This window comes from Schistocerca serialis, chromosome 2 (genome assembly GCF_023864345.2).
Source record: "Schistocerca serialis cubense isolate TAMUIC-IGC-003099 chromosome 2, iqSchSeri2.2, whole genome shotgun sequence".
Taxonomy (NCBI): domain Eukaryota; kingdom Metazoa; phylum Arthropoda; class Insecta; order Orthoptera; family Acrididae; genus Schistocerca; species Schistocerca serialis.
In genome coordinates, this window is record NC_064639.1 from 275,917,818 (window position 1) to 275,989,906 (window position 72,089).

General features: G+C 41.3%; 1 protein-coding gene across 1 annotated transcript; it reads right to left on the reverse strand.

The window, feature by feature from the left end:
• Positions 1-11,953: 11,953 nt before the first annotated feature.
• Positions 11,954-38,352, reverse strand: LOC126457035 (glutathione S-transferase 1-1-like). Its single transcript, XM_050093021.1, has 5 exons — positions 38,197-38,352; positions 23,964-24,167; positions 23,587-23,728; positions 15,542-15,706; positions 11,954-12,267 (listed from the first exon to the last, which is right to left on the reverse strand). Exons 2-5 carry the CDS (start codon positions 24,164-24,166, stop codon positions 12,121-12,123), a joined length of 657 nt encoding a protein of 218 aa, XP_049948978.1. The 5' UTR covers position 24,167; positions 38,197-38,352; the 3' UTR covers positions 11,954-12,120.
• Positions 38,353-72,089: the final 33,737 nt, after the last annotated feature.

Consider the following 72,089-nt stretch of genomic DNA (forward strand, 5'->3'; position numbering starts at 1 on the left):
AGATACACATGACAATATTTCCACTCAGCCAACACAAGAACCTGTGGTAAAAATTACTAGTTTCCTAAAACCTTTTGATGTTAATTACAGCTATTAGCAAACTCTAGAACAGAGTTAATTTTTGATAAATGTGGATAATATATACTCCTCTTTAAGCAAAAACTATATGTAACACAATATCTTAGAAAATGTGCTACAGTAACTGAATGACAAACACTGATCTACTAAAAACTTCTTACACAGACGTGACATGAACAGTAAAATATGCTAATCTAGAACTTTAATTCTATAGTGATGAACTATTATCCACAGGTATATTGAGGACCATGAAAATATTTAAATATGAGGATAATTTTAACAAAAAAGAACCAGCCATGAAGCTTAGTTACGTATGGAGAGTTGCTCTACAGAATCAATAATAAGTTTTACCTTTTACAGATAGTAGTTGATAGTTAAATTTTACCCCTGATAAGGATTGTCTCTGCCAGTTACACGTAAACTTCAACTACACCGCTCTTCCACAGCATTTATCAGTCAGCAAAACCCAATAGAAGAAGGAGCATCTTGGGAGACATCCAGCACAGCTCTGGATGAAACATTAGGGATGGAAAAGTTTCGTGGACCCAGATCATACAACTCGTAAGATTCAACAACAGCTAGAACATCCAGTCATGAAAGCCTTAGTTGTATGATTTTTCCAAAGTAGCTACATCATGTTCTAGTTGCACCTTTAATAAAGAAAGACAATACAAAGAAAGGTAATGCAACTTAAAACTAGATGCCAGTTTCAGTGCTGTCTGTTTTCTCAAAAATAATTGAATCAATCATGAAAAATAGACTAATGAGTTACATGGATAAACACAACCTTCTTGATGAAGCACCATTTGGTGAAAACCAAGAGAACTGCAATATGAAGCTTGTAAACTGCTTCCTGCAGCTTACTTAACTTACTGTTGTATTGTTCCTTTGATGATGGGTGTACATCTGCTTTTACATAATAACTAGCAATTTTCAATAATTTTGCCTGTGGCTCACTTGTTCCAGTGTATCAGAAAATGTTTGGCATATCCAGTTATTGAATTAAGAAGCTGACAGTTCTTGTACAAACTTTTGAATGTATTAATGAAATTGACCAATTAAACTGATGCAAAGAATGTGTTGCAAAATCTGGTACCAGATTGCAGAGGTATGGTCTCTACCATACCACTTAAATATAATCACAATAATGATTTTCATATCAAGCCACTATAACAAACATGTTTTTACTGAAATTACAATTAAAATTTATGAATTTGCAGAGACTGACTTTAATGTAAACAGTGCCACGTTATGAAATGCATCTCTCTCTCTCTCTCTCTCTCTCTCTCTCTCTCTCTCTCTCTCTCACACACACACACACACACACACACACACACACACACACACACACACACACACACACACACACACCTGCTGGAATACTTAACTTTAATCCACAATTGGTGAACACTGGTCTTGTTACTGTACATGCTTCATTAGATACATAGCAAAGGATAAATGGCGCCTTGCTAGGTCGTAGCAATTGACTTCGCTGAAGGCTATGCTAACTATCGTCTCAGCAATTGAGAGCGTAATTCTCAATGAACCTTTCCTAGCAACGTCGGCTGTACAACTGGGGCGAGTGCTAGTAAGTCTCTCTAGACCTGCCGTGTGGCGGCGCTCGGTCTGCAATTACTGACAGTGGCGACACGCGGGTCCGTCGTATGCTAGCGGACTGCGGCCGATTTAAAAGGCTACCACCTAGCAAGTGTGGTGTCTGGCAGTGACACCAGAGGATGTCATCAGCAATCTGGGGGGGGGGGGGGTAGAGAAGGGGAAGGGGAAGGGGAAGGGGAAGGGATAGTAGTGTATGGGTGCAGAGAGAGACAAACTCTGTCAGGTGGAGTGTGCAGAGACATGAATGCCAACAAGTGCAGTGTGCAGAGGTGTGTGTGTATTGGGGGGGGGGGGGGGCCAAGATAGGAGAGGGGTGGGGAAAGATGGGCAGATGCATTGGCCGAGGATTGCAAATAAACAGGATAGGAGACGAGAATGAGAAGGATATGATAGGACAAAGAGGGTGAAAACTGTTGGGTGGGACAGTATGTTACCATAGGATGTCAGGAGTAGAGAATGTGTTGTAAGGATGGCTCCCAGTGTGTGGTTCAGAAAAGCTGTGGCAGAGAGAAGGATCCACATGGCTCGGGTAGTGAAGTAGTCATTTAAATCGTGTGTTATGTTCAGCTACATGTTGCACCACAGGGTGGTCTACTTTGCTCTTGGTCACAGTTTGGCGGTGGCCATTCATCATGGTGGACAGCTGGTTGGTAGTTATACCAATATAAAAAGCCATGCAACTACTACAGCAGAGCTGGAAAATGACATAGCTGCTTTCACAGGTGGCCCAGCCCTGATGGGGCAAGATAAAACTGTGACAGGACTGGAATAGGATTTGCTGGGTGGGTGGAATTGGCAGCTTTTGCATCTAGGTCTTCCACAGAGATATGACCCTTGTGGAAAGGGGTTGGGAGTGGGAGTGACATAGGGATGGACTAGGGTGTTACGGAGGTCAATCTCAGACAAATTTTATCCACATGGATTTTTGATGTTACATTCTTGAATGCAATTAACATGATGTCCATGTAAAACATGTAAGCATATTGGTATGAGATCCAATTTACAAACTCTGACATAGGCAGCCCTGTGCCTGCATCTTATTTATGTGAACCAAGTGTAAAATGCTCAAACAGTTAAGTTATATTAAGATCCTGCCCAATACACCCATTGAGTGAAACATCATTTGTATGTAAGACATCAAAATCATACGTCACACAGCCAATACCCTTCATCCTAACAAAGAACTACCCACTTTTTGGAGATGTGTATGTATTGATGAGTATATACTGGAACAATTATGAAATTGTTGTGGGAACATCTCCTCATAGTAACATTGTGCCACACATCAGGAGCATCCTGTAGTCTCATCCTTAATGTGTCTACTAACTGACTCTAGATATATAAATCCATCCATATTTTATCACTTTTTTATCAACAAATACTAATGCAAAAAAGAACCTGAATCAGTACTGAACAGCAAACAGTTGTACATCTGGGGCAGATGGACCAGATGACATTTAACCACGTTGTCAACAGAATATCAACTCTCAACAAAAAGTATTCTTTATATGCACAATAGACATTCATTACATTAGGCATTTGTGCAGGTGTGGTAGTACTCTCCATATAATACACTGACTAAGGAAATTGGGGTAACTGACTGAATAAATTAGTCTGTACAAGCCTGTCACAGAAGCCAAACAATCAGCATTCTACTTTAATATAACTAAAAAAACTTTGTTGATAGTATTTGGCCTCATCCAGCTTTATGCAAACATTTCCAATAACAGTCATAAAGTAATAAATTAATTTCTGCGTGAAAGGGGTAAGTATGCAATTCTGGTTTTGCGAGTAGTTGCACTATTACTTATTAGCAAGATAGGCTGACATTGTTTCCTCTTGGTGATACTTATAGATTTTAACCTTGTAACATGTGAAAACTGTTTTTACACTGTTTATTGACATGTAGGTAATAGACACAAAGTTAACCACCATGTACCAGGTTTTCTAATGTATTGTTCTTTCAGGTTTCTGAGTTTAACACCTAGTTGAACATGTTCTGTCATGAAGACTGGTCTGTCGATACTTTCTGTTTGGGACACTACTGTAGATGTGCCATACTGAGATATTAAATGCAAGGTTATAAATATTATTTTCCCAAACTTTGTTATAATATCACAATATTATTCTTACACAACATACTCATGAGCAACTGAATTAGACATCTCTCTAATTGTATGAGCACTCGCTGTCACTCAGCAGACAATGCTGTGTCAATATGGCCATAGGACAGTGGGGACATTGGGGAGCCATCCTAATTCATCTCTACTATTGCCCATAACTTTGAACTTGAACAAAGCTGCAAGGTATGCCATTCTCTATATTTCAAATGAATACTATAGGATTGAGGTTAGATGACCCTGTGGGCCACACTACACCCTCTTGTCAGTTGTTTTCTCAAACTGATATGATCATTGTAATAGGGTGGATGTATTGTCTGATGTAGAAAACAGATGTCTGTACATGATTTACAATAAGTGTCCATATCACTTATTGATGAGAGATGACGGCTGGCAGATACAGACAACAAGAGAGAGGGGAGAAGGATAGAGTTCACCTTAGGATACTTCTAGCACCTGCGTGCATCACTTCATACAATATTTCCTGTACATTTACCCTCCCATAGGCAGGTGTCAATCTGTACCATAACGGACCAGTTTGTGAGTTCGTGCTTAAACTGCTAAATAGCCTTTTCCCTCAGATCATGGTAATATTTTTAACCTGTGATTTGCAGAAAGTATATGTACATTTTTGGAGTAGTAGCTGATACGCCTCACAACACGTTATAGATGGTAAGACTGTTCATCACTTGTTGCCCAACAATTGTTGGATATTTTGCTGCAATGTAGCCAGTATATTCATTACTGCAGTCTTGACTATCATCAGAGACTCCTAACGACATTTTGTTGCCCATGACATTTGATTATTGCGAAACTGACCATCTTCATCCTCATTTACAACCTCACCTACATCCATACTCTGCAAACCACTGAAGATCATTGCAGAATGTATTACTGTACAAGATGTTATGGTTTCTTCTTATTCCATTTGCATATGGAGCATAGAAAGAATGTCTACTTAAATTCCTCTGTTATGCTGTAAATAGCCTAATTTTGCTCTGAAATCCCTACAGGAGCAATAGACAGGGAACAGCTGTTAAATGTATGAAGTGCACACATTACTCACGAAGGCTGCTAGGGAAATCAGGTGCAAATATAGGCTCCCTGTTATACATATGTATGACTGGTTGCTTTTTGTTGTTCATGCTACAAGGCCTGTAGATGGCCATTGAGGAATTGAAACAGATAGCCTAAATTAAATGCTATAAAAATAATGGCTGTTGGATTATTATTTTTTCAATATGATTCATTGTTGGAAAAAAAATAGTACACTTGGAAAGACAATATCAATTTTGATCCAATGATAGCATATACCATCTGGCGATAACAGATGTACTAATAATGGTTTCAATGTTGTTGACCAACAGGCAGCATAGTGGCATACCTACCAGTGCACCATCTGTGTCTACACTTTAATAAGAAGTGCTCACTGCTAGAAGGCTCAGTGTGGTGAAAAAACTTGAAGTAAGCAGGCAACCATGCCACAGAGACACACTTGCACTCCCTACAGCCACTTGAGTGGGTTTGAAAGAAGTCAAATTGTGGTCTTCCAAGTGGTAGAAGGGTCCTCTCAGAGACTTGCCACACAAGTTGTACAGTATATGCCGCATCAGATGTGCAACAATGCTGGTATCACTGGTTACATGAACATTCTCATGCACATAGATGAGGTTCTGGACATCCATGCAGCAAGACTACTGCCAGGATTGTCGAATTGTAAGGGCAGCAGTGACATATCATACAGCTACAACAGCACAAATAATACAAACTGTTGCGATCCAGTTATTAGCAGTGGGACTATGGGCATGCACGTTTCTAGCCCATCTTCCACTCAACCACAGCATCAACATTGTGCAGCTCAACTGTTGCTGTCATAGGACCACTTGGAAGATGGAATGGCATGCTTTGGTCCTTAGCAGTGAGAGTAGATTCTACCTGCACGCATGTCTTGGTCGTTTGTGCATATTAGATTAGATCAGCTTAGATTAATACTAGTTCCATGGATCATGAATATGATATTTCGTAATGATGTGGAACGAGTCAAATTTTCCAATACATGACATAGTTAAGATAATTTAACAACATAATTAAGTTAATATAACAACTTTTTTATTTTTTTAAATTTTTTTAATATATTTTTTTTCTTAATTTATATCTAAAAATTCCTCTATGGAGTAGAAGGAGTTGTCATTAAGAAATTCTTTTAATTTCTTCTTAAATACTTGTTGGTTATCTTTCAAACTTTTGATACTATTTGGTAAGTGACCAAAGACTTTAGTGGCAGTATAATTCACCCTTTCTGTGCCAAAGCTAGATTTAATCTAGAATAGTGAAGATCATCCTTTCTCCTGGTATTGTAGTTATGCACACTGCTATTACTTTTGAATTGGATTTGATTGTTAATAACAAATTTCACAAGAGAGTACATATACTGAGAAGCTACTGTGAATGTCTCTAGATCCTTAAATAAATGTCTGCAGGATGATCTTGTGTGGACTCCAGCTATTATTCTGATTACACGCTTTTGTGCAATAAATACTTTATTCCTCAGTGATGAATTACCCCAAAATATGATGCCATATGCAAGCAATGAGTGAAAATAGGCATAGTAAGCTAATTTACTAAGATGTTTATCACCAAAATTTGCAATGACCCTTATTGCATAAGTAGCTGAACTTAAATGTTTCAGCAGATCATCAATGTGTTTCTTCCAATTTAGTCTCTCATCAATGGACACACCTAAAAATTTTGAATATTCTACCTTAGCTATATGCTTCTGATTAAGGTCTATATTTTTTAAAGGCGTCATACCATTTACTGTATGGAACTGTATGTACTGTGTCTTATCAAAATTCAGTGAGTCCATTTACAAGGAACCACTTAGTAATTTTCTGAAAGACATTTTTGACAATTTCATCAGTTAATTCTTGTTTGTCAGGTGTGATTACTATACTTGTATCATCAGCAAAGATAACTAACTTTGCCTCTTCATGAATATAGAATGGCAAGTCATTAATATATATTAAGAACAACAAAGGACCCAAGACCGACCCTTGTGGAACACCATTCTTGATAGTTCCCCAGTTTGAGGAATGTACTGATCTTTGCATATTATGAGAACTGCTTATTTCAACTTTCTGCACTCTTCCAGTTAGGTACGAATTAAACCATTTGTGCACTGTCCCACTCATGCCACAATACTTGAGCTTGTCTAGCAGAATTTCATGATTTACACAATCAAAAGCCTTTGAGAGATCACAAAAAATCCCAATGGGTGGTGTTCGGTTATTCAGATCATTCAAAATTTGACTGGTGAAAGCATATATGGCATTTTCTGTTGAAAAACCTTTCTGGAAACCAAACTGACATTTTGTTAGTACTTCATTTTTACAGATATGTGAAGCTACTCTTGAATACATTACTTTCTCAAAAAATTTGGATAAAGCTGTTAGAAGGGAGATTGGACGGTAATTGTTGACATCAGATCTATCCCCTTTTTTATGCAAAGGTATAACAATAGCATATTTCAGTCTATCAGGGAAAATGCCCTGTTCCAGAGAGCTATTACACAGGTGGCTAAGAATCTTACTTATTTGTTGAGAACAAGCTTTTAGTATTTTGCTGGAAATGCCATCAATTCCATGTGAGTTTTTGCTTTTAAGCAAGTTTATTATTTTCCTAATTTCAGAGGGAGAAGTGGGTGAGATTTCAATTGTATCAAATTGCATAGGTATGGCCTCTTCCATTACAGCCATTCATGGCAGTGCCTCCCCCCCCCCCCCCCCCTCCCTTAAATTTCCTGCTGTTACCCCAGCCAATTTACCCTTCCCTTCCCTGTTGAGATGTATAGTCCCACCTACTGAGAGAATCAACAGGAACCACACCAATATGAGCCCCCGCACCCGTTCCAACTCCAAATTAACTCTCCCAACAGAAGAGTTCAAATGAGGCCGGTCATGGCATCTCAGGACAGATAAAAATTCAACATTGGTGTGTCTCGATGCCAATGCAATCTTTACCAGGTCACACTCTATACTGTACCCAGGATCTCTGTCGATACTGTTCCCTGGCCCTCCCACAATAACCATGGTGTCTTCCCTGGTAAATCCTTTACAGAGTGAACCTAAATCCTCTGTCACCTGATCCAGACTAGCACTTGGTTTGAAAAAATTTGTGACCTAGTATTCTGGTCCTAATTCCTCCTGCAGAAGTTGGCCTACATCTCTTGCATGAGAACTGCCTAACAAAACTTTCTTCCTTTTTCATGACTTTCCTACATATTTTTTCAATTTCCTATTGAAAGTTTGTCGTGTCCTGTCTACACCTACCTCTGCTTGAGGCTCATCAGTTTCTAACTGAAGCAACAGGTCAAACTTATTTTTGACACTCACCACAAAACTGTCAGACTTAGTTCTAGGCCTGTTCCTTCTGTTACCTTTTGCCACTTCCCACCTCTCGTTGCCCTTCTCCCTCCTTAACCTGTCCAGATCTTCCCTAGCCTGATCTAGCTCAGCCTGAAGGACAGCAAATTTCCCCTCCTGTTCCACTATCTTCCTATCTGTGGTAGGTACTGCCTCATAGAGTGCATTCATCCAAGACACACTGGCCCCAACCCAGGCCTTATGGTCTGGAATGTAGTAAGATACAACTCCCATCCATCTTCGGTATTTCTGGAGGGGATGCCAACCAGTGCTTGGTATGTGCAGAATGTTGTTAGATCCATTCTTTTTGCCATTCTTGTGACAGGAAGGTGATATATTGTTCCAACAGGATAATTATCACCCACACACTACCGATGAAACTCTATATACTCTGCAAGATGTGCAGCAACTTCCCCACCCAGCACAATCTCTGGACTTGTCTCCAAGTGAGCAAATGTGGAATATGATGGGCTGAAAAGTGACTTGTGCGACTCGTCAATGAAAAACTCTTACAGAACTATGTGAACAGGTTGTGCAGGCATGGAATAATGTTTTCCAGGACTGTGCCTGCCATCTGTCTGATTAGCTGGAAGCCAGAGTCAGCACCTGCATTGCCAGCAACGGAAGCTATACAACATACTAATACGAATGTTTCAGTATGGGTCAGTACTTGGTACATCAAAACTGCTTCTACTATTCATCTGTACATTGAATCATTTGTTGTACTCCATATACACTGTTGCAAGAATAAATCATTAGTGAATTGGAAACCTCTAGAAGTATATACATTTTTTCCAGCAGTGTAGGAAGGGGACTTAAGCATCTTCCTGTCCTAGTAAATGAACATACTGACTGCTATATTTCTGCTGCTGGCCGTAGTAGAACTGCAGCCCTTTCACTACGTGACCATTAGTGATCACAGCAGAGTCACATGGCTACTGTCATGGACTTGGCCTGTCCTGGCCATGAATCATCTATCACTCAGTGTGTCATAGACAATGAGTTAGTACTGGTTCTTTAAACTTTGTGAGAATACTTTTTCAGGGTACTTGACAAATGTAAATTACATTTATGAACTGACTTTTAATCTGTCTAGTTATTCAGATTTACATTATTCATGCTTCCTTTAAATAATTTCTAGTTGATCCTTTCTGAATGGTGACAGGTGATCATCTGCCCACACCATGCCCAGTTCTGTCTTGGGATCCATCTCTAATAACCTGACCATCAACAAGAGAGTCTCTTATTCCTTTCCTTCCATTTTATACAAACATCATGTAATAAAACAAACTAAACTACTTGCAATGTGATCCTTTTAAGTTTGAAGCATTACAAATTTGTAATTTCCTGCTATAAATCATTTTGGTAATTGGTGTACATACTAGTAATGTGACCCAAGTAAAATGAAAATTTAGCAATGTACAGCTAAGAATATTTTACCTAGGCTGGGAGTATCTGGGTTGGAATAAAATGGAAACATCACACATTGCCTGGCAAAAAGTGAAGCAGATGACATTGTTGGATGCCAATGTAACTTCTTAGACATAAACGGCTTTGGAGGATATGTAAATGTTCTGAGATGCAATACACTGTGACGGCTTTCTAGCCGACTGCCAGAGTGAATTAGTTTTTTCCATGTTTATTGTTGTCACAAGGCTTCATAGGGTATACAAGGGGTGTAAATAGCATCATATATTGAGGGATCATTGTGGAGGATAGAGATACCATGTACTTGTGTGAGGCAGTGTTATCAGAGCATGCCAGGGATAAAAAGGGGTCTCATTGTGAGTACCCATTTGGCTTGATTGTGTCCATGTTAGTGGGGCACTCAGATTTGACAGTGGCCCAGTAACACGAGGGCAGAAAAACTTGTCTTCATGATTCCACTTGGCCACAACTGCCTGTCACAATGGAGGCTAACCAAATTGTGCGCTAAGTATATCTTAACTCCTTTACATCCGTGCCTGCCATCTGAAAATAAGTAGTGGACTACATACAATACTGTGTCATCCCACACCAGTGGTTGGAGGAACACCATGAATGTCTTATGTCCTCATGAATTATCTCTCATGCAATTGTACCATGGAATCATGTTTTGACAATGCTCATCCTCACATGAGAAATGTGTGTATGAACTGTGTCCATGATGTTTTGTTACTTCCATGGCAAGCATGATCCTCAGAGATCTGTCACTGACAGAATGCCTGAGGCCAGCTTGGTCCTAATCTTCATCCCTGTGTCAGTATCAAGGACCATTTATCACAACTGGCAGCCAGCTTGCCTCAAGAAAGGAGACAATAGCTTCACAATACCGTTCCCGTCTGAGTCAGTGCACGCATCCAGGAGAGATGGGGTGCAACGTCATATTGCTAAGGGAGCTCATACTGTCAAGTTCTTTATAAATTTGACTGTTTTGTGATCATTGCAATAAAGTTAAATATCTTCTCAGCCCATGAAGTTTCATTCCATTTCATCTCCTCCTCCCCTTCTGGGTACTTCATTTTTTTGTCAGACTATATATATATATATATATATATATATATATATATATATATATTATAAAAAAATCAAAACACAAAGATGATGTGACTTACCAAACGAAAGTGCTGGCAGGTCGAAAGACACACAAACATATACACAAAATTCAAGCTTTCGCAACAAACTGTTGCCTCATCAGGATAGAGGGAAGGAGAGGGAAAGACGAAAGGATGTGGGTTTTAAGGGACACACACACACACACACACACACACACACACACACACACACACACACTTATACAGACACAAGCAGACATATTTCTGCTTGTGTCTGTATATGTGTGGATGGATATGTGTGTGTGCGCGCGCAAGTGTATACCCATCCTTTTTTTCCCCCGAAGGTAAGTCTTTCCGCTCCCGGGATTGGAATGACTCCTTACCCTCTCCCTTAAAACCCACATCCTTTCGTCTTTCCCTCTCCTTCCCTCTTTCCTGACGAGGCAACAGTTTGTTGCGAAAGCTTGAATTTTGTGTGTATGTGTGTGTGTGTGTGTGTGTGTGTGTGTGTGTGTGTGTGTGTGTCTTTCGACCTGCCAGCGCTTTCGTTTGGGAAGTCACATCATCTTTGTTTTTTGAGATTATATATATAAATTATTAAGTGTCAACACATTTATCACACAACTATCTTTCTCCATGTGTTACTCAAATTACCTTATATTCTTTCCCATTGCCAAAGTTGCCACTAGTGCAAATAAATTTATTTCAGTTTTTGCTGAATGTGCTGAAGATTTGATGTGTCAATCAAAGAAGATAAAAAATAGATGTATGGGACAATTTTACATGAGGGATATGTTGATAGCATACAGTGTAGACCTCACAGAATTTTACTTGGTAATGGTGAGAAGTGGGAGGGGAGGAGGTGGAAAAATTGTCTAGAGAGATAAAGGCTTATAACGCATTAAATAGGTCGAATGAATGGTGGTATGAATAGTTACACAGAGATGAAATATTTTCACTGGTAAGACTAGAATGGAGAATCTTATCTAATTAACACTCTCAGCATATTTCTAGATTTCCTTCGTTACCTCATTATGTTCAGCTGGATTCCGTATACAAGCCACACAATGATGAATGTTTCTTTGTCTGTGTCAAATTTATCGGTTTCACAGTTGTGATTTCAGTGGTTAATTTCAAGGTTAGTGACAGGTAACTAAGAAATGATATTTCATTGTATACCAAGTTTAAAAACATTACATCAAATATATTTCAATTTTTCATTATATTATCAATATGAAGTAAATAGGAATATAAATACAATGGTTATGATCTCAAATGAAAGTGTCAAGTGAGTAAATTAATGTCACTGAGTTGACAGTCTTATCACCAATTTCTTCTGCAGTTTCAGTCTTACTTCTTGGCAGTCATTGACTCAAACAGTTTCTTAAATTCTAAGGCTCCTGCATGGTTAGTTTCTTCATATGACGGAATTGCTTTCTTTGCTCGCTCAAACCAGTCTGCAACTTTAGCATATTTCTTTATATCAAAGCCAATAACCTGAAAAAAAGAGATCATTAGGCATTTTCACATACAAATGTCCAGAAAAAAGTAATCAGTTAAAACAGTACTTTTAAGTCAGTAGCAGAGTACAACTAATGTCTGCTTCATACTTAAGATTATTCATACCTAACTAACATCAAGAAATTACTATTTATTGAAAAAGCTTCTATTGTTCAATGCTTCTTTCATGATCTTACAATTAGTGAAATTTTATTCCTTAGTAATCGTATCTACATAAGAGGCTGTCTCCACAACTTTTAGCATTTAACATTTTGTACTCATTTGATTGAATGCTGTAAGTATCCTTATGGCACAGCTTCAAAAACAGATCAAACATATGAATGCTTCAATATCTACTCTTGTTTGTGATGTAAAGATATGAAAACAGAGATTAGATTAAATTCAGTTTTTGTTCCTTAGACCCAAAAAATGAGATGATTCTTGTGGGTGTGGAACATGTGAGAAAGTATAACATAAAAACATAAAACATTTGAATATAATACTTACTACCCTGATCGTTTGTCAGGAGATTTCTGAAATAGGTGAATACTATGGGGTAAACTAGAACATTTAATGTTTACAGAATTGACATCTCCGAATGAAACACTGTTATGCACTATTAATAAATTTGTCATATACAAAATACCTAATCTTGCCTGTTGTGACCAAGTGTTGTCAAAACTGAAATCTGACATATTTTTACTAAGCTGGCTTAACAGTCTCTGTTAAGATATTCATCTATGGAGTAGGAGTTTCCTATCAGAAAGTCTTTCAAACTCTGTTTATACTGTGCTTTATCCGAAACCAAGTTTTTAATGGTTGCTGGCAATTTATTGAAAATGTGTGTTCCTGAATATTGGACTCCTTTTTGGACCAAGGTAAGTCATTTTAGGTCTTTATGTAGATTGTTCTTATTCCTAGTATTGATACTATGTATTGAGCTATTGGTTGGAAATAGAGATGTATTACTTGCAACAAATTTCATTAAGGAATAAATATACTGAGAAGCAGTGGTTAGAATACAAAGTACCTTGAACAGGTTTCTACATGATGTTCTTGAATTTACACCACAAATGATTCTTACCACACACTTTTGCACCCTAAAAACTTTTGCTCGGTTTGATGAGTTGCCCCAGAATATGATCCCATATGACATCATAGAATGAAAGTAAGCAAAGTATGCAAGTTTTTTAATATTTATATCTCCTACATCTGACATCATTCTCATAGCAAATACAGACTTGTTTAGGCGCTTAAGCAATTCTGTGGTATGTGCTTCCCAACTGAATTTATTATCAAGTTGTAATCCCAGAAATTTAACACTGTCAACCTCTTTGATCTGCATGTCTTCATATGTTTTACACATGCTGGAAGGAAATCTCTTACAGGTTCTGAACTGCAGATAGTGAGTCTTACCAAAGTTTAATGACAGTGAATTAAACCACTTATGTCTGAAAATTTGATTATCAGCTATTTCTGAATCTGTACTTGATTTGCTACTTATTGCAATGTGTGCATCATCTGCAAACAAAACAAACTTCGCATCTGGCAATGTAACAGATGATAGGTCATTAATTTACATAAGAAAAAGTGATGGACTCAAGATGGAACTTTGAGGGACACTGCATGTAATTAAATCCCAGTCAGATGAAGGCTGACTGCTTACTGCACAGGTATTTCATTACACCCTTTGTTTCCTGTTAGATATGACTCAAATCATTTCTCAGTATTACTGGTGACACCATAATATTCTAATATACTTAAGAGAATGCTGTGGGTCACACAGTCAAAGGCTTTTGACAGGTCACAGAAAATGCCAGAAGCTTGTGATTTATTATCTAATGAATTAAGTACATTCTCACTGTAAGTGTAAATAACTTTCTCTGTATCAGAACCCTGAAGAAATCCAAACTGTGACTTGGACAATATATTGTTTCCAATCAGATGCTTAAGGAGACACTTGAACATAACCTTTTCAAATATTTTTGAGAAAGCCACCAAAAGTGAAATTGGTCAATAGTTTGATGGTATCTCTTTATCCCCCTTCTTTAAAGAGGCTTTTAGCCAGTTTGGAAATGTTCCGCTGATACGAGACTGATACACAAACAACTTAAGATAAAACTCAACTCGCATGAGAACTCTTTGATGAACTTCGTTGATGTGTTTTCATACCCACTTGAATACTCAGATTTTAAGGATTTTATGATGGATGCTACTTCTTTGGAAGACACGAGTGTCATTTCCATTTTACTGAAGTTGTTTTTAAAGACTGGTCTCAGATACTCCATTGCACTGTTCACTGAACCTGATAACCCCAAGCTGCCAGAAACAGAAATGAAGTACTTGTTTAAGAGGTTTCCAACACTACATGTACTTGGTACCAAAGTCTCATTTATTTTTAGAGCTATTTGTTCCTCTTCCTTTTTTGGCCCCACCTGTCTCTGTCTTCCCTATATCCCATACAGTTTTTATTTTGTTGCCTGGTGTAATTATCTTTTTCTCATAATAAAGCTGCTTTGATTTCTGGATTACTTGCTTCAATATTTTGCTGTATTCTTTGTAATACATTACAATTCTAACATCAGAGCTGTTCCTAGATAGTATATACAGCCTCCTTTTTGTCCCACATGCTATCTTTATTCCTTGCATAATCCACAGTTTATTTTTTTACTTCTGTGTGATTTGAGTTATCTTTAGGGGAAAACCGTTTTCGTAAGTGGATGTAACTTTATTAATGAATACTTTGTATTTTCTGTTTGAGTCAGAAATATTGTAAACATCTATCCAGTTCATGTCTTTGAGCAATTTCTTGAATTTCTCAATTTTTGACTTTTTTATTACCCTCCTGTACTCTGATTTAATAGATTATTATCCTGACATGTTTCAATATTTAACACAACATGCTGCATGTCATGATCAGATTGCCCATTTACTATTGGTTTTGTGATATGACTTTTTTCCCTAGATTTGTCTACAAAGATATTATTAATAGCAGTCTCAGATCATTTACATATCCTAGTCGTAAAGTTCACAGTAGGAACTAAATTGAACGATAGTGTTACTGTCTGCAATAATTGTTCACTGACAGAGCTTTTTAATAAATCCACATTAAAATTACCAACAACCACTATGGCCTTGTTTTTTGCCATGAGATGGGACAGCAGAGCATCCAGATTCTTTATGAAGAGGTTACAATTTCCTGAAGATGATCTGTATATACCTACTATTATAAACAGAAGAAATGTTTCACTTGTTGACAACAAGGCCTTACCTCTGCTGTACTGACTGATGCCATTAGAGAGTAATCAGCAATTGTGATGGAGTTACCAGCAACCCATTCACTGTCTTCTAAGAATTTGTTCAGGAACTCATAAGCTTCTTCAAGTTTCTTTAATTTCTCTGGATCATAGCTTGCTCCGGCAAAAGCCACAGGATACTAGAACAGGAAGATTAGTCAGTAACCCCAGAAAAATCATTAATGGAGAGTGCATTCATAAATCTCACACAATTTTATAAGTCTTCTAAATTAGAGGTCTTGATTTTTATTTTTATGCCTATCTGAAAGCGTTTAGGCCATTTCTAACAGATGATATGTAAGCAGTTATTATAATTTAAGAAATGTAGAATGATGTCTTGGGAATAAGGAATTTGATGCCTATCATCAATTAGATACAAAAGACCAGTAATTTCATGCATGTACTTACTAGATTTCGCAGTTTCCTGTAGTTCTGCTACAAATGCATTATGTTTGTTGAGGGTGAGCAAGAGATTTTGGAAGCTTGAATGGAAGAAATTGCTCAGTAACTCTTACTGATTTGGAAAGATACTTATACTTTCCGTCATCATTACTTTAAAATTTGTAATCTATCAAAGAACAAAATTATTTTAGCATTTACTACTATTGAAGATACACCAATTACTTTGCGCTAGTAATGCTTTAAACAATGGCATTAATAGTCAGTTTTCTAGGTCTGATATTCTTCTCAATGGCTGGTTGCCTATGTCTTAAAGGCAAAGAATTTAGAAAGACCATGCTCAGCATGCAGAGCCAGAAGGAGGTGGCATTCTGTCACAATGTGAGCTGCCGTCTGTAAGATTCTGCAACCACAGTGTGGGGGTGGCTCATTTAATAAAATAAAAATGTGAGTTAATGTGGTTTGACTGATGTGGAGACAACATAGGACAATGTATTCCTTCTGGGAGAAATGGTAGGAATGGTAGGAAGAGTACCATGCAGCTGTAGTCTCTGTCATAGTGTGGAGAGTTTATTAGAGGGGGCAGCTACTCCCTCCCCCCCCCCCCTCCCCCCCGTGCCGCCAGATGTCCTACATCCAAGTGAAAGAAGGTCTTATTTGCACTCATAAATCTACACATGGGATTGTCAGAGCAAATTTTGAGAGATTAATTGTTTCTCTATCAAACGGTCAGTCTTTTCACTCCTTGGGATACGCACATGGCTTGAGACCCAATAAAAGACAATGAGTAGGCAGTACAATAAAGATCAGAGATAAAATCATGAATAGCAGATATTAAAGGGTGATATGAGTAACACTGACCAATAGCCTGGTGACTAATCATTGAGACATTGCCAAATAAAACAAACTGATTGAGGTCTGTTTAATAAAATTTTGGGCTCTATCAATGCCTATCAGTTCTGCCATAAAAGCAGTACACATTCCTGGCAACAAGCATTGTTCCTGACTAGTGAGAGATGAAAGTGTATCTGGCCCTATCCGTGGTTTTAGAGATGTCTGTCTAATTGATGGTAGCACTCTGATCTCCCAATGCACTAAGAAAAAGAGTGACTGAAAGGTAATGGAGGTATTGTTGTTGTTGTGGTCTTCAGTCCTGAGACTGGTTTGATGCAGCTCTCCATGCTACTCTATCCTGTGCAAGCTTCTTCATCTCCCAGTACCTACTGCAACCTACATCCTTCTGAATCTGTTTAGTGTATTCATCTCTTTGGGTCCCTCTACGATTTTTACCCTCCACACTGCCCTCCAATACTAAATTGGTGATCCCTTGATGGCTCAGAACATGTCCTACCAACCGATCCCTTCTTCTAGTCAAGTTGTGCCACAAATGTCACTTCTCCCCAATCCTATTCAGTACCTCCTCATTAGTTATATGATCTATCCATCTAATCTTCAGTATTCTTCTGTAGCACCACATTTCAAAAGCTTCTATTCTCTTCTTGTCCAAACTAGTTTTCGTCCATGTTTCACTTCCATACATGGCTACACTCCATACAAATACTTTCAGAAAAGACTTCCCGACACTTAAATCTATACTCAATGTTAACAAATTTCTCTTCTTCAGGAACGCTTTCCTTGCCATTGCCAGTCTACATTTTATATCCTCTCTACTTCACCCATCATCAGTTATTTTGCTCCCCAGATAGCAAAACTCCTTTACTACTTTAAGTGTCTCATTTCCTAATCTAATTCCCTCAGCATCACCCGACTTAATTCGACTACATTCCATTATCCTCATTTTGCTTTTGTTGATGTTCATCTTATACTCTCCTTTCATGACACTGTCCATTCCGTTCAACTGCTCTTCCAAGTCCTTTGCTGCCTCTGACAGAATTACAATGTCATCGGCAAACCTCAAAGTTTTCATTTCTTCTCCATGGATTTTAATACCTGCTCCAAATTTTTCTTTTGTTTCCTTCACTGCTTGCTCAATATAGAGATTGAATAATCTGCTTCCCTTTCATGCCCCTCGACTCTTATAACTGCCATCTGGTGTCTGTACAAATTGTAAATAGCCTTTCACTCCCTGTATTTTACCCCTGCCAACTTCAGAATTCGAAAGAGAATATTCCAGTCAACATTGTCAAAAGCTTTCTCTAAGTCCACAAATGCTAGAAACATAGGTTTGCCTTTCCTTAATCTAGCTTCTAAGGCAAGTCGTAGGGTCAGTATTGCCTCACGTGTTCCAATACTTCTACGGAATCCAAACTGATCTTCCCTGAGATTGGCATCTACCAGTTTTTGCATTCGTCTGTAAAGAATTCGCGTTAGTATTTTGCATCCGTGACTTATTAAACTGATTGTTCGGTAATTTTCACATCTGTCAGCACCTGCTTTCTTTGAGATTGGAATTATTATATTCTTCTTGAAGTCTGAGGGTATTTCGCCTGTCTCATACATCTTGCTCACCAGATGGTAGAGTTTTCTCAGGACTGGATATCCCAAGGCAGTCAGTAGTTCCAATGGAATGTTGTCTACTCCTGGGGCCTTGTTTCGACTCAGGTCTTTCATTGCTCTGTCAAACTCTTCATGCAGTATCGTATCTCCTATTTCATCTTCATCTACATCCTCTTTCATTTCCATAATATTGTCCTCAAGTACACTGCCCTTGTATAGACCCTCTATATACTCCTTCCACCTTTCTGCTTTCCCTTCTTTGCTTAGAACTGGGTTTCCATCTGAGCTCTTGATATTCATACAAGTGGTTCTCTTTTCTCCTAAGGTCTCTTTAACTTTCCTGTCGGCAGTATCTATCTTAACCCTAGTGAGATAAGCCTCTACATCCTTACATTTGTCCTCTAGCCATCCCTGCTTAGCCATTTTGCACTTCCTGTCGATCTCATTTTTGAGACGTTTGTATTCCTTTTTGCCTGCTTCATTTACTGCATTTTTGTATTTTTTTCCTTTCATCAATTAAATTCAATATTTCTTCTGTTGCCCAAGGGTTTCTACTAGCCCCCGTCTTTTTACCTACTAGATCCTCTGCTGCCTTCACTACTTCGTCTCTCAAAGCTACCCATTTTTCTTCTACTGTATTTCTTTCCCCCAATCCTGTCAGTTGTTCCCTTATGCTCTCCCTGGAACTCTGTACAACCTCTGGTTTAGTCAGTTTATCCAGGTCCCCCACATTTTTGCAGTTTCTTCAGTTTTAATCTACAGTTCATAACCAATAGATTGTGGTCAGAGTCCACATCTGCCCCTGTAAATGTCTTACAATTTAAGACCTGGTTCCTAAATCTCCGTCTTACCATTATATAATCTATCTGAAACCTGTCAGTATCTCCAGGAGGTAATGGGGTGACAATCTTTAGGTCCTTGAAATAGAGCAGTGTAATTCAGGTCTGATGGCTTAGTGACACAGGGAACAGATTTCAAGGAGGTTAGGCAGAGGTCCCAGCAGTGGGCCTTGAGGTGCATTTCAAGAGGGAATCCCACCTGAATGCAGATATCAAGGGCTCAATGCCATTTGTATGCAAAAAATAATTTGGTAACTTGGGTGATTAAAAATTGTCTGATGGTGACTGCATAAGTGAACAAGAATTGGTACTGATGGAGCTGAAGAGGAAAGTTCACCACTTTGGTAAGCAGACTGTCTATGGTACCATTTCAGATGGTGTCAGTGACCAGTCTTTCTCCACTACAGTGCTGAGCCATAAACCTGGTTACCAAAGTTCAATTGGGGCAAGATGATGGCCCAGTAAATATGGATGAGAGTAGTGTCCCAAAAAGTATGGGGAAGGAAGCAGAGCATGTTAAACTTTTGCATGCAGCTAATCTTTAGTTGAAGTGTATGGGGCAGCCGTCTCAGAGTTATTTCAAAAAACTGCCCCAAAAATTGGGAGTGTTTAACAACTTCCAAGTAGAGTTCTGTGTCAGGATGAACTGTGGTACGATGGCAGAAGTGCATGACTTTATGGGAGAGCACTGGAAACCACAGGAGAGGATCCAAGTAGAAGCCCCTTGGATGGTGCCTTGAAGCAGATAAGCCAGGCTACAACATGGGAACTATACCAAGTGCAAAAGTTGTTGAAATACAGCATTGGGGTGACCAGTGGTCTAATGAATATCACCATCCCATTGGTTAGGGCAAGAACGAAAGTAATACTTAGCACAATGGATGTCATTCTCTCAGACACTTAGGAGCTGAGAAATGTACCAACTGTGACCAAAAACAACTGGTATGATAAAAACTAACAAAAATTTATATGGAGCCTCAGAAGGCCCAGTTGTAGAGATTAAATAAAATATGATGGTCTGAAATAGAGTTGTATGCCTTCTGTAGGTCAAATACGACTGCAATTGAGAAGATGGTGTTTAGAGAAAGTCTGTTACATGGACATTGTGTTTTTGTCTGGTTTAAGGATTGGGATGAGCCCTGTAAAGGGAAAACATCTTCTAGCCAAATTATGTAGAAGACACTAAGTAGATGGAATCTTTGAGTAAGATTTAGATTTTGGATCACCTGATTATGAACTGAGTCAGGGCCTGGAGTCGTACCATGTGATGAGTCAAGAGCCTGAAGCAGTCCTCAGTAAGTGAAAAGTTCATTATATAATTCTATATAATGGCAGGTGAAGAGTAGGAAGATGTTTTTAGCTTATCATTTATTCAAATGTAGATGGGTAAGGAGACAACACATATGCTGTCCCAAAATGGATTGCAAGGTGTTTAATGAGGACTGAAGAAACAGTACAAATACCACCATGAAAGAAGAGATCCGGGACAGTTGTTGATATTCAGTGGCCCAGAAGACTATAGAGCTTGACCCACACCTGTGTTTAAGAGATATAGGTTTCCAAGGAGAAGGCTTAGCACTAACAGCAGTAGTTCTTACTGTGTTTTGTTAGACAGTGGGCTTTAACACAAAGTTGCTTAAAATTGAGGAATGTAGGCTGTGAAAGATGATGCTTGAGACACTGCAGACTGTTTCAGCAATCCTGAATAGCTTTGTCCATCATGGTATTTGTCATTGAGGGCTTATCGCATCAGACATGTCTTCCACCACTCTGTTGATGCAGTCTGACAGACTGGGGCAAAGGTGACAGAAGATGTATATAACTGCCAGTCGTGTGGTAGCTTGTGGTAACTTGTGCATTTGGAAGTGCCAAGGGAAGTGACATGATCACTAGAAAGTGCACACTGTCATGAGGATCATCTTGTAGTGACCTTTGTAACGAGAATGAGAGAAAAGATGATAGATTGATAGCTGAAAAGGTGCCATGGGCAACACTGAAGTAGATAGTAGTACCATCACTGAGGAAAGACAGAATAAGATTGAAAAGAAGCTGGTCTGTCAGAGGGCTCATATCATATGACATGGAACTTACCCACAGGGGGTGGTGCAGCACAAAATTCCCAAAAACCAAAAAGGAGAAAGGTTGCTGGTTTCATCTGCACTTGCATTGCTATTGTTACCAATACAGCACAGAAGGGAAACCACTCACTGATGGCATCTGTGGGACCCAAAGTACAAACTCCTCCAAATGCCCTCTTGGGAGCAGTACAGTCCCAATTGAATTCTCAGTAACTGCAAGGAGTTGAGGAATGGTCATCATTGAAGTGTGTTTCATGGACAGCAACACAGATCGTAGAAGTAGAGGAAATTAGTTGTAGTTTCAGTATGTAACAATAATATCATTGCAGTTCCACTGGATCATGATGTTGATGTCCTATTTAGGCATGAAATGTCCAGTAGGCTATGCCTTGCCCTAGGATCACTGCTACCAATGGAGGTAGATCAACATGAGTGAACACTGCTTCAGAGACCACCAGTGTGGGAGGATCTGAAGTTTCCAGCATCATCAGATTAGGCCTCACCTGAGATTTCCCCTTATCACTTTCACAATGTTTGGTGGGCTAGATTATCGTGAGAGCTTGTCTGCTGTGGGACTAGAAATGGAAGAAGAGTGGACTATCCAGGCTCATAGTCTGTGGTGCCTGAACTCATTGGATGGTTTCAGGTCTCTTGATTTCAGAATTTCCAGGTAGAAGATTTCCAAAAGAGAGTCTAGTCATCAAAAAACATTGGAGGAGAATGCTGATTCTGTTTCCAGTTTCAGGAAGTGGTTCCCAAAGATGGTGCTGCACAAATCACAAGAAAGGAAGGCCTATTGCTCCGTCTTCAAGTTTATTTGCACAACTACCAGAGGTTGACATTTAGGGAGTAAATACATGATGTACTGCTGACAACCTGGACACAGTAGTGGCAAAGGTTGATATCAGTGAGACTGAACACAAGCTATATAGTACAATTCAGGAATCAGGGAGAGCAGTTGCTCCCAAAATTGACACAGAGAAATTGTAGCACACATGGTGAATTTTTGTGAAGTGGCTGGCCATAGTCCCCACCAATTTGGTTCATAAGTACACCAGGAAGTCATGTGTCCAAAGTGCTGGCATACAAAACATCACAGCAGGGGTGGGAAATACAGCTTCACATTGCAGCAGTAATACATGATTTTGCCCTTTCTGGAAGCAAATCTCCCTCAAATGTGGGAATCAATGTTCTGACATCTACACTGTTGATTCACGGGCCTTGATGTACAAGGGATATGAAGTGTATGTGTCACCTCTCCAACTGCTTGTACAGTTCTTTGTCCTTCTGAAATCTTAGGTCTTGGTGAAAAATTAATCCTTGTACCACACTGAGGTGTGATGGTGGTATGTTTGTCAAAAAGTTTATAAGAGACTAATAGTCAAGACTGAGTAGGATTTGGCATCTTGATTGAGATGGAACCACGCCATACTTTATTAAGTGAAGAAAATTCAACACAAATTTTCCACAAAAAACATTCATTTAATATAGAGAAAGGAACCTCCATCTGTTCATCTGTAAACCAGGGACAGACAGGAGCAACTTTCTAAGTCGTTTGGAGGGAAAGTTCATAGGGCCATAATGGTCAGCACTGAGCAAGTGTGACAAGAGATGTCTCATGGTTTCATGACGCTTAATATCAGTCATGATGTCACTTATTCCAAACGAGGGCTTTCTCCATGGGCTCCAACTAGCCACTTGGCCACTTGGCGTGATGGGCAGAGCCCCCAAGTGGACAGACACCTAATGCTTGCCATGTGTGGGTAGGTGACTGCACAGAGGCCAAGAGTATGATCCCCATGTGGTTTGGAGCTACCACATGAACTGGCAACCATGCTGTGTACTGTGTGACCATCCCCACATGGCCCACACAATCTGTAAAAATATTTGAAATGGTGGAGGACACACATAGACGTAGAGACCAAATGCTTGGCACAGAAGTAGTCACCAAAAAGTTGCAAGGCCCTGGGAGGCAGGGCTGGGGGGTGGGGGTGAGGGATGGGGACAGGGGAAGAGGGCAGGGGACTAGGAAGAAGGGGGGCCCTTTTGGGAAAGTCTGTGGCAAATACAAATAAAAAAAAATTATTAGGGATTAAATTTCATGCATTGTCTTGAATGATTTTTGCTACCACATGGTACTTATAAATTATTGTATGGCTTGCAGACTTTGGTACCTTACTAACAGTATTTTCATTATGCCGTATAAACAGACACCTGTTAGCCATTATTATACATTAGATTACTTACATAATAATCAGCAAATCTGGCGTAAAGTGTTCCGATGTCAAAGAACAGTCTTTGATTCACCAACCCTCTCTTCTTCGCTTCCTTAGGATAGAGTGAGTCATCTTTGGCATACTGATCCACCAGGTAGCCAATGATGGCACGGCTGTAGAAAATGTTAGTGTGAGAAGGATACCAGGAAATGTGAAGTTAAACACAAGGAGATAAGTGCTGAATTCTGGTAATTGTAATTGATCTCTCAGAGGTGCACATCACTCCTTAACTATGACAAGATAATTTTTTAAATATCTATAGCCTATATGTTTCTTACTGTGATATTAAGAATTTAATTACTGAAATGTTTATGTCAACTTTAAGAAAACAGAATATTTGATAATTACCTCTCCCAAAGGTGAAAGCCATTGTCATCAATTGTAGGAACTGTGTGCATTGGATTCATCTTCAGAAACTCTGGTTTAAGCTGATCACCTGCCATGAGGTTCACAACTTTCAAGTTGAGGTCAACACCCACTGCTTTGGCCACCATCCGGACTGCTCTGCAAGGAGCACTGCCCGGAACATGATACAAGTCCACTGATGGCATGCTGGAATGGGGAATAAGGCATTGTTAAAATGTTATGTCTCAATCAGTTTAAAAACATGTAATTTTTTTGTCAATGATCTAACTGTGAAAACTTTTGGCTTCTTCTTATAACAGATCAACTAGCCACTTGAAGATTACTGTTTTAGTTCCCCAAATAAATTAAATAGTGTGGGAAAAAACTGTGTCTATTGTCCCTATCAATAGTTGTAGCAAAATAAGCTAAAAGGGAAATAGGTCTATGTTTTAAATGCACTGTTAAGAACAAATACAGTAATGTAATAAATAAATAAATAAATGAAATAATGATAGATAAATGTTGACTAATGAGGTAAAAATTGCAGATGAACTGGTAAAACAATTGTCATCTTCTACCGAAGAAATAATCATATGTCACAAACACCACAGACCAGTGAATATTCACATTCTCTCTTTCCTCTCTGAACATGAACTGCTTAGGTATCTGCTTTGTTCTGTCAGGTACTGTCTACTTCTATAGGTAGCAAGCTGCAATTGCCACCTGCTTTGCAATTTATATCTCAATATTATTCTCTCAATTGTAATTTTTCTTGTGTTTACATCTGCAATTTACACTTCTGAAATTGGGTAAGGAACTGTGTTATGTTTTTATGCCATTACTTTTATTTATATGAGTGAGTTTTTCACTACCTTTTCATTGTTAACAATCTCCTCATACATTGTTCTTACTATTTTTTCTGTTTGACAATCACGCTCTGTCTTCAGAAATTGTTTCTGCTCTCCATTTCTAACTTTTGAAACATACGAAACTGTTAAGTTATTTTCTTCTCAAACTTTTAAAAACAATTAAAACATTCTGTCTTCCCATTAAGCAACTTAAAATTCCCCCACATCTGGATAGTAATTTAGTCCCCCCTTGACCCATTTTCTGCCTTTTCACCTTCAATAATATTTCTTCACACTGTTTTTGGTTTACATCCCAAATTCTGTGAGCTCAGTCATGATAAGTACTGTCTCAGGAGTTGGTAAATTACTAACATGTGTAACAAAGTTTTAAGTAACATGTTAAACACTATGCTTCTAGAGTCAGAGTACTATGTCCAAGCCTTAGAGAGGATGGAAGAAAATGTTGACTATATCCTTGTTGAAGAAACCAGTCTTGATAATCACAGGGAATAATGCGCTGAAGGGACAATACAGAAGCAAGCTGGCCTGAATTACTGCCAGTAATTCCCATACAAGGAAATGGGATTATGTAATTTGGCTTATACTAATATTCAAAAAAATTAGGGATAGCTGAAATTTTGTATTTAGAATGTACTAAAAGGCAACTTGCTGGATAGCAAAGAGTGTTATTCAGGTGCAAAATGTCTGTCAGTTAAGTTATCACTGAGGTATGTTCTTAATGAATCCGAATTGTTAACCACAATTTCCATGAGGTTTTATGTGTACTGAGGTGGGGCAGTTGGGAGTAACAAGAAGATTGAAAAGCAAGCTTATACACATATTGTGAAGTCATTGGAATAAATACTAACTTACTGAATATGCCACAGAACATAAAAAAGATCAAAATAGAAAACCAAACATGATTTACCATCTTTGTCAATGGTTAATCTTTACTGGCTTGACAGCAAAGTAAGGAAAGAAGGATTATGACAATGCCTTTAGACACCAAGTGCAAGATCTGATGGGGCAAGGTTTGGGAAGGAACCTGCAGTGCCTGTACCAAAGGAAGCATCCCAATATTGGGACTGTCTTAAAAACTTTTCCACTGAGAATTTATTACAGTCAGTAGGACGATCATTAAACTTAATTCCTACAATAAACATTCCAAGTAAGGTAGCAAATTGCTCACAAACAGCTATTGATAATATCGTTATAGAAAGATCCAATTAACAATATTATATTGCACTGTCCAGTTGCACTAATGTGACCACCTGTCAAACGTGCAAATAACTACCTTTTGCTGTATAGACCCCTGTGAGATGTGCAAAAACAGAGTGAGGTTCTGAAAAGCACTGAAAGGGATGTGGAGCCACACCACTCTACTGCCATGGCTAGCTGTCTAGGTTTCTCTGCTGAGGACCCATGGCATTGTAGCAGATGACTGTGTTTGATCAAAAGTATGCCAGAGTGGAAACGAGTAGCAACAGAGACAGCTGCAGGCAGGCAAGAGTGTTATGCGTTGCGAAGAGTGTGAGCAGAGCCAGCTGGGAGCAGTACAGCAACTTCTGACACTGCAGTATGCTAGTTGAAAGACATAAGCCTTTCCTCACTTGCCACCGTGGAAGTGTTTAGAGTACATGCCTTAAGCCCTAAATGAACATAGTCTGGAGCATGTAAGTACTCAGCCATTCGTATTCTAAATTATTCTCATCTCAGGATCACAGCTTACACCATGAGCTTGTGACACCCAGAACAACATTCTGAAGTGCAGTAGAGGGTCCACTGTTTGCCACAGGATGGAGCAGTTTACCCTGAGTCATGAGACCAGCTGCCACTGGAGCAGAGAGACACCTACTCACTGGAGGGAGCTCATGGCTGCCTCCGAGGTATTGCCAGCAGTGCTGCCAAGCTGTCATCGTGGTCGCAGCTTGAGATGTTACTGTTGGGGGAATTCAAACTACAGCATGCTTGCCTCCACCCTTTAAGCTGTCAGCAATGATGTACATCTATAGTTTTGCATGAGAGCCTCTGGACTCCTCCACCAAGCTATTCCTACTGTACCATGGCCGAGGGCCAGAATAAAGAATTTAATTAAACAGATCTACTGCTGTCCCGATGTCTTATCTCACTCTCCACAGGTGACTATCAAAGGGTCATATAACAGTACGAGCAGCCCGATTGAGGTGGTCCCATACATTCTCAACTGAGCTTCAATCTGGAGAGTTTGGTGGCCATGGGAGTATAGTAAACTCATCCTGGTGCTCTTTGAACCATGCACGTACCCTGTGAGCTGTTGTATTATCCTTCCGGTAGATGCAGTCATGCCAAGGAAAAGCAAAGGTCATCTGGGTATAATACAATTGGATACATAAAAAACAACACACCAAGAGGCAGCAGAAGGAAATACATATAAAGGTTAAAGAAATGTGTAAGCTTTCAGAGCGAGTGGTTCCCTCTTCTGCCAGAAGAGCTGAAGGATATGGAAGAGGAAAGAAGGAAAAGGACTGGCAAGATTTAGGAGATGAGAGAGTTCAGAAAAGTTTCTGAAAACCATAGGCCAGGGGAGACTTACTGGAGCTGAAAAGGGTAATCAGAAAGTGAAAAATTGATTATTTTACAACAAGACATGAACTGGAGTGGTGTATGCTGTGCTCATGGCATGAATGACAAACATAAAACTCTTTTTTAATGAATTCCTTGCCTTATTTGAATATTGTTTTCCCTAAAAGCTAACCCAGATAAGACCAAACTGTACAAAGAGCCTGTGGATTACTCAATGATTAAAGATATCTTGTAAAAGAAACTTTCAGACAGAAACATGGTGATGCTACAGATCATCACAAAATGTACTGCAAAACATTAAAAATAATGAGGATGCCATGAAAGCAAAAGCATGAGAAAAAGAAAATCACATCAGACATCAAAGTAAAGACAATGTAGGATGTGCTGTAGGAGGAGACTGGTAGAACCAGATGTGGAGAGAGGAATTACATACATAAGTAACAAGTGTGTGTACTGTTGCAAAATTTTAACAAGTGTTTCGTAATTGTTACTGAAAAGATGGGATGGTCAGCTTCAGTAGATGCTGTAATGGAATATTTCAGACCATTCATTACAGATAACTTCAGTAATACAAATATGACCCTCACTACACTAGTAAAAGTAATGGCCACAATATAATCTTCAAAACCAAAACATTGTAATGGGGATGATAAAATGTCAACAAGGTTGATTAAAGAGTACACTTCTGAGCTATGTATGTAACCAATCATTTATCTGTGGAACATTTCCTGGATGGTTGAAACACACTGAAATTAAGCCTTTGTTTAAGAAAGGGGGTAATAAAATTCTGTCAAGTTTCCATACAATTTCACTTGTGACCAGCATTCTTGAAAATTTTAAAAAAGGTAATATACAGGGTGAATGTAAAGTCCGGGGTACTTTCAATTATTTATTGCATAAGAACTAAACATTGTACAGGTGCCATATTGCATTTTGAAGAGAAACTCCAAAAGTTTTTTTTTTTACAAACTTTCCATATGCGAACCATGAGTGACCCAGCAGATGTCAATACACTAACTGAATTCTTGACATACTTGTCCCAGCATGACATCAACGACGGTGGCAGTTGCTTCCCGTATTCTCTCCCGGAGCTCTGCTACATCACGTGGTAGAGGTGATACATACAGCAGATCTTTAATGTGTCCCCACAGAAAAAAGTCACACCAAGTGAGATCTCATGATTGGGGAGCATTTCAAACTCCAACACACAGAAAGCTCATTCCGCATGTGAACTTGCCATGTTTGAGTCTAGCACTGACTATCAGCAAATTACCAAACCATGCTGTGGCAGAATACATGAAGAAACACTTTCAGGGTTTCTCTTCAATATGACATATGTATGGTATCTGCACAATGTTTGGTTCTTGTGCAATAAATAGCTGAAAGTGCTCCCAGACTTTATGTACACCCTGTACAATCTGGTTCTTAAGCAGTTGATAACAAATAATATGTTCTCAAAGTCACAGTTATTCTGATGTTCCACAGATCATTTGTATGATAAGTCTTAATATAGAATGGGTCATTTTACATTCACACCACAGTTCATATTTCTAGTGTTCTGGTACCAGAAAGGCTATCTACACATACAGTGAGAATGTACTTAATTGAATGGACAAAAACTTAGAGTGGTTCATGGAGTACATACAGATAATTTACTTAGAGAAACTTAACTCATCTTGATCAGGTGGAGGTCCCTCTACCGTAAAATATGAATCCAGTGTCACAAGTATTGTCCCACCTGATTCCATGTGAATATATCAGCACTCAGTTATTGCACATTCTAAATGTGTTATTTGTCTATATTCACTTCTTTTCTGTGCCTTAGTATCTCATTTTTTTAGTCTCTTACCATAAGTACATAGAGAGGCCAATGGGCTGCATTCTAATGTTTTAGAAATAGCAGTTCTGCAAAGTTTATCATAAGTATTTATCAATAAGCTGTTTGCCATATTCCCAATTCCCTCTATGTTAAGAGGCCAGAATTTCCATTACACAAATATTGAATCAGCCTGTTCTCTCCTCATTGGGACACTTCTACTACTATTACTAAACGTCTGTGCTTATCCAGCCTCAATACTGCTATGTCAACTATGATGAGCTCACAGGTGCTGCAGTAAAACCACTGGTACAACATTCACAGTCTCATGCTGTAATAAATTTATGACCTTTACATTATGGTGTGAGGACTGTCATTTGAGTAGTAATCCCTGTCAAATTCTATATAGAATTTACAAGTGAGGTACATATCATTGACATCCATCTGTTGCAGAGTCCTCGGATGTATTCAGGCATCCGACAATGAGATACTTCAAACAAAATGGCCTCCTTCATGGGTTCTGAAAATATCTGCCAAGCAAAACCCATCTTGCAACTCTCACATTCCAACCTGAAAGTCATGGGCCAAGGCAATGAGCTGGATGTGATAATTTCCAAGAAAAAACATTTGTATTGGTATCACACAAATGATTATTAACAGAAAATTTGTGACTGAGTTGAGAATCTCTTGGTAGGCAGAAAGCAACATCACTAAGTCGTTGACAGAAGTAGAAGTAACTGCAAGAAAATTTATTGGTACCCTTGATGTTCATTTTCTTTTATGTTAACGACATGGTACACAAAATTGTAGCCAACCTAATAATTTTTGCAGAGTATGCAGTTATCTATAATGACATACTATCTGAAATAGCCTTCACAAATATCCAGGCAGTCTTTCCGAGTGGTGTAAAGAGTGGCAGTTTGCTATGGATATTCAGAAATGTAAAATTAGGCACTTCACAAAACGTAGAAAATTAGTATTCTGTGACTACAGTATCAGTAATTCACGATGAAAGTCACAACACACAAATACCTGGGTGCAGCAATCTGTATGGATGTAAAATGGAATGATCACACAGGTTCAGTTTTAGGAAAAGCATGTGACAAACTACGGTTCATCAACAGGATAAGTGGAAAATGGTCAGACTGGCAGACTGGAAGGGAAACTGCTTTCGGAACATTTGTGGGTCTCATATCATATTATTGCTGAAGTTTGTGGAACCCATACCAAATATGACTAACAGGGGGTATTGTACGTATTTAAAGTAGAGTGTCATGAATGTTCAGACGCAAGCCGGGTTCGACGACAATTATCCACACAAGCGACTTATTATTTGGCGCCTCTCCCCCCCCCCCCGCCTCTCCTTTTCCCTTGTGCACTTTCACCCGTGTCAGTCTAGTTCTGATACGCGCAATATAATAAATCTTGCACTTAGTCGGCCTACGTGCCCCTCTCAGCTTGGCGCCCCAAGTTGCGTCTTGCGTCGTTTGGGCCTTAAACTGGTTCTGGTCAGAGGCTTGTTTCACGAGAACAGAGTCAAACTATCCTGCGAAAACCTGTTTACAAAGTTTCCAGAACCACTATTGAGAGGTGGTGCAGTGGCTAGCATACTGGAATCACATTTGGAAGAATGACGGTTGAAATCCTCAAACGTCCACCCAGTTTGACGTTTTCCACGATTTCTCTAAATCACTAAAGACAAATGCCAATAAGCCGACTTCCTTCCCAATACTCCCGTAACCCGGGCTTGTACTACGTTGCTAATGACCGCTTTGTCGTCGGTACAAACTGTAATCTTCCTGTTTAGGAAATATGCGCCAGTCCTCTACGCGTCACTCCCATAGAGACCGCAAAAGCCTAATCACCACACGTGGTTGCAACAGTAAGAAACCCAGACATGTTGCACCCAAACATGTACCATGTCTTATTAGATTAGAGGGTCTCTGGAAACTACAGAAAGAACGTCAATCTAAAAGGATGCATGCCAAACACAGGCAGGTAGACTTAGCAACAATTGTTCGATGAGATTTCGGAATTGCAGCCAGATCACGTTGACTTCTTGCCACGATATTTCGACTGGCAGTCGCCCAGCCATCTTCAGGTGAGTGTCCGTCACTGGAGACTACAAGTTCCAGGAGTCAACTTTACAGCAAAAAATTGGCGCGGAAACGCATGCGCATTGGCCTCCGTCACAGGAGCGTCCTCTATCGAAATCCGCGCCCTCTGGAGCAACTGTTCTACCTGTGGAATGCATGCGCCTGCGTAATGGTGAAAACTACATGTCTGCCCTCTGTCGGAATGCGCGCCCGCGTCGCTAAAAACAGACGTCAGATGTCGCCAGATTTGTCATTATGAACGAACTGTCTCCTCTCACCATGATGGATACAGAGATAAGTGACCACAAAGTTGTAGCGAGACTTAATGTCGCAACATCCAAACCCAACCAAAATAAACGCAAAATGCTTCTATTAAAAAATGCAGATAAAAATTCGCTAGATGACTTCCTAAGAGAGTCTCCACTGCTTCGAATCAGTCTGTAAATGCAGACCAGACGCAGTTTAAATTCAAAGAAATAGTATCGAAGTAATTGAGAGATAATACCAAATAAATTAATGATATATGGTACTTATCCTCCATGGAGCGCAAAACAGCTCGGAACACTGTTGCAGAAGGAACGAAAAAAGCGTGCAAAATTTAAAGATTATGGCGAAATGCTACAGACGCTCGGAATTTAGCACGAACTCCAATGCGAGATACTTTTAATACTTTCCGCAAAGAAACTCACTCTCGAAATCTGGCAGAAAACCCAAAGTGATTCTTGTGTGTGAAGTACACGAGCGGGAAGATGCAATCAATACCTTCACAGCGCGATGACAACGGTTATGTTACTCATTACAGTGCCACTTATGAAGAGTTACTAAACATAGTTTTCTGAAATTCCTGTGTAATGAAGTAGCTTGAAACACTTAATGAAGGGAAGGCCTCCAGTTCAGATTGTATACCAGTCAGGTTCCTTTCAGAGTAGCTGATACAATAGTTCCATCTTAGCAATTATATACAATCGCTCGCTTGTCTGAAGATTCGTAAATAAAGTGTGGAAAGCTGCACAAGTCACACCAGTACCCAAGAAAGGAAATATAATTGATCCGCTGAATTGCGGACCCATGTCACTAACGTAGATTTGCAGTAGGGTTTTGGCACATACACTGTGTTCGAACAATTTGAATTACCTCGAAGCAAACGATGTAGTGGTAAACTGGCAACACGGATTCAGAAAATATCGTTCTTGTGTAACACAACTGGCTCTTTATTCTCACGAAGTAATGAGTTCTATCGAGAGGGGATGTCAAATTGATTCCACATTTTTAGATTTCCAAAAGGATTTCGACGCTATTCCTCCCAAGCGACTTCCAATCAAATTGCGTGCTGATGGAGTATCGTCTCAGTTGTGCGAATGAATTCGTGATTTACTGTTGGAAACATTAGACTTCGCAGTAATTGATGGAAAGTCATCAAGTAAAACAAAAATAATATCTGGCGTTCACCAAGAAAGTGTAACAGGCCCTCTGCTGTTCCTTATCTACATAAATGATATGGGAGACAACCTGAGCGGCCCCCTTGCAGACGATGCTATCATTTATAGCCTTGTAAAGACTCAGATGATCAAAATCAGTCGGAAAATGATGGAGACACGAATCTGTGTAGTGCGAAAAGTGGCAGTTGATTCTAAATAATGAAAAGTGTGAATCATCCACATGACTTCTAAAAGGAACCCGTTAAACTTCGGTTACATAATAAATCACTCAAATCTAAAGCCTGTAAATTCGGCTATATACTTAGCGATTACTGTTATTCATAACTTAAATTGGAATGATCACACAGACAAACCAGAGATTGCGATTTATGGGAGAACACTTAGAAGATACAACAGATCTACTAAAGAGACTGCCTGCACTACGCATGTCTGCCCTCTTTTGGAGTGCCGCTGCGCGATGTGGCATCCTTACCAAATAGGATTAACGGAGTACATGAGAAAGTTCAAAGAAGGGCAGCACGTTTTGTATTATTGAGAAATACAGGGAGAGAGTAAAATGGAAATGTTGCAGGATCTGGGGTGGAAATCATCAAAACAAAGGCGTTTTTTGTTGCGGCGGGATCTTTTCAAGAAATTCCAGTTGCCAACTTTCTTCTGCGAATGCGAAAACATTTTATTGACGCCGACCTACACAGGGCGAAACGATCATTATATTAAAACAAGAGAAATCAGAGCTCCTAGGGAAAGATTTAAGTGCTTGTTTTTCCTGCACGCTTTTCGAGAGTGGAACGGTAAGAGGAACAGCTTGTAGGCAATTCGATGAACCCTCTCCCAGGCACTTATTTGTGAACTGCAGACTAATCATGCAGATGTAGACGTAGTGGAGTGTGATTTTGCGTATGCAAAATTGTACGTATGGGAGAAAGTGAGTACAGTGCACAATTTAGCAGCTAAGCTAATGTCTCATTTTTGACACTGATATGCGGAAAACATTCCTCTGGCCTCCTCGTCAAATTGAATCTATACTGCGTTAACAGATTTGTGGTAGTTTATCTGCCTGTTCAAAATACTGCTCCATACACATTCTTCATTCTCCGATGGATGTTTACCTGCGTTTATCTTTCGGGAGCCGAGAAAAGGTGGACGCATTTGGCAATACCGTCACCGTAGTTCACGTTTCTCTATATATCATACACATGTCAGAAAGACATGACTGCCACGCTAATGCCTTGCCTACATGTCTGTGTTTAAATACCCACATTGGAGTCGTGCTTACGTTGGATATACGTTGTGGTAACGCTCTCAAATGGAATCTTTTTGATCGCCCCCTTATACAATATACAACCTGTAAACTTAATGTCACCAGCTGTCTCCTTGTATATGAAAGTAATGCAAAAATCTTTGTATGGAATTGTGCACTTTACAGTACCAATGGCGTGGTGTTTGACTGTTGTGCACATGCGCAGCTGCATGCAAGGCAGCGACGGAAAGGGAGCCCTGTTAGTTCCAGTGCTGAGTGCTGGTGGAAGGCAGTTTTTGTTTTCTTTCCTACTCCAATGTTGTTGCACTTAATAGTGCACTGTTTTCTTGAATGATGTTAGTTGGTTGGTTGTTGGAGTTAAAGGGACCAAACTACGAGGTCATCAGTGCCCTTATCCTATATCCCTCCATGAACAGCCCTCAGAAGACTATAAAGGCTATAAAACACAATCTTGGGAAGCCCATTTGTAACCAAGATACAAAAAGACAGAGATAAAATCGAGGAGCAGTAGGAGTGGAGTGAGAGAGTGTAAGGTGGGAGAGCTGTTCTGTCCAGAATTGAGCTGGATAGCCCCACAGTACGCTACACAGTGGGAGACACACCCTCCGCATCCCACCAGTACCATCTTACTTCCCATTACCCCAAGGAAACGAGCAACACAGATAAGATGATAAAAGTTTAGGGAAATGGCAAACACAAAAAAGAAGAATAGAAAGGTAGGAAGAGTAGGGGCCGGGCCAGGCCAGATCACCAAGGAAGGGCCTCCATGGGACCCTTGGGCCAGAGCAGGCGAGGGCTGCCCCTCCAACTGCTCAGGCAGTCAATGAGACCAGAATGTCCCACCTCACAGAAACAAGTAGAGGTCACATCCTTTGGTGAAACGTAAAACCAGGTATGCCAGTTTGACGTCGTCCACTAGAACCAGAGGTACAGTATCAGGAAGTTTAAGATATCACCATGAATCAGCCAAATTTGGGCAGTCTAGTAGGATGCAGGCCACCGACAGGTGGGCACCACATTGTCAGTAATGTGGGTTCTCATGGGGAATGTAGCTGTCTGTCAGCAAGTGTGGCGAATGCATCACCGACAAAGGACAGTGAGAAGCACAATAGGATGACTGACACATGGTAATTGTCTCCTTTATTGTCCTCAGTGTGTCCTGGAAGTCTGAGACAAACCATGCCAAGGTCCAGACATCCAACAGTTGATGGCATAGAGATGACAGAAGGTCCAGTTCTGTGACCCCCATTTCCAAAATTGGCATCCCAGTGGCCAACTTTACCAAGGAGTTGGCATGTTCATTCCCTAAGATCCCAACATGTCTAGGAGTCCAAACAAAGATGACTGGCTTTCCAACTTGATAGAGATCACAAAGAAGATCCTGGATAGTCGTGACTAATGGGTGACGAAGACAGGACTGTTCTATAGCCTGAAGGCTGCTCAGGAACTCGCTGCAGGTTAGAAGCATTTTGCCAGCGCAAGAACAAGCATGCCTAAGGGCTCATATGATGGTCAACAACTCAGCAGTGAAGATACTGCAACCATTTAGCAAGGAGAATAGTTCACTACGCTTTGCAGTTGTGAATGTAAATCTGGTTTGTCCAACGACTCAATGCCCTCAGTGTATAGCACTTCCAAACTTGGAAATGTGTTGAGGACAGCCAGGAAACAGTGGTGAAACACCATGGGGTCAGCTGAATCTTCCAGCCCAGTGGATAAATCGAGACTGATCCAAGGTTATGGTACATGCCCTGAGGGTTTACATGATTGCTCCCTGACGAGAGGTGACAATGGGGGATGTTGGAGTTCAGACCAGACACACTGGAGTCAAACTGCAATTGTGACCCCAATTTTGGGTCTCTTTTGGGGGACGTGGACCTTCCTAACAGGAAAAAGAACATGGTAGTTTGGATGTGTAGGTGAGCTGTGAACTTGTACAGTGAGCGTAATATAAAGCTTAAAAAGAATCGTGAAACTTTGCCCAAAATGATACTGCATTTTCTTTTTGTGGAAACTTTGAAAATTCCTTGCGTGGAGATACTGAAAAAGGCGATTCAGTTAGAAAGAAATGCAGTCTTCAAAGGTGTTTGTAAGACCATTCAGATTGAGTTACTTTACTATTTGCTACAACGAAGAAAAGGACGGAAATTAGAAAAGTTTCCTTTGTAGCTCTGATGACACACAGATATTTCGGAATGTACTCAAATGGTTCTTGTTCTGCGGTAATTATAGAATGGACAAGTCCTTGAGGGCTTTTAGAGAGTCTTTGTTCCACAAAATCAAACTGCATACGACATATAAAAAGTATTTTATAATGCGATGTAATTCTTCAAGCACGTGGACCAAACTGATAGCTCACACATTTGATGGTGCAAATGTCATGAAAGGCACACATGCAGCAGTTACACCAAAAATAAAAACAGTTTATAGAAATGCACATTTGATTTGTTGTTATGTACATTTCACTGTTCAAATGTGTATGAATTCCTAGGGGACCAAACTGCTGAGGTCATCGGTCCCTAGACTTACACACTACTTAAACTAACTTATGTTAAGAACAACACAGACACACCCATGCCGAAGGGAGGACTCGGACCTCCGGCGGGAGGGGCCGCGCAACCCATGACATGGCGTCTCGAACCGCGCGGCATTTCACTGTTCATTCACTTAATTTAACAATGCACCTAGTAGCAGACGAAAGGCAAGAATATTTTCCCTTAAGATCCTGGTTATTTCCAAGTTCCTCTCAAGATAACGAAACGCGTGTCCTTTCTCACGAAACATATCTACGTCAACATTCCATTTCCGTCCCCCCATGGTGAATTTTCTACTTTCTGACCATAAACATAGTTCATAAAAGTTTTCAGCCTTTAAATGACTTCTTTACTGAAATTCGGTGAACATCAAAATGAGATGAAATCGTTGGCAGAAGCAGCAAGAATTTTAAAATACGTGAATTTTTTATAAGATTTTGCCTCACTTTAAAATAATTCACAAGTAAATCTCGAGAAATCAGTCTGCTTTTAGTTAATGAATATATAACAGTATTCAAAACTGCTATTTCAGGATTAAGAACCTCATGGTACTGTGAGAATCTTTCAAAGACTCTCATAGTAGAAGCTAAGGAAGTGTGTCACTGTGTATGCGTTGATATAAACGGCAGATATTCTTCCACTAAACACTTACTGTACTAGCTGCCGTATTGTTCACCAGAGATGTTTCATTAGTTTTAAGACTGATCCTTCATAAGAGATAATACGGACCACTGGGGCGTATCCCATGACTGACAAAGAAAAGCTTGAAACTGAACTAAAAGTATTCTATCATAGTCTATATTTCTGATATTTATGAAATGGCTACTGTAAATTAACTGCGCTGCTTGAATTAATCGTGGGAAGAAATCTAGGCGGTATTCTTAATGGAATTACGAAACTAATCAAATTCAAATGGCTCCAAGCACTATGGGACTTGAACATCAGAGGTCATCAGTCCCCAAGACTTATAACTGCTTAAACCTAACTAACCTAAGGACATCACACACATCCATGCCCGAGGCAGGATTCGAACCTACGACTGTAGCAGGTGGGCGGTTCCGGACTGAAGCGCCTACACCGCTCGGCCACAGCGGCCGGCCACGAAACTGATCATCTTGACAGTTCTCTTAAGTACATCAAAGACAAAACTCTGTTTTTCCAACATTGAAAAGAATAAAGACCTTTGTAAAAAGCACAATGAATTCGGAAAGGGTATATGCGCTTGTTGTGTTTCCAACCGACAAAAGTCTCCTCAGACGTCATCCAGAGACGACAGAGAAAGTTATTGATCTTTTTGTGCAAACTAAAACAAGAAGAATGGATTTCCAATTTAAATGAATGTATAAGATTCAACTGTAAAAAATTAAGATTAAGTAAAAAATATTTGACTTTGTTATTTTAACATTTTAAGTAAATTTTCTTTTTATTTGCATTTGTTTCTGGAGCAGCACCTCCACTAATTTTAGCTAAGGTTCGTCACTGCGAACGATGTACACCGGAACAAATATGTCTTGAGCCAGACGGTGCTGTGCGAGCACGTATTATATCGACATACCACATAGCTCAGTAAGCACTTGTTGCGCGCACACTTCCTCGCAACGTTCAATTAAGTTTTCAGTCCGAGTTAGAAGATCACAGAATGAACAGATTTCACTTACAGCAACAGAAGTGAACACTTACGTGATGAATATTCAGCTTCCACAGTGCACTGCGTGGGTATCACCGTCGATCCAACTAGACTGCCCGCGCGCCCGCTGCTGCTCTTAAATAGGGAACTGCACCGCGGAAACGTGACGCAGCGGCGTTTGTCTGTAGCCGGGGGCCGCGCCATGGGAGGGGCGGCGAGCCGACCAATCACGTAACGACACCTCCTCACGGGAAGTATGCTTTGGCGGCCTCCGGGACAGCCGAAATTTCCCGCGTAGGGAATATTTGCGGGCACGGAACCGATGCTGCCGGCTCAGAATGAGTCTGGAAAAGTAGTGGACGTTAACCCAGGCTTTCCTAGAACAGTTATTCTGCGCCACACGGAACGCAATGCGCAAGGTGTAGCGTGCCGTCTCCTTAATAGTGCCAGTATAGCGAATATGTTTCCCTACATAACTCAACGCTTAGTGACTGGGCAACCGGTTCTGGTCTAGCCTCATAAGTTGTATCCTGCACTCTGTTGTTGTTGTTGTTGTTGTGGTCTTCAGTCCTGAGACTGGTTTGATGCAGCTCTCCATGCTACTCTATCCTGTGCAAGCGTTTTCATCTCCCAGTACCTACTGCAACCTACATCCTTCTGAATCTGCTTAGTGTATTCATCTCTTGGTCTCCCTCTACGATTTTTACCCTCCACACTGCCCTCCAATACTAAATTGGTGATCCCTTGATGCCTCAGAACATGTCCTACCAACCGATCCCTTCTTCTGGTCAAGTTGTGCCACAAACTTCTCTTCTCCCCAATCCTATTCAATACTTCCTCATTAGTTATGTGATCTACCCATCTAATCTTCAGCATTCTTCTGTAGCACCACATTTCGAAAGCTTCTATTCTCTTCTTGTCCAAACTATTTATCGTCCATGTTTCACTTCCATACATGGCTACACTCCATACGAATACTTTCAGAAATGACTTCCTGACACTTAAATCAATACTGGATGTTAACAAATTTCTCTTCTTCAGAAACGCTTTCCTTGCCATTGCCAGCCTACATTTTATATCCTCTCTACTTCGACCATCATCAGTTATTTTGCTCCCCAAATAGCAAAACTCCTTTACTACTTTAAGTGCCTCATTTCCTAATCTAATTCCCTCAGCATCACCCGACTTAATTAGACTACATTCCATTATCCTTGTTTTGCTTTTGTTGATGTTCATCTTATATCCTCCTTTCAAGACACTGTCCATTCCATTCAACTGCTCTTCCAAGTCCTTTCCTGTCTCTGACAGAATTACAATGTCATCGGCGAACCTCAAAGTTTTTATTTCTTCTCCCTGAATTTTAATACCTACTCCGAATTTTTCTTTTGTTTCCTTTACTGCTTGCTCAATATACAGATTGAACAACATCGGGGAGAGGCTACAACCCTGTCTTACTCCCTTCCCAACCACTGCTTCCCTTTCATGTCCCTCGACTCTTATAACTGCCATCTGGTTTCTGTACAAATTGTAAATAGCCTTTCGCTCCCTGTATTTTACCCCTGCCACCTTTAGAATTTGAAAGAGAGTATTCCAGTCAACATTGTCAAAAGCTTTCTCTAAGTCTACAAATGCTAGAAATGTAGGTTTGCCTTTCCTTAATCTTTCTTCTAAGATAAGTCGTAAGGTCAGTATTGCCTCACGTGTTCCAGTGTTTCTACGGAATCCAAACTGATCTTCCCCGAGGTTGGCTTCTACTAGTTTTTCCATTCGTCTGTAAAGAATTCGTGTTAGTACTTTGCAGCTGTGACTTATTAAGCTGATAGTTCGGTAATTTTCACATCTGTCAACACCTGCTTTCTTTGGGATTGGAATTATTATATTCTTCTTGAAGTCTGAGGGTATTTCGCCTGTTTCATACATCTTGCTCACCAGATGGTAGAGTTTTGTCAGGACTGGCTCTCCCACGGCCGTCAGTAGTTCCAATGGAATATTGTCTACTCCGGGGGCCTTGTTTCGACTCAGGTCTTTCAGTGCTCTGTCAAACTTTTCACGCAGTATCATATCTCCCATTTCATCTTCATCTACATCCTCTTCCATTTCCATAATATTGTCCTCAAGTACATCGCCCTTGTATAGACCCTCTATATACTCCCTCCACCTTTCTGCTTTCCCTTCTTTGCTTAGAACTGGGTTTCCATCTGAGCTCTTGATATTCATACAAGTGGTTCTCTTATCTCCAAAGGTCTCTTTAATTTTCCTGTAGGCGGTATCTATCTTACCCCTAGTGAGATAGGCCTCTACATCCTTACATTTGTCCTCTAGCCATCCCTGCTTAGCCATTTTGCACTTCCTGTCGATCTCATTTTTGAGACGTTTGTATTCCTTTTTGCCTGTTTCACTTACTGCATTTTTATATTTTCTCCTTTCATCAATTAAATTCAATATTTCTTCTGTTACCCAAGGATTTCTACTAGCCCTCGTCTTTTTACCTACTTGATCCTCTGCTGCCTTCACTACTTCATCCCTCAAAGCTACCCACTCTTCTTCTACTGTATTTATTTCCCCCATTCCTGTCAATTGCTCCCTTATGCTCTCCCTGAATCTCTGTACAATCTCTGGTTCTTTCAGTTTATCCAGGTCCCATCTCCTTAAATTCCCACCTTTTTGCAGTTTCTTCAGTTTTAATCTACAGGTCATAACCAATAGATTGTGGTCAGAGTCCACATCTGCCCCTGGAAATGTCTTACAATTTAAAACCTGGTTCCTAAATCTCTGTCTTACCATTATATAATCTATCTGATACCTTTTAGTATCTCCAGGGTTCTTCCATGTATACAACCTTCTTCCATGATTCTTAAACCAAGTGTTAGTTATGATTATGTTGTGCTCTGTGCAAAATTCTACCAGGCGGCTTCCTCTTTCATTTCTGTCCCCCAATCCATACTCACCTACTATGTTTCCTTCTCTCCCTTTTCCTACACTCGAATTCCAGTCACCCATGACTATTAAATTTTCGTCTCCCTTCACAATCTGAATAATTTCTTTTATTTCATCATACATTTCTTCAATTTCTTCGTCATCTGCAGAGCTAGTTGGCATATAAACTTGTACTACTGTAGTAGGTGTGGGCTTCGTATCTAACTTGGCCACAATAATGCGTTCACTATGCTGTTTGTAGTAGCTTACCCGCATTCCTATTTTCCTATTCATTATTAAACCTACTCCTGCATTACCCCTATTTGATTTTGTGTTTATAACCCTGTAGTCACCTGACCAGAAGTCTTGTTCGTCCTGCCACCGAACTTCACTAATTCCCACTATATCTAACTTCAACCTATCCATTTCCCTTTTTAAATTTTCTAACCTACCTGCCCGATTAAGGGATCTGACATTCCACGCTCCGATCCGTAGAACGCCAGTTTTTTTTTCTCCTGATAACGACATCCTCTTGAGTAGTCCCCGCCCGGAGATCCGAATGGGGGACTATTTTACCTCCGGAATATTTTACCCAAGAGGACGCCATCATCATGTAATCATACAGTAAAGCTGCATGCCCTCGGGAAAAATTACGGCTGTAGTTTCCCCTTGCTTTCAGCCGTTCGCAGTACCAGCACAGCAAGGCCGTTTTGGTTATTGTTACAAGGCCAGATCAGTCAATCATCCAGACTGTTGCCCTTGCAACTACTGAAAAGGCTGCTGCCCCTCTTCAGGAACCACACGTTTGTCTGGCCTCTCAACAGATACCCCTCCGTTGTGGTTGCACCTACGGTACGGCTATCTGTATCGCTGAGGCACGCAAGCCTCCCCACCAACGGCAAGGTCCATGGTTCATGGGGGGGGTCCTGCACTCTAGTGAATCAAATATTGCAGTTCAGGTAAGTTCGTGTGCAAAATGGCTACAAAGTGTGCTAGAAAACTGTAAGTACGTTTGAGTGCCAAGGAAGATAAACTGTTTATGTTCGAATATAATGGCTTTTCTGGAGACCAGAAATCTACTCTGTAGGAACCGGAATGGGTTTCGAAAAGACGATCGTGTGAAACCCAGCTCGCGCTATTCGTCCACGAGACTCAGAGGGCCATAGACACGGGTTCACAGGTAGATACGTGTTTCTTGACTTCCGCAAGGCATTCGATACAGTTCCCCACAGTCGTTTAATGAACAAAGTAAGAGCATATGGACTATCAGACCAATTGTGTGATTGGATGAAGAGTTCCTAGATAACAGAACGCAGCATGTAATTCTCAATGGAGAGAAGTCTTCCGAAGTAAGAGCGATTTCAGGTGTGCCGCAGGGAAGTGTCTTAGGACCGTTGCTATTCACACAATACATAAATGACCTTGTGGATAATATCGGAAGTTCACTGAGGCTTTTTGCGGATGTGCTGTGGTATATCGAGAGGTTGTAACAATGGAAAATTGTACTGAAATGCAGGAGGATCTGCAACGAATTGACGCATGGTGCAGGGAATGGCAACTGAATCTCAATGTAAACAAGTGTAATGTGCTGCGCATACATAGAAAGAAAGATCCTTTACCATTTAGCTACAGTATAGCAGGTCAGCAACTGGAAGCAGTTAATTCCATAAATTATCTGGGAGTAGGCATTAGGAGTGATTTAAAATGGAATGATCATATAAAGTTGATCGTCGGTAAAGCAGATGCCAGACTGAGATTCATTGGAAGAATCCTAAGGAAATGCAATCCGAAAACAAAGGAAGTAGGTTACAGTACACTTGTTCGCCCACTTCTTGAATATTGCTCACCAGTATGGGATAGGGTTGATAGAATAGTTAGAGAAGATCCAACGGAGAACAGCGCGCTTCGTTAGAGGATCATTTAGTAATCGCGAAAGCGTGACGGAGATGATAGATAAACTCCAGTGGAAGACTTTGCAGGAGAGACGCTCAGTAGCTCGGTACGGGCTTTTGTTGAAGTTTCGAGAACATACCTTCACCGAGGAGTCAAGCAGTATATAGCTCCCTCCTACGTACATCTCCCGAAGAGACCATGAGGATAAAATCAGAGAGATTAGAGCCCACACAGAGGCATACCGACAATCTTTCTTTTCACGAACAATACGAGACTGGAATAGAAGGGAGAACCGATAGAGGTACTCAAAGTACCCTCCGCCACACACCGTTAGGTTGCTTGCGGAGTATGGATGTAGATGTAGATGTAGATGAAGGTCAAAAATACAATGACGGAAAAAATCGTAACAAAAAAAATGTAGACGAATGAAATTTAGGGAACAAAGTATACTCGTTTAGGTAACATACATAAGTGATTAACATTGCAAGAAAATAGGTTAGTATAAGCGCGAGACACGATATTACAAATGTGAAATGCTGGCACATTAATAATCTGTGTAACCGCCATAATTTGAATGTGTGCATATACATGTGCAGACATTGTGTTGTACAGGTGCTGGATGTCAGTTTGTGGCATGGAGTCCCATGCCTATTGCACTTGGTCGGTAATTACAGGAGCGGTTAGTGCTGTTTGTGGGTGACGTCACAGTTGTCGTCCGATGATGTCCCATATGTGCTCGATTGGAGACAGATCTGATGATCGAGCCGGCCAAGGCAACACGGTGACACTCTGTAGAGCATGTTGGGTTACAACAACGGTATGTGGGCGAGCGTTATTCTGTCGGTAAATATCCCTGGAAGATTGTTCATGAGTGGCAGCATTACAGGCGGAATCACCAGATTGTCGTACGAATTTGAAGTTACGGTGCGGGGGGGAAACCACGAGAGAGCTCCTGCTCGCATACTAAATCACACCAGAGTCCATTAACTCTAGGTCTAGGCCCAGTGTGTCTAGCATTCAGACTGGTTTTCAGCATAAGGTGGGAGCAAGTAATCTTATTTTTCAATGTCCAGTATATTTTTATTTGTCAGCAAATCGAGGCCTCCTTTTCTTTTCTCCTACGCTGTCCATCAGTTCACATGGCACCAAGCACTATGGGACTTAACATCTGAGGTCATCTGCCCCCTAGACTTATAACTACTTAAACCTAACTAACTTAAGGACATCACACACATCCGTGCCTGAGGCAGGATTCGAACCTGTGACCGTAGCAGCAGTGCGGTTCCGGACTGAAGCGCCTCGAACCGCTCGGCCACAGCGGCCGGCTGTCCGTCAGTACTTAACGGTATATTAGCTCTATGCTTAAAGTAACAACACTTCGAACGACCTTCCCAGATAGCTCGTGTGGACTGAATAGTTAATGCGCTTGATGTTTCATTTTCTGGGGAAACATAAATGCGCTACGTATTTACGTTTGACGTCCCTGTCGAAGCAAAATTCCTGCTTCTAGGAAAACGTAGCTTACTGTAACACTAAAGCTTTGATTCGGACTTTGGGGTGTACTCGGATAAGTCAATCGTTTGGCATAGCCGGTCGACTCAAAAAGTTTCGAGATTGTATTAATACAACACGGAGAAGAGTTAAGATGGTAGTTTTAATGCTTCTACATAGTCTCACCTCATCCGAGTGCAGCGCCGTGGACGACCATACAACCATGTGAAAATGCCAGAGAACTCCCCCTTTGGAATGTTCAACTCGCGCGTCACATTGGCTTGAATTAGGGTATATCATCAAAGGGTTGACCCATCGCGTAAATTTCTGCATTTTATTATTTTGTGGTGGGTTTGTACTGAAATCATCAAGTCTCGTCAAACATGGTGATTGTTTCCGCGCTTTGCACTTCAATGAGATCGGAGCAGGCGTCCATGGGCCGTTTTGGTGTGGGACAATCTTCGCACACGCTTTTTCCGTATTAAAAACATTCTGGAGAATGCCTTCAATACTTGATTTAGAGATGTCGTTCCTTTGCGATTTGTGACATAACATTGTCACTCTACGGCCGTTCGTCCACTACTACAATATCTGTTGTTCGCAGTTGTTAGTTCAAGCTGCCATCATTGTTATTGCGCTAACGTTGCTTGTACGCTAGGAATAAAATCAGTCTCAGAACTTTCTGGACGGACGGTTAGCCCGAAAAGTCGTACTGTTCTAATCTGTCAGGATATTCCGTATGCAGTGTGGTCCAGGTTGGGTGCTCGGTATTCAGGGATATGACAAGAACGTTCATTCGATGCAAAAAAGTCTAGTAACATGTATACTAAAGAGCTATGAGCACTTCTTTGTTTTTTATACTGTGAAACAAATCTCTTCTACAGCAAGCTATTTGCTTTCCATAATTTAAGAGGTAGTAGTATGGATCGAAACAAGGAAAAAGGTGTGTAGTTACTACGAAACACATCCCTTCTAGTGAACAAGTGCCGATAGCTCTTAAGGTAAGAATTTTAGAGCCTACATTTACTAGACAATTTTTTATTGTTTTGGTCCATACTATCTCCTCCCAAAATATGGAAAGCGAAGAGCTTACAGCAGAAATTTGTTTCACAGTGTAGATGAAGTGCTCATAGCTAGTAAAGTACGCATTTAGAGCCCATGCTTATTAAACTTTTTTGCTTCGAATGATCGTTCCTGTTATATGCCTGAATATTGACCTTTTCTCTTGGGGCACCCTTTTTTTTTACGAGTGACTCCTCGTTTCAGAGATGTGATTTAGATTTGGTGGACTGCACTTATAAATGTGTCTCTTAACGCGGTATCGAGATCGTAAACTGCGGTAGCCTTTCGAGGAAACGAATGTCATTCTATTATATTCGCTTATGGAGCACGGAAGAATGACTGCTCAAATATCCTTGGGCGTGCGGTAATTAGTCTAAATTTATCTTCCCGGTCTCGGCGTGAGTGATACGTAGTGGGCTGAAAAGTATCTCAACATTCTTCCCTTAATACTGATTCTCGGAATTTTGTAAGCAAACTTTCGCCGGATAACTGGCTCCTCACTTCAAGTACCTGCCAAAGTAAGTTACCCGGCATTTCTGCGACCATCAATGCTGCCCCTTTTTTTTTTTGTAAAGGTTCAGTATCCCCCCATTGGTAATATCTGGTATGGGTCCCACACGTCTGAGTAATATTCTAAAATAGAACATATAACTGTTTTACAGACGACCTCTTTAATAATTTTTGGAGCACGCTGCTTTATAATATGAAAGTGCTTCCTTTTCGATTTGAGTTTTCTATTTTTCGAAGGTTCCTGTCTAATCTCACACTCAATTCCGTATTGATCAAGTGTTACTGGAAACGTTATGGAGTGTTATTGTTACTAAACCTGTATCGAAAAAAAAAAGGTTCAAATGGCTCTGAGCGCTATGGGACTCAACTGCTGTGGTCATAAGTCCCCTAGAACTTAGAACTACTTCAACCTAACTAACCTAAGGACATCACTCACATCCATGCCCGAGGCAGGATTCGAACCTGTGACCGTAGCGGTTGTGCGGTTCCAGACTGTAGCGCCTTTAACCGCTCCGCCACTCCGGCCGGCAAAAAAATGGTTCATATGGCTCTAAGCACTATGGGACTTAACATCTGAGGTCATCGGTCTCCTAGACTTAGAACTACTTAAACCTAACTAACCTAAAGACATCACATACATCCAATCCCGAGGCAGGATTCGAACCTGCGACCGTAGCAGCAACGCGATTCCGGACTGAAGCGCCTAGAACCGCTCGGCCACAGCGGCCGCAAACCTGTATCGACAAATTGGGCACAGTGTAGTTCTTTCACAGGGGTTGGCTTTGTAACGCAGTGGAAAATTTGAAACTTCAATATCCGAGCTCTTGAAAACTTGCGGAAGTGTTTTAACGCTTCTCACAGTTACCTAAGAAATACGTTTTTGAATATTATTGATGCATAGGATTACAATTACCTTGCCTTCTTTTTCCGATCTTAGATCTAACTTAGCGACTTTAATGTGGACAGTCGTCTACCTTGAAATTCTTCACTTAATGAAAAAAAGGCGTTTTAGTAGGTTTGAACACTGTGAAGCCATGTCACCTGCTGAAGACAGCTCCTAAGTGAGCCACTTAGTGCTGAGAAATTCTTTCACTGCAAACACTGCTTGTAAGTCGTATCACCTTGTGTCTTCGTGGCATCCTAACACTTCTTCTACCTCCCTCTAGATCGACTTCCTTCCAAATTGTCTTATTTATGAGATGGAATCGAAATGTTCACGAAATATATCAATTAAAATTAACACTACTCTGTTACTCAAATCTTATTCTGGACCATCACCTTTGAGGCAAATACACTGATGCCAACTTTTCTGACGTTTTTGAAATGCGTTCTGAAAGTCTTTCTTTGTTAGGATGTTAAGTATACTCTGCTATTGCGACTGAACCTCCTCTACTGTATAAAATTTCCATCTCTTTCACCTGATTTTCATCTTGGAGGAGATGAAGAAGTCACATGAAGCTGGGTCTGGTACCTGCGGCGGGTGGGACATAACTTTCATCTAATTTTTAGTCAATAATCGTGAATAATGCAGATAGAATGTGTTGTGCATTGACATGATGGAATACCCAGTTGCCCATACACTCTTCTGTTGTTCCCTCCTCCTGCCCCACTTCAAGCCTCTTAGAACACAACGACCAGGAAGGACGACCTCTTTGTGCACAATCTCCTCAGTACATATAAAAATATCGAGAAGAACGTAGTGTTAATACTGACTTGTCACGATTTCTTTGGTCGAAGTTAAAAAAGGCCTCTTGGACTGTGACAACTGCAGCTTAATTTCAGGGTCATATCCATAAACCAAACTTTCGTCACCAGTAACAACATTTGAGAGTAAGTTTGGATCATCTTGAAGCAGTTGTTTAAATTCTTTGCAGATTTACATCTGTTGTTGCTTCTGATCGTCTTGAACTGCTTGTGGCAAAAAAATTTGCCGCTAACTTTGTCATATGGTATTGAGTTCGTTTGAAGGAAGAAGTTCACGTGTTCTGTAACTTATTCTCAAGGAATTTTAGTTGTGTTGGACGATCTGTCTACGATCTAGCACATATCCCTCACTTTCTGAACATTTTCTGATGTGATGTCATTTTTGGACGACCGGAATGGTCACCGTCATCAATCAATGCTCTCCAGCTCTAGAAACGCTTATACCAATCGTAAATCTGTGTCTGACCTAAAGCGTTGTTCCAGAAGGTTACGCCAACATTTGGTGCGTTACTGCAGCGGTTTCCCCAAGTTTGAAACAAGACTCTAAACAAACATGCTGAGCTTTCAGCCATCACAAAACCACAAACTCACGGGAACACGACAGTGGAAATACGCCTACCAACTATTCACCAAAGCACGTAGTTCCCAATCAATTGCCACGCTGAATCAAGAAGGACCTTGGAGTATTTCAGCGTACTCATTGTAAGTGTGCAAAATTCATATTTCGGGTACTTTCAATGCCCGCAATGCTTTCACTACATGCAGGGGTTAGACGAAAATATGGAAAAGTCGCGTGAAATGCATGCTTCAACACCACTGCATATGCTACCCAAGCCTACAGGTTGCACTATTGTATTTGATCAGAAACGGCACCTGTGCAATGTGCTCAATATGTTGCAAGTGTCAGTGGTGGCTAGAATAGTGTTTTGTGTAGATGTGACTGAATTATGTCGGAGATAAGTGAATTTGAACGGGGCATTGTCCGCATCTCGTGGTCGTGCGGTAGCGTTCTCGCTTCCCGCGCCCGGGTTCCCGGGTTCGATTCCCGGCGGGGTCAGGGATTTTCTCTGCCTCGTGATGACTGGGTGTTGTGCGATGTCCTTAGGTTAGTTAGGTTTAAGCAGTTCTACGTTCTAGGGGACTGATGACCATAGATGTTACGTCCCATAGTGCTCAGAGCCATTTTTTTGAACAGGGCAAGTTGTTGCTATCCTTGTGATGGGCACTCCCGTAACTAAGACAGCTGAAGTGTTTAGTCTTTCCAGAGGCAGTACATCAAAGATTTATGTCACGTGCAGGAAGAGCGCGAAAAGATCATCCTCTAAGTCATAACGCGGATGAAGGTTGTGTGTTGAGTGATCGTGACAGATGGTCACTGAAGTGGATTGTGACGAAAGATTAGAGTTCAACTGCTTCTGAAGTCACTGCTATCCCGAATGTCACATTCGCGAACCCTGTTAGCATTAAAACAACAACAAGGGAGCTCCATAAGCGGGAACCGCAGAGTATTTCGGAACTCCAAAACCACTCATCAGTGATGCAAATGCCTGAAACACGGAAACGTAGTGCCGAAGCCATAAAACCAGGACTATGGAGCAATGGAAGAAAGTCATTTGACCGATCGGTCTTGCTTCACACTGTTTCCAATTTCTGGCCTAATTTACGTTCCAAGAATGAAACATGAACTTTGAGCAGCTATGTCGTGGTATTTCATGGGCCTCGCGGTTACTTTGCAAGGTCGTGTTAGTGCCAAGAATTATGTGACCATTTTGCTTGATCAGGTCCATCCCATCATATAATGTTTGTTTGCCAATGGTGATGCTTTGATCCAAGACGACAGGGTCCCTGTTCGCACAGCTCACATTGTCCAGGACTGGTTTTTGTGAGCACGAGGATGAATTATCGAATCTTCCCTGGCCAGCGCAGTCATCAGCTCTCAGTATGGCTCAAGTGGCTCTGAGCACTATGGGACTTAACATCTGAGGTCATCAGTCCCCTAGAACTTAGAACTACTTAAACCTAACTAACATAAGGACAGCACACACAGCCATGCCTGAGGCAGGATTCGAACCTGCGACCGTAGCGGTCGCGCGGTTCCAGACTGAAGCGCCTAGAACCGCTCGGCCACACCGGCCGGCAGCTCTCAGTATTATTGAGCATTTGTGGTCTACTATGGAGACAAGGGTACGTAACCGATATCCCTCCATCGTCGTTACCTGAACTGGCTACCATTTTGCAGGAAGTATGATCTAAGATTTCCTTGACAACAATACAGGACCCGTACTTATCCATTCCGAGACGACTGGAAGCTGTTTTGAATGTCAACGGGTTTCCTACACCGTATTAGTCATGGTAATGTGTTGTGGTTTGGTATTTCCATATTTTTGTCCTCCTCCCCATATAACTTATTATACAGCCACATATGGTTCATTCACCAATTCCAGACGATAGACAACCCGCCTTCCCCTCCCCGACCACTTTCCCCAATGAACATTTTAGCAGAGTTTTAGAGGCGCTCTATCCACGCCTTGACTGCGTTGATGGTCTCTAAGAGAACATCTAGCAGTTCCCACCGGCATCGTTCTGGTTGACGTTACGCCATCCCACGTCCGTCCTTGTGATGAAGGAGCTGTGCGCAGTTACGTGAATTTCCGCCAGTGATACAACACTTCCGGTACTGGCCGTCTGGTGGCGGTCTGCTCTCCTGAATGCCACACCTGCAATCCAAACGTGAGTTTATCAGCTCTGTTTTCCTTCAACATGTTGCATATTAAACGTCTACTAAGAAGGCGGTATACCCTTTTCTCTTAATGAAGGAGAATACATCCTCTTTATATGAATCGTCTGCAGATGATACCAGAATAATACGACCGACCACTAGGTGCCGCACTGATTAAAGTATCCCTACATTCGGCAGCAAAGCGATTCGGATCCTGATTTAGATTTTCTGTGGTTTTCCTAAATCGCTTATGGGAAATGCTTGAATGATTCTTTTGAAAAACTCAGGAGTGACTTCCTTCCCCAACCTTATCTATCAAAAGCTTATGTTTCATTGCCAGTGCTTTTCGTCGTAAAACTATAACCGGCTTTCTTCTACAACTAATTCGACGTTGCAAACCTCATCCTTGCCTTAAAGAAGACAGTCGTTACAGAATGAACAGGTACAGCTCTTCTGTTGTTTACACAGGAGTGCTGTCCGCATCTCGTGGTCTAGTGGTTAGCCTTGCTACCTCTGCATCACGGGGTCCCGGGTTCGATTCCCAGCCAGGTTGGGGGTTTTCTCTGCCCGGGGACTTGGTGTTTGTGTTGTCCTCATCATTTCACCATCATCATCATCATCATCATCATCATCATCATCATCATCATCATCATCATTCGTGACAGTGGCTACATTCAACTGTGTACAGGTTGGGAATTTGTACGGACGCTGATGACAACGCAGTGAGCGCCCCAGAAACCAAACGTCATCACACACAGGAGTGCTAAACCATGTTCCATCATGAATGGAAGGGAGTACGTAATGGAATCGTTAGTACGATGGCGATAAGAGAATTTGTCGTCGGCCGGAGTGACCGTGCGGTTCTAGGCGCTTCAGTCTGGAACCGCGTGACCGCTACGGACGCAGGTTCGAATCCTGCCTCGGGCATGGATGTGTGTGATGTCCTTAGGTTAGTTAGGTTTAAGTAGTTCTAAGATGTTAAGTCCCTTAGTGCTCAGAGCCATTTGAACCATTTTGAAGAATTTGTCGACCTGACAATGAAAGGTTGCGTAATTTTTTTTTTTTTTTTTTGTTGTCAAAAATCCCATGTGTTTTCGAGTCCTCATTTTAGAGCAACGTAGTTTCTGAAATCACAGCGTATTCCATTTTCGATTGTGGTTATTATCTATTACTATTACTGACCAACTTCGGCTACTATGCCATTTTCAGGAAGTAAAAATAAATAAATAAATAAAATAAAATAAAATTAAGAGTTTAACATCCAGTCACTTTCAAGTAGTACGAGCAGTTCAAGTGCGTGAACACGTGTTACACCAAGCTGTCCAAGCGCCAGCACATAGAAGATGCACATGAATCATACGACAGATAGTAATCCATACAACTGGTATAAAAACACCTCTGAAGCAACACTACTGCCCAGTGTACGTCAACCATAATAAAATAAATTGTCACATTACCGGCAGAGTCTAAAGCGGTTCCTATAAGGGCAATAAATATTATTGAAGTTCTCCCTAGACTGCTCAATTAATTTGCGCACTAATATTATAGAATATTACTGAGTATTGAGTCTTGGAGAATTCGGAATTATGAACGATAAAGGCACCACTGGTGTGATAGTTGCTCTACTTTGTTGCACCCCGATAAAGAAAGATGGATGAAAAATTGGTACAAGGAGCGTGAAAAATTCAGTCACGAAAACTAGTTGAGGGAATTTAGATTGAAGGAAAAACTTAGACTATTATAACTTGTTGACGGTCCAAGATTTGACGCATTGCTGGAATTCGTTGGCCCCCATAATCAAAAAACAAAGAACTACAATGGGAGAATTAGTTCCACAGAGTCAGCGCTGATCTATTGAACTACGATACATCGCTACTGGCAGTTCATTCGACCACCTGAATGATCAAGTGCAGTGTCACCTCAAAGTAGTGGAGACATAATGATGGAAACGTGTCATGCAATAATACGTGCACTGAAGGGCTATATTTGGGAAATTAACGTATACACGAACACGTAAATATCTACATACACTTCATTAGCACATTTTTTGTTGTAGCCTTTTCTAATACAGTAGGCCTACTTCATTCGAGGCAGCACCACATTTCCTGGAATTCTTCATTCTTTTCACCCCTCTGGAAATCTATACTTTTTTTTATCACATCTTCATTTGTGAGCGCGTGATACCGTATTCTGTGTTTCGATAGTAAAACCTCATAGTGCTCATTCTTCGTATTTCTGTTTTTGTAACTTTCATCTTTTACGTCCCATAGTGCGGACATCGATACGTAGAACTCTGCGAACTGTAATAAAAATGCTCTCTATTCCTGTTTTGCGGTTACTTTTAATTTCCCTCTCTCATCGTTGATGATAACACCAAATTGCGAACAGGAATGTCCCCAGTCTAACACGCGAGACACTGTCTAGGATATTGGCAAATACTGCCCTCAGAAGGCACATTATTTCCGAGCAGCCCAAAATATTTCAAAAGTTTTTGATGTTCCCTTTGTTATTGCGCAACCTCCCAATATCACCCCTAGGTACTCAATATTATTGCGTTTCAGGAAAAACTGTGCAATATTATTGACCGTCGTGGGCTTTTAACATGTTACATCACCAAGATAAACTCGTAGATGCTTTGTCCCCGTATGTGTTACAAAGGCGGAAAGTGTTCAAAGATCGTAACCTATCTGATTACTATCGTACTATTTCTGGAAGCTACCTAGAGCCGATTGTTCGGAAACCCACTGATGATGAAAATATACATTGCTGACGAAAAAAATGAAGCACCCAGAAGTCATTGTCGGTTGTCAATATATCACACCATAAGCAATTATGTAATTGATTAGAGTTGCAATTCTTCGTGTTTAGTGCTGTTAACAGGTTAGTGTACGAGGTCTGTCCCAAAAATTTCGGAAGATTCGTAATTTTGCCCCAATGGTGTTTTGGACGTAAATGCGGTTGGCATCCCTGCACACACCTATGTTTAATGTGTAAATGCCGGGAGCTTCGTTGTTGTACGTCTGTTAGTTATTGTTCAGTGCTGCATCGAGTAGTACGTTGTGTCGCAGTTTTGCGAATTTCGTGATGGCAGATTTAGAGGAGCAACGCGTCTGCATTAAATTTTGAGTGAAACTCAAGTGAACCTTCACTGAGACACACCAAATGATGCAGGAGGCTTACGGTGATCAGTGCTTAAGCCGTACTCGTGGTTACGAATGGTTCACTCGGTTTAAAAATGGCAGGACAAAAGGTAAAGATGATCCCCGTTCAGGACGTCCTACGACGTATACCGACGACGCTCATATCATGAACGTTAACGAAATTGGTCGAGCCAATCGAAGACTGACTGTCCCAGATGTTGCAGAGGAATGTAAAATTTCAGTTGCGACCGCCTGCGAGAAAATGTGGCGAGACAATTCATGGCTCTTGCATCACGATAACGCACCTGCAGATTTATCCCTGTCAGTGGGCGACTACTGCACAAAAAACGAAATCACTGTGCTGCCTCATCCTCCGTGCTTTCCAGACCTAGACCTGCAGACTCTTTTTTTTTATTTCCAAAGTTAATAGCCCCGTTGTAAGGACGGGGAATTGCGACGATAGATGAGATAAAAGAAAATTGGCAGACGGTGCTTCGCGGGATCCAGCAAGAGGTGTACCAAGACTGCTTCTGGAAGTGGAAACGGCGTTGGGAGGGGTTTATCAATTGTGGAGGAGAGTATTTCGAAGGAGATCATGCACAATAAATAAAAAGTGAACGTAGAAAAATTTTGTTCACAAAGTTCCGGAATTTTCTGAACAGACCTAGTATATAATGGGCGCGAACAGCGTCAGATTTTCAGTAATCACTGTGAAAGACACATAGAGGCTGCGTACTCGTCTGAGGCAGCGTTATCAGCAGCTGACAGAGTTTGTAAGGGGCCTCATTGTGGATCTCCGTTTGGCTGGCTCGTCGAATCGTGCGGTAGCCTGATTTTTGGGGAATTCTGAAGTCACAATGGTCCCTCATCGGACTGCATGGGAACGGCAAGACAGGCATACTTGTCGTCAATGCTCCGGTTGACCACCTCTGGACATCGCAGTGGAGGATCGCTGTACTGTGCACCAAGCACAGCGAAGCCCCTTCATCTGCCATCCGAGAACAACTAATAGAATTCCTGCAACGTTCTGGGTCATCTCGCACCATTGGTCGGAGAATAGCAGCAGCACCAGTGGTACAAGGGAATTGCCGTCCCATGCATAGCCTTCCGTTGGCACCACATCACATACATCTGCGTTTGATGCCGTGACCTTGAAGCATGGACTGAAGATTATTGGCGTCGCATTATGTTGAGCCATGAATCGCGGTTTTGCGCTACTCCAGACGACCTTCGTAAGCGAGTATGTTCCACTCTTCCAATGTTTTGGAGGTACGTAGTGGCGTTAGTTCTGGCACACGGGCTGTGGGAAGCCATCAGGTATGTCTACTGGTTGAGGGAGTGGCACAGCGATACATGGACGTTCTACGCGTCATGTGTTACCTCTCATGTGCCGGTAGCGTGGTGTCGTTTTAAAACAGGACAATGCTCATCCACATAGGGCCCGTGTCTCTATGAACTGTCTGTGTGATGCTGTGATGTTGATGTACTCCCGTGTCCAGCAAGATCCTCAGAGCTGTCCCCAATTGAGCATATACAGGACCAGTTCAGATGCCAACTCTGTCCCAGTACCTGTCCCCAGGATATCAAGGATCAATTACATCATTTGTGGTCCAGCTTGCAGCAAGACAGTATACAATGTCTGTATGACACTCTCACAACCGAATCAGTGTATGCATCCAGGCCAGAGAGGTGTAATGTCATAACTGAAAAGTGGCCTCATGCTGCCAACTTCTTTGTAAATTTGACTCTATAACATCACATACCTTCTCAATCTGTGAAGCTTAGTTTAGCTTCCACTTTCACTTCTGAGTGCGTAACATTTTAGTCAAGTACTGTGTTCGACCCAAAGGGAACAAGCAGACATGACTTCTTTAAGGACATCCATACTGACATCGGTATCAGTGACCGTGAGCTAGTTGTGGCAACAATGATTACTAAAGTGCAAAGGATAGCTAAAATAAATAGGAAAAAGTTAGTCTAGGAGACAATAGTAAGGGCATGAGAAAGAACTACGGCTCAAATTTAAAAGAGTAGCTGATCACAGGCTGTATAGCGTACCAGGTAGAATAGCTCATGATGAGACGAACCCAATTGTAAAGAATCTTTTAAAGAATCAGTGACTTCTGTACAACGGGCCCAAAACAAAGATAAAAAGATACTAACTGAAACGCATTTGGCTCTCAACAGGCCAGGAAGCATTCAGTGAGTAATATAGTGGAATAATATCTCAAGCCTTCTCACTAAACCCAAAGAAATTCCGGTCATACGCAAAAGACTGTTAGTGGCACCAAAGTTAGTGCTCAGATACTCATGATTAAAAAGGAACTGCAATTGAGGGTAGTTTGGCAAAAGGAGAAATATTGAATTCCATTTTCAAATGTTCCTTTACAAAGGAATTTGGAAATGTACTGTCCATATTACATGGCACCAGTGAGAACACGAGTGATATCGACATTACCGTCATGGCGTCGAGAAACTGCTACGATCGCTAAAATTAAAGAAGTCTCCAATGGGTGAAGGCATCCCTTCCTGATTCAATACTGGATATGAACCTGAGTTAGCTCCCATTTTGTCACAATATGCCTTAGATCCGTTGAACAAAAAATTGTGCCTAGTGATTGGAAAAACGCGCAGCTCACGCCTGTCTACGAGAAGGATAACAAAAATGACCCATATAACTACCATCCAGTCTCACTGACGTGCATCTGTTATACAATCCTAGAACTATTCTGTGCTCAGTCCTAATGAGGTATCTCGAACAGAAAGACCTCCTTCATGCTAACCAGTATGGATTCCGAAAACATCGATTATGCAAGATCCAACCTACAGTTTTCTCGCATGACGTCCTGAAAGCCATAGATCGAGGAACTCGGTTAGGTGCAATATTTTTTGACTTCCGAAAAGCATTTGACTTGATACCAAATCGACGTTTGATAACAAAAGTGCTTGAAAATTTCTCGGGTATTCAGCCAGGTAGCGTCGTCCAAAAGGCGCAATATTTAGGCAAGCCGACTTCTTGCCATCTTCAGCCGTTCTTGGTGTCTGATTGATCTCTGATAGATGCCGATTTTATATAATTAAATAATTATTATATAAAGTCGGCATCCATCAAAGATCAATCAGACACCAAGAACGCCTGAAGATGGCAAGAAGTCGGCTTGCCGAAATATCGCGCCTTGTGGATGACGCTAATCTGGCTGCATACACGAGAAATTTTCAAGATTTCTGTACGCCGGGAAAACCTCATCACACAACAAAATTGCTGTTAGATGCGGTAGCAAACAAAATTTATGACTGGATTGAGGATTTATTTGTAGAAGGGTCGCAGCATATTATTTTACAGGAGGTGTAATCGACTGAAGAAGACGTAACTTCTGCCGCTCCTCAAGGAAGTGTGCAGGGACACTTGTAGTTCATGCTGTATTTTAATGTCCTGGCAGACGAATTTATAGCAACCATAGACTTTTAGTGGATACACTGTCTGGAAAAAGATACAAGCATATTCAGTCAGATATTGATAAGATTTCAAAATGTGATCCTACTGGTTTTTACAATGAAATGAGTACCCTTAGCTGCATACAGGCAATGATATAAGTCAACGGGGACAGTCAAAGCAGAGAGGGTGGCGAGTACGACTTTTCCAAGAACAGGGCGCCTATAAGGCCCTGCAACGCTACTGGTAAATGTACGTTGGTGGTAATGAGGGGATGAGGGGCTGATGGCGTCAGCGGAGTGGGTGGAAGTAGCCATAAGTAGCTATGTAAGATCATAAATAAGTATTTTGACATGAGAACGAATTATTGAAACTAAAACAGAAGGACCCAAAGCCAAATGAAAACGATACAGATGGAAAGAAGTATGTGAACTGTTTATTATTTCAAGAGCAATCAACTGTTAATACATATATTCCACTGTGAGACAAGACGGTCAAGGCCTTGACGGAAAATGGTTTGCCGTTGTCTAAGGAACCATGACTGTACCCAGACATATACCTTTTCGTTCGAAGCAAATCTACGGCCACGAGTGTCTTGCTTCATTGCTTCAAAAACTTGTAAGTGGCAAGGGGAGATACCTAGAATGTACGGAGAATGCGTAAGGGCTGCCCAGCGAAACATCTGCAGCGTACTCGAAACAACCTTAGCAACATGTGGAACAACAGAATGATGCCGTCCGTCAACACTCCTGGGCGTTTGGACTTGGTGGCGCGCCTCAGTTTTTGCAAGGAGTTCACATACCACTGTGCTTTAATTGTGGTGCCGTGTTCGACAACGTCCATGAGTACGGGGTCTTGCAGTCGAAGTAAAAGGGCATCTTGACTTTTCTTCATGTGCCTCGTTTTCATTTGACTGCCGCTTATAGGTATAGAGGGTAGCAATCAAAAGTTCCCGAACTCTGAATTTTGAGCATGAGTAGTTACGAGTACACTGAAATACTGGAAGGTCCTTCTTGAATCAGTGTGGAAAGTGCTTGAGAACTGAGCGGTTTGGTTAGCAGTTTGTAGGCATATTTTTATGGCTCCAAAATAGTAGAATTATTTCTCTGCTACATGGTCTCCAGTTTTTACACTACTGGATATTAAAATTACTGCACCAAGAAGAAATGCAGATGATAAACCGGTATTCATCGGACAAATATATTGTACTAGAACTGACATGTGATTGCATTTTCACGCAATTTCGGTGCATGGATCCTGAGAAATCGGTACCCAGAACAACCACCTCAGGCCTTAAAAACGGCCTTGCTACGCCTGGACATCGAGTCAAACAGAGCTTGGATGGCGTGTACAGGTACAGCTGCCCATGCAGCTTCAACACGATACTATAGTTCATCAAGAGTAATGACTGGCGTACAGTGACGAGCCAGTTGCTCGGCCACCATTGACCAGACGTTTTCTATTGGTGAGAGATCTGGAGAATGTCCTGGCCAGGGCACCAGTCGAACATTTTCTGTATCCAGAAAGGCCCGTACAGGATATTCCATGCTTCTGCAAACGCCGTCGAACTGTTAGTGCAGATGATTGTTGTCTTGCAAACGTCCCCATCTGTTGACTCAGGGATCGAGACGTGGCTGCACGATCCATTACAGCCATGCGGATAAGATGCCTGTCATCTCGACTGCTAGTGATATGAAGCCGTTGGGATCCAGCACGGCGTTCCGTATTACCCTCCTGAACCCACCGATTCCATATTCTGCTAACTGTCATTGGATGACCAACGCGAGCAGCAGTGTCGCGATACGATAAACCGCAATCGCGATAGGCTACAATCCAGCCTTTATCAAAGTCGGAAACGTGATGGTACGCATTTGTCCTCCTTACACGAGGCATCACAGCAACATTTCACCAGGGAACGCCGGTCAACTGCTGTTTGTGGATGAGAAATCGATTGGAAACTTTCCCCATGTCAGCACGTTGTAGGTGTCGCCACCGGCGCCAACCTTGTGCGAATGCTCTGAAAAGCTAATCATCGCATATCATAGCATCTTCTTCCTGTCGATTAAATTTCGCGTCTGTAGCACGTCATCTTCGTGGTGTAGCAGTTTTAATGGCCAGTGGTTTATGTTGTTTGTGTGACAATCTCATTTCTGTTACTCCTCAGTACCATCTTGTTTCTTTGATTTACTCTCAATTCGTTTTATGCATTCAGTAGACCATTACTTTCAACGGGCTGTGTAGTTCTTCCTGACTCCCACATTTTAATTTAAACTGGGACACCTCCGCGCATGTGTATTATATCAAAGCTTCGGCAGGTATTGCAAGCGGACTACGTCATCGTTGTCTAATTTTTGTTAGAAACGAAGATCCAACTCTAGACCAGCCGCATGAAGTTTTATGAATAAAACAATCTAGATCTCGTTTATGAACGGTTTCGGTCGAAATAAAGGACTATCGCTACCAGAGATATCAGCTGGTGTGCTCCTTTACGAATCGTAACAGCTAAATAAAACGTATCTAGACTGCTTTGCTCATCAGGTAGTTCAAGAGCACTGACGTTTCTTAGGTCACAGCGCCGTCTTTGAGTTGTGTGAAGACCAAGAAAGCCATGGAACGGTGAATCTTCTGACACCTCTGCAATTTCAATCGAATGTGACTCTTAATTAATAAGTCACTGTTGATTCACATTACCTTTATTTATTGTTGATGAGCGTTAATGTCTAAATTATTTTAGAACGGCTATGTAAACTCAGCTGGCCAGGGAAGCAGTGGATAAATACGCTTTGTCATGATAAACTGCATAACGCAAAGGTCAGGTAATTAATAGATGAATAAATAAAAAGGTGCTGACTACATGCTGTGTGAAACAACAACAAAAAAGCATACAAATGCACTCTCTCGATAGCTAAAAGAAGTTACGGCCCTGTAAGCAAACGTGGAACATTTGTTGTCCATGCCTGCCACCGAGTCACGGAGCCTGCGCTTTTATGTTATTCCTTCAAGATAACCAGAATTCGAGGCAGACGGTCAGAATGAGAAGAAGTAGGCGGTGAGCTCACAGAAGCAATGTCAGAGTAAAGACAGCGCGACGATCATAAGTAGGCGTCACTGCGGGCTTTCCCCCCTGATGTGGCTGCTTCTCAGGAAACGGCACAAGGTTTCTCAACGCAGTTCTCCAAACTTCCTGTTCAAATTTTTGCTGTGTAGCTCTCTTTCTCAACGCCGCAACAGCTACGGAATGGCATTCCCACGACTCTGTTACAGGATTTACATTTTCGCTAGAACTCAGGAAACTTCCATTTCGCTTGTTTCTGATGTGGGTCACTTAAGTCTTCACGTTTTTGTCATAACCAGGGACTTCATACATGTGATTTCATTCCCATTCCTCTTCTCGTTACCAGAAGAGCATCTTCAAATACACTCCTGGAAATTGAAATAAGAACACCGTGAATTCATTGTCCCAGGAAGGGGAAACTTTATTGACACATTCCTGGGGTCAGATACATCACATGATCACACTAACAGAACCACAGGCACACAGACACAGGCAACAGAGCATGCACAATGTCGGCACTAGTACAGTGTATATCCACCTTTCGCAGCAATGCAGGCTGCTATTCTCCCATGGAGACGATCGTAGAGATGCTGGATATAGTCCTGTGGAACGGCTTGCCATGCCATTTCCACCTGGCGCCTCAGTTGGACCAGTGTTCGTGCTGGACGTGCAGACCGCGTGAGACGACCCTTCATCCTGTCCCAAACATGCTCAATGGGGGACAGATCCGGAGATCTTGCTGGCCAGGGTAGTTGACTTACACCTTCTAGAGCAGGTTGGATGGCACGGGATACATGCGGACGTGCATTGTCCTGTTGGAACAGCAAGTTCCCTTGCCGGTCTAGGAATGGTAGAACGATGGGTTCTATGACGGTTTGGATGTACCGTGCACTATTCAGTGTCCCCTCGACGATCACCAGTGGTGTACGGCCAGTGTAGGAGATCGCTCCCTACACCATGATGCCAGGTGTTGGCCCTGTGTGCCTCGGTCGTATGCAGTCCTGATTGTGGCGCTCACCTGCACGGCGCCAAACACGCATACGACCATCATTGGCACCAAGGCAGAAGCGACTCTCATCGCTAAAGACGACACGTCTCCATTCGTCCCTCCATTCACGCCTGTCGCGACACCACTGGAGGCGGGCTGCACGATGTTGGGGCGTGAGCGGAAGACGGCCTAACGGTGTGCGGGACCGTAGCCCAGCTTCATGGAGACGGTTGCGAATGGTCCTCGCCGATACCCCAGGAGCAACAGTGTTCCTAATTTGCTGGGAAGTGGCGGTGCGGTCCCCTACGGCACTGCGTAGGATCCTACGGTCTTGGCGTGCATCCGTGCGTCGCTGCGGTCCGGTCCCAGGTCGACGGGCACGTGCACCTTCCGCCGACCACTGGCGACAACATCGATGTACTGTGGAGACCTCAAGCCCCACGTGTTGAGCAATTCGGCGGAACGTCCACCCGGCCTCCCGCATGCGCACTATACGCCCTCGCTCAAAGTCCGTCAACTGCACATACGGTTCACGTCCACACTGTCGCGGCATGCTACCAGTGTTAAAGACTGCGATGGAGCTCCGTATGCCACGGCAAACTGGCTGACACTGACGGCGGCGGTGCACAAATGCTGCGCAGCTAGCGCCATTCGACGGCCAACACCGCGGTTCCTGGTGTGTCCGCTGTGCCGTGCGTGTGATCATTGCTTGTACAGCCCTCTCGCAGTGTCCGGAGCAAGTATGGTGGGTCTGACACACCGATGTCAATGTGTTCTTTTTTCCATTTCCAGGAATGTACATCCATTTTACATGATTTCATTTGTAAATTGAATTGAAGTAAGCGTGAATCGAAAAAAAAAATATAAACTGGAAAAAAGAAGCTTAGGCTGCCTTGAACGAACAAGGTACTATGATCTGAGAAAATCGTCATTGGATTTTACACTCAATACGCTGGGTAATGAGCCTCCTTTTCTTGTTGGTGTGATCTTCAGACCGAAGACTGTTTTTTTGCAGCTCTCCATGCTACTCTATCCTGTGCAAGTCTCTTCATCTCCGAATAAGTACTGCAACCTACATCCTTCTGAATCTACTTATTGTATTCATCCCTTCGTCTCCGTCTACAATTTTTACCCCTCACACCTCCGTCCTATCTACCGATCCCATTTTTTAGTCAAGTTGGGCAACAAATTTCTTGTCTCCCCAATTCTATTCAGTACCTTCTCAATAATTACGCGATCTACCCATCTAACCTCCAACATTCTTCTGTAGCATCACATTTCAAAAGCCTCTATTCTCTTCTTGTCTAAATGTTTATCGTCCACGTTTCACTTCATTACATGGCTACACTACAGACAAATACCTTCAGAAAAGACTTCCTAACAGTTTAATCTATATTTGATGTTAACAGACCTCTCTTCTTCAGAAACACTTTTCTTGCCATTGTCAGTCTACATTTTATATCCTCTCTACTTTAGCCATCATCAGTTATTTTAATGGCCAAATTGCAGTACTCACCTACTACTCGTTTCCTAATCCAGTTCCCCCAGCATCATCTGATTTAATTCGACTACATTTCATTATCCTTGTTTTACTTTTTTCATGTTCATCTTACATCCTCGTTTAAAGGCATTGTCCGTTACATTCAGCTACTCCTACAAGTCCTTTGCTGTCTCTGACCAAATTACAATGCCATCAGGAAATCTCAGAGGTTTTATTTCTTCTCCCTGAAATGAAATTATTTCTGAAATTTTTCTTCAGTTTCCTTTACTGCTTGCTCAGTTTACAGATTGAATAACGTCTGGGATAGGCTTCAACCCTACCTCACTCCCTTCTCAGCTACTGCTTCTCTTTCATGTCCCTCGATTCTTATTACCGCCGTTGGTTTCTTCACAAGTTGTAGATAGGTTTTAGTTCATTGTATTTTACCTCTGATACCTTCAGAATTTTATTAATAATATTTATTGAGATTCTCTGGTGGCGGGTGGTTCACCGATTGGAAAAAAGCACAGCTCACTTCTGTTTACAAAATGGGTAAAAGAAGGGATGATTAGATTTTGTTGCTGTCAGCAGTCCTTTGACTGGTATGTTGAGATCCATCCCAACTTCCTCTTCTGTACCAACGTCTTCATTTGGAGCAGCACTTATACCCTACTCCTTTTATTATTTTTGGATATTTTCCAATATTTAATGTCTGTCTGCCCCTACAGTTTTTGCTCTCTATGTGTCCCTCTACCATTTTGGGAGGAATTCTGTGATGTCGCAGCACATTTCCTAATATTTTGTCCCGACATCCAGTTAGTGTACTCCATATATTCCTTTTCTCGCCAGTTCTGCAGAGAACATCCCCATTTCTTATCTTATCAGTCCACATAATTTTCAACATCCTTATACAGCATCATGTCTGTTTTTCTCTTATTTTTCGCTTTTCCCAGTGTTCACTCCCATTCTCAGAAATTTCTTCTTCAAATTAAGGCAGAGAATTACAGACAAAATTCAGAGCTTTCGTCTCTTGAAAGCAGCGGTTCTTTTAGATTTGAACATAATAACTGTCACGGAGAAAAAGGAGCTTCCATTAAGGAATCAGTAAGGAATCAGAAAGAGCCACTCATATGGAACAGAGCTTTCTTTATTTATTCCATAGAGAATATCTACTCAGATATGTTATTGGTCTGAACATGTTGTGGCAGACTCCAGTACATCATAGTGGACTGCGAATGTTCAACAGGAAAGAAGCTAACATCCAATGTGTTTCAAGACGGAGTAATAGGACTTCTAACGTTCTCAATAAGTTCACAGATATGTGAGTGGCTCGAAGACTTCTTAAATAATAGAACCCACTATGTTGTCCTCGGCGGTCAGTGTTCGTCAGGAGTGATAGGAGCGCTGTTCTTCTCTATATACATAAATGATTTGGCGAACAGTGTGGGCAGTAATCTGCGGTTGTTTGCTGATGAAGCTGTGGTGTATGGTAAGGTGTTGAAGTTGAGTGGCTGTAGGGAGATACAAGGCGACTTAGGCAAAATTTACATTTAATTTATTGAATGGCAGCTAGCCCTAAATGTGGAAAAATGTAAGTTAATGCGGATGAGCAGGAAGATCAAACCTGTAATGGTCTGATATGGTATTAGTAGGATCCTGGTTGACACAGTCACGTCACTTAAATATTTGGGCATAACGTTGCAAAGCGATATGAAGTGGAACGAGCATGTGGGAACTGTGGCCGAGAAGGCGAATAGTCGACTTCGGTTTATTGGGAGAATTTTAGGAAAGAGTGCTTCTCCTGTAAAGGAGACCGCATACAGGACGCTGATTATTGCGACCTATTCTTGAGTACTGCCTGAGTGTTTGGGATCCATATTAGGTCGAATTGAAGGAAGACATCGAAGTAATTCAGAGACAGGCTGCTAGATTTGTTATAGGTAAGTTCGAACAACATGTAAGCGTTACGGAGATGCTTCAGGTACTCAAATGGGAATTCACGGCAGGAAGGCGAAGTTCTTTTCGAGAAACACTATTGAGAAAATTTAGAGAACCGGATTTTAAGCCGACTGCCGAACGATTCTACTGGCGCCAACATACATTGCACGTAAGGACCACGAAGATAAGATACGAGAAATTAGTGCTCAGACGGAGGCATATAGACAGTAGTATTTCCCTCGCTGTGTTTGCGAGTGGAACAGGAAAGGTAGTGACTAGTAGTTGTACAGGGTACCCTCCGCCACGTACCCTGCGGTGGCTTGCGGAGTATATATGTAGATGTAGCTGTAGATGTAGATAAGGCTTATTAGATACGGCCAGCAATACTACTATACTGTTAAGGAACAATGCTTTTGTCTTCAGCGAAGTGACACGTGTGTCCTTGGTATAATGAACATTAGCATTCTTTAAAAAGTGGACAATTGCTGGATAATACCCATAACTAAGAGAAAAAATTTGATAATGTCCGATTACAGGATTAGTTTGGAACCCGTCACATCGTTTAAATATATAGGGGCCAGGTTAAGTATCGTTATGAAATGGCATGAATATGTAATATCAACACTAGGGAAGGCCGTGGGAAGAGTTAGATTTGTGCCGGGGGTAGTGGTAATGCGTAGTGGATCTATAAAAGTTATTGCATACAAGACATTAATACCATCAGTTCTAGGATACTGGTACGGACTCACTATCAAGTAAGCACGATAGCGAACATTTAACCTATTCAAATACGCATTACCACGATCGTAGCAGGTCGGTACAGACAATAGAAAGCTATAAAAGAAACGCTCGGCGAACATAAATAATTATCTACGGAAGAATGTGTCGTTGTCACGAAACTCTGTTTGGTAAATTCAGAGAATCCGCATTCCGAGGAAGTTTCTAAAAGGAAATAATACGACATTTCCTTATATTGCGCGGGGATCATGAGAATAAGAGACATTAGGGCGTGTACAACGGATGTTTAAATTATTTTAGAACGCCTATGTTAACTCAGTTGGCCAAGGAAGCAGTGGATAAATATACTTTGTCTTAGTAACCGCGCAACGCAAAAGATCAGACAATTAAACAGATGAATAAATAAAAAGATGCTGACTACATGCTGTTACAACAACAGCGACAAATCTCGCTTCCCGAGCACGGGGTCCCGGGTTCGATTCCCGGCGGGGTCAGGGATTTTCACCTGCCTCGAGATGACTGGGTGTTTGTGTTGTTCCCATCATTTCATCATCATTCATGAAAGTGGCGAGACTGGGCTGAACAAAGGTTGGGAATTTGTACGGGCGCTGATAACCGAGCAGTTGAGCGCCCCACAAACCAAACATAATCATCATCATTAAAAAAACAGCAACAAAAAAGCACACAATTACAGTCGCTCGATAACTAAAAGAAGTTACGGCCTTGCATGCAAATGTGGAACTCTCCTTGTGTATGACGTGCCACCGACTCACGGAACTTCCCTGTTACATTATTCATTGGATCTGTTACGGGATATATTTTATCGCTAGAACTCAGGAAACTTCCTCTTCGCTTCTTTCTAATGTGGGCGTGCAAAGGCATATCGACAGTCATTTTTTTCCTCGCTCAACACTCGAATGGAATACGACAGAAAACCTATGACACCGATGCGAAGTAGTCTCCGTTATTTACTGTATAGTGGCTTGCAGACAATGTGTCGAGGCTCGGAAAGCTACGAAATCAAATCTTGTAGTTTCTCAAGTTGTCCACTCCGCGCTGTTTCGTTCTTTAAATATTACATTTAGGTGTGTCGAATATCATAATTTTGTGAAAAACTTTGTGTTATTAATTTATCACTGCCTTTCTCTTGGCCTGTCACACTGTATTCCTTAATGTGTCTAATTATATACTGGATATCACTCAGATTAGAATATTGCTGAATTACAGATACTCACTAAAGTACGAGGAAATTTGATTAAAGAAAAGAAAGAATCGGTGAACCAGTTTACATCCGATATCTAACTAAGACCCTACGAGATAATTGGATAAACTACCTGATTTTACCAAAATAATAGCAGCAATGGTAGCTCAGACTATCACATCATGTACACTGTAAGAAACACATGGAGATGTTGTTGAATGCAGTGCTTGGTAATATTGTTATGAAAACCTCCCCATAACAGCGAGAGAATTTTTTAAAAGATACAGTCTAAAAATCGGCGTCGTGTACGAAAACTAACCCTCCTGAGCTTTGTCTTCCTGTATCCCAAGCTAGTGCCGTACTCTGTGTGGCCAGATTGAGAACATTTTATGTGAAACCAGCATCAAAAATTCTTTTTCTCTTTCCTCGTCACGAGAACTAATGCCGCGTGGCTCTCTTGCTGGAAGGTATGTGTAACGGAAGTTCTCAACTCACATAAAACACTTCAGAATAATTTGAAGGAAGAAAGTCGGTCAGTGCTCTGTAGCTAAAACCGGCACAGCCAGCAGCAGTTGCAGCGCTGTCCAATGTCCGAGGGCAGTCGCTCTGGCGTCTTCTTCTGACGAGACCACATTCCAGCGTGCAGCTATCCGCTCTTTTTTTCTGTTTTACTTCTGTCTGTAAACCGGTTTGGTTGCCGCAGCTATGTCCGTCCCATCCAGCTCATTGTGGTGGCCCTTTCGCAGCTACGGAGCAAGTCTTTCGGACTGACTGGAAGAAATGTTGTCTACCTTCTTTAGAAGAACAGCGTGTCTTTTCTGCAGAAAGTGGTGTTTAACATGTTGTTCAGTACAGGTCTTCAAGGGCGTTTGATTAACACGTGTTCAACCATCCTGTCTCTAATAGGAAAGGCAGGTCCGATGCTAATGAGAACTTAAGGGGCTCCGTATCTGTTAAAATTTAGAAATTTTCAGTTTTTTTTTCATTAATCTTGATCTACAGAACTTCCCCTTTCCGCTGCTCAAAGGATGGGAAGGGAGCGATTTCCGAATAGGATCGCCGAACATTCGAGCTTCTTCCCCTGGAGTTACGCACTAGTGGATGGTTTTATGCTTCCAGGCGTGGAACTGGCGTTGGAAGATGTCGCAGATCTCCTGCAGTGAAAGAAAGAATACTAAACACAGTAGAGGATAATCCTTCGAAAAGCTCGAGAGCTATAGGACGTGCGTTGTGTGTGAGACATCAAAGTGTTTTGAGGACTTAACAGGAAGACGGAATGCATCCGTATCATTTACAGAGAGCGCAAGCAACGACGCCTTGAATTGCTCTAATAATAATTATAAAAGGTGGCAATTTTATTTACGCACTGTCTTTTAAATAGATATGATGATATCTGATACTCAAGTACTAATGCAAAGAAACGTAATGATGCTAAAATGCTTTAAATTCCTGCTATGATTTAATCTTTAAAATTTAATAATTCTCTTCCTGTTAATATTTAATTAATTAACTTGCGTCGTTCAGATTTCGTACGCTGACGGCGTTAAAATTTAAAGTTGTTCAGTCCATGTTATGTTTTCTTTCAATTGTTGCGAGCCAGCGATGGTGCAATGCTGTTCGCTTTCAAGTGTACACATTTATAAAAATCAGGTCCAGGAAACACTTTTGTGATCACGGTTGCGATTTAGACGGTATTCGCGTAATTGTACTGATTAAGAGTTATCGTTTCCGAAAGGTGCAGGTTCGATTCAAGCTGTGTGCACTTTTGCGCGTATAATGAAAATACTCATAACACGTCGCGCAACAAAAAGTAACATTCGAATCACAACCGTGGTCAAACGAAGAAAATATATGATGACATAAATATTCTTCGCTATTATTCAGGACAGGTTTAGATTAAACACCGCAATTTTCAGTCTTTAGAAATCACAAGACGGTACACTTTAGAGATATTTGTTTTGAATAACTTGTATTTACCTTTTCTTATACAATATGGTGATTGTCCGCAAGGATTATCTCTCTCTCTCCTTTTTATAGCCTTTATACACTCACATTACATACATCGATTAAGAAACTTTTCTTTCTCTACCGACCAGTACGAGAACAAAATCCGCCCATACAAAATGTCTTACAAAGAATCAGTTCTCACTTAACAATCATATATAGTTTCGTAGTACAAACAATGCTAGTTTATTCCGTGCACTAGAAAGTCTTTGATTCACTGAGCACAAAAATTAAAATAATAAAATTATAATTACATTTTTAATATCGTCAATTCTTCTTTATATCATGAAAATAAGGTTTGACGACGTCGTAATATTATTTTTCATCGTTGTAGCACTATACCCTGACGATTATCTTCCACGTCTCAGCTTTGCTCCTTGGTACATACAGCAGACTGCAGCCAATGAAAACTTCTCTGCAGATGTTTCATTTACTGATAAGCTACCTTTACGCTTTACATTCTACCTAGCCGTTTAAAGTGGTCACACATACCACATCTTCCTACACTCTACAGGATGTCTTACCTGAACTTCTGGGTTGTGTTCCTCTAGGTGTGCGCAGGCGTATGCGGTTCCAGCATAATGGAGCCCCGGTTCACTACAGTCGAAACGTCAGGAATCACCTGGACGCTGTCTACAGCCAGCAGTAGCGCAGGGGGTCCAGTTCCCTAGCCACCGTGTTCTCCCGATTGAGCGTGCGAGGATTTTTTCGTGCGGCGCCATAGGAAAGGCCTGGTGTACGAGAGTCCCGTCACAGCTGAAGAAGATCTAGTTGCCCTCGTGTCTGTTGCCGCTGGACATGTGACTGACATGCCAGAAGTCTTTTCTAATGTACTTCGATCCATGCGCCGTCGCTGTGAATCGTGTGTCGCTGTTGGCGACTGCTCATTCCAGCATCTCTTTTAAGCTATTGATAAATTTCTGATGTCATTTGTCTTTACATACCTTTTCAGTTTCCTATGATTCATACTGCTGTACGAGCTAGCGCTGTAATGTGTCATTACCACTCACACACATTCCTAGGCGAAATCTGCTTATTTAGATCTTCTCTACCTGCCTTTACATTTTCGACATATAATTTAGGACCACACTGTATATATATCATTGACTTATTTCTGGTTTATTCATTCACTTAAACAAATCACTGTGTGGGCATGACCATTTTTGAAGAACCTGAACCGTTGAAGAAGGCAAGACGCGTTAATTATTTAGGAGACGGGGATTCAAAAGCTTTCAAAGCAGTTGAGAAAGAGCAGTCATAAGGAGAAAATGTAACTGTCACTGAACTGGAGCCGCGCGGAGTGGTCGCTTAGTTTGAGGCACCATGTCACGGATTGCGCGGCCCCTCCCGCCGGAGTTTCGAGTTCTCCCTCGGGCTCTGGTGTGTGCGTTGTTCTTAGCATAAGTTAATTTAAGTACTGTGTAAGTCTAGGGACCGATTATCTCAGCAGTTTGGTCCCTTAGCAATTCACACACACATCTGAACGTTTTGAACTGAACTGGAGTGCACAGCTCAAGTACAAAAGCGAGTGGGTACTAGGCTGCGACGACTGGAAACTACATAGAAGAGAGAGAAATTGGAAGATGTCAGAGAATTGGATGGTAACAATAGATTTACAGAGTCTATCATAGATAAACTCTAAAATTATTATTGCATGGGCGTCGGACAGAATGTTAGTTGCGTAGAAGATATGAGAAAAGCTGTATGAGCAGTTTTGTTTCACCTCTTTTCAACAGACGATAAATCTATTCATGGCTTATCCTCTCCAGGAAGTTATTCATGGTGCAAATACAACAGAGCGCAACAAAATGGTGAGAAATTTATTGACAAGCCAGGTATACCTTTTGGCATAGTGGAGGTCTTGAAAGAAAGCTTCAGAGATTTGTCAGGTGTAAGACTATTGAAGCGACAACGGCCTAGCCGCAGTGGTAACACCAGTTCCCTTCAGATCACTGAAGTTAAGCGCTGTCGGGCTGGGCTGGCACTTGGATGGGTGACAATCCGGTCTGCCGAGCGCTATTGGCAAGCGCGGTGAACTCACCCTTGTGAACCAAAGTGAGGAGCTACTTGATTGAGAAGTAGCGACTCCAGTCTAGTAAACTGACATACCACAAGGAGAGCGGTGTGCTGACCACACGCCCCTCCATATGCGCATCCAATGACGGCAGATGGCTGAGGATGACACGGCGGCCAGTCGGTACCGATGGTCCTTAATGGCCTATTCGCTGGAGTTTAGTTTAGTTTTAAGACGATTGAAGAAATGTTTTCGTGGCCGCATTCAGAATCCTAACTAATCCAATAACAGCGTAATGTGGGTCAGACAGTTTTTGCGTCAAGTATTACACTGCACTTTGGTGTCTTTGGTGCAGGGGCAACTTTCAATGAAGGAAATGTTGCAACGTGTGAATTTCTGAAAAGACTGCTACAGACTGTTGGTTGTTTCACGGTGAAATATATGTTAAATTTAGATAAAAAAAGATTAGGGCATCAGAGAGAGAGCTATTAGAGACCTTGAAACAAGGGCAAGACAACGCACAGAGCAGGGAAAAGGACATTGCGAGAGGAGCTTAAAGGGGATGCAGACAACCTATCTTATGAAGCTGGATGCATTGACAACTTCAATGGCTGTTTCACATAAGTTGCATAAGTGTACTTTCCATCAACATCTACTTGTCAGAATTTGTTCTAAATTACAAGAGACTCTAACCTGAGTATTGTTCTTATTTTAACATAGAGGTTTTCCTATTTTGTACATTTTAAAGGAGTTAGAGCCTTACGTACATACAAAAATGTATGTATATTATCTTGTAACTAGTCAACATTTTTAGATATCCTTCTGTTAAAGAGGCAAGAAATGTGCAACCTACAGGCCATATTTTTCCACAAATTTTTATTTCCAATAGTTTCTAATAAGAGGTACCTTTTTGCTTTATTTAAGATAGGGATCACCAGCCTCTCCAGACGCCTTTAATGAATGGTCTTTGGGAATTAGATTTGTCATATCGAAACACGTTTTAGGTTCCTATAGGGTTAGTTTTTGTGATAGTGATCTGTTTGTGGAACTTAAGTATGCAAGAGGATGGTACGCAGTGAAGAGTGATATTACCCGGCAAAGCGAGTTGAACACCTCATCAAGGCGGCAGCACCGTCGAGTTTTCCGCTTGAGAAACAAGGAGGAGCGGTAGTAACATCGTGCATCCGTGAGTTCCCATCTCTTCATCTCAGAGTAACTTTTGCAACCTACGTTCTAATTATTTATTGAGTGTATTCCCCAACAGTTTTTATTTTCTACAGATCCCTCTAGTACCATGGAAGCTATTCCCAGATCTCTTAAAACAAATACTATCATCTTATCCCTTCTTTTTGTCAATGTTTCCGTAAGTTTCTTTCTTCACCGATGCTGTGGAACCATTTCATATCTTATCAGTTCACCTAAATTTCTATATTCTACTATAATAGCACGTCCCAAACGCTTCGACTCTCTTCCTTTCCAGTTTTCCCACAGTCCATGATTCACTACCATACAGTGCCATGCTTCAAGCTACATTCTCATAAATTGCTCCCTCAAATTAAGGCCTACGTTTGATGTCGATAGACTTCTCTTGGGTAGGAATGCCTTCTTTGCCTGTGTTAGTCTTCTTTTTATGCCCTCCTAGCTTCGTCCGTCACGTGTT

Excerpts from the sequence above, each read along its gene's own strand:
- LOC126457035 (XM_050093021.1), bottom strand. The coding sequence starts at position 24,166 with ATGCCATCAGTGGACTTGTATCATGTTCCGGGCAGTGCTCCTTGCAGA. Across the intron at positions 23,729-23,963 it reads GGCTTTCACCTTTGGGAGAG|CCGTGCCATCATTGGCTACC; the intron begins GTAATTATCAAA and ends CATTTTCTACAG. Across the intron at positions 15,707-23,586 it reads CCAGATTTGCTGATTATTAT|TATCCTGTGGCTTTTGCCGG; the intron begins GTAAGTAATCTA and ends TTCCTGTTCTAG.